Source organism: Columba livia, chromosome 4 (assembly GCF_036013475.1).
Source record: "Columba livia isolate bColLiv1 breed racing homer chromosome 4, bColLiv1.pat.W.v2, whole genome shotgun sequence".
Taxonomy (NCBI): domain Eukaryota; kingdom Metazoa; phylum Chordata; class Aves; order Columbiformes; family Columbidae; genus Columba; species Columba livia.
Genome location: NC_088605.1, coordinates 42,544,856 through 42,616,944, shown reverse-complemented (window position 1 = coordinate 42,616,944; position 72,089 = coordinate 42,544,856). Strand labels below are relative to the sequence as shown.

Sequence of the window (72,089 nt, the reverse complement as noted above, 5' to 3'; positions counted from 1 at the left end):
CAAGAGGAAAACAAAAACCCACAAACACCCACACCAAAAAACCCAACCAAAAAAACCAAAAACAACAAAACCAATAATAAACAACAACCTCAAAAAAGAGGGTTAATCTTTCCTTACTTTTTGTCATACCTGTTTTGGAATAACTTTTCATCGGCCTAAATCTGTATCTCAATTGTAGGAAGAGTAGTGACAAAGAGATATACTGGTCTATGTGTTTTGCTACCCTAGCAAATTAAATTCTCTTTCAATTTTATTCTTTTTTACTATCATTTACTTAAAATACAGGAACACTCACGACACTTATGGTAAAAGCGTCTTCTGTGATTGACACTGCAGATCCCTGGGAATTCCAAACATGGAACAAGAGTGGAATATATAATAGAAACCTGAAATAGAGATAAAAGGTACACAATGCATGTCACAGAAGTTTGACTTGGGGACATAATGGAAGTCTAGTGATAACACTATATTCATTTCTACAAGAGTCTTTGTTCTAATGAAAGTAGTAAGTATTTATTCTGCAAAATGAATGTAGATGTCTTATAGATAAATCTGTATTTCTTAATTATGTTCAAATTAATATGTAATAATCTTCTAACTTTGTAAATGTGTTTTATTCAGTATTGCATTGAAGTCTCAGCATATCTTTCACTGAAATCAGATCACCCATTTCTATGATATAAATTAACTTATTAACTGGAAAACAATTCAGTTTAAGCATTGTGTTGCAAACATAAGTGGGAGGATGGAGGTAGCACTCAAACAGGCAAATTTAAAAGTTGTGGAAAATGAACACTGATCCTTACTTTGCTTTCACTACTTTCAAATTCCAATTCAACAAAGCTTTTGTAAGGTGAGACCTGAGGGCTTTTTCAGATTTTGTTTTTCATTTGAAAGTCCACATGATTTTTGAATTGTCAGTCTTTCACAATATTATCCTTTTCAGCTATGAGGTCTTCATGATATTAACATCTTTTTCCCTTCTCCTCTCCTGCTTGTCATGTTGACACATTTAATCTCGTCTTAAAACAGCTCTAATATAGCCATAAACTTTCACAGAATCACAGAATCGACTGGGTTGGAAAAGACCTCAGAGATCATCAAGTCCAACCCTTGGTCCAACTCCAGTCCATTGACTAGATCATGCCATGTCCAATCTCAGTTTACACACCTCCAGGGCCAGTGAGTCCAGCACCTCCCTGGGCAGCCATTCCAATGCCTGACCACTCTCTCTGCAAATACTTGCTTTCTAATATCCAGCCTAAATTTCCCCTGGCAGAGTTTAAGCCCATGGCCCCTTGTCCTATTGCTAACTGCCTGGGAGAAGAGACCAATCCCCACCTGGCTAGAACTTCCCTTCAGGGGAAGTGCCTGGTGCCACATATTGAACTTTCTTTTCTATGCAATTGTCTGTATTAACCCACATAAAAAAACACTATAAAATCAGTCTTAAAATAAAGATTTTCATGTAGCAGGAACTAAGTCTCATTGTACCTTTGTAAAGTTTGTGTGTTGGATTTGTAACAACTAAAGATATGACAATGCTGTAAAAGAAGTGTCAACTACCTTTTAAATCATAGTAATATTGAGTAGTATCTCTAGTTGAGGTAGATGGAGTGAAAACTTTTTTGGTGCCATTGACACTTGATTAAGCTTTCTGTTTTAAACTGGAAAACAATCATCATATCATACAAATCAATACCATGCCTTCATACTGAAATAGGAAATTATTTCCAACATTTTAATCTCAGAGACACAGCATATCTTCCAAAGGGTTCAGCAATAAGCAATAAAAAATATATTTGGGATAAGAAAAGCTAGAGCCTAAAGAAAACTGAAAAACTATTTTGGATAGGAGCCAATAAAAGTGGGAAATCAAGATACAAAATAATTATTGGTACTTGAATGTCGATTCTGACATTTTTTCATTTTTATATGCTGAAGACTAAGACAACATTTCACAAAAACAAAGCCTTAGACCTTTCCAATGGCTCTTTTCACCTCTTAAATTATACAGAAAGATGCTTTTGCAAGCTTAGTGAAACCCATATTAACTTTTTGCTGATGTCAAGACTGTTTGGTTTGGTTTTTTTTTTAAATCTGAAACTAAAATAATCCAGAGGTACAACATTTGACTCCCAAATATAAAAGCTGATCCTGTGCACAGTCAGGCAAATGGGTCTTGACACTGTTTTGTGGCATTTCTAGTATTAGATTCTGTTCATACTAAAATACTTGACTAAGTCTTTAAGTCACAGAAGATAACCCAGTATCCCATAGTACGTTGCCATATGCTCGTAATTACCATCAACTACCATATTGTATAGGTTGGACTGAGTCTAAATGGGCAGACTCCTCAGTGGCCCAGCAAAGACGAATTTAAGAAATCTTGGGTCAAGTACCACCTGTGAGCCATACTACAAGAACATCCTAGATCCTCTTCTGGTCCATCTTCCAAGACCTTGCTTCACAAATTCCCAGACATCATCAGGCTTGGTGCATGTTTCTGTCAGTTAGTTGACAAGATAATTTATTGCTTTTGATGTGCATAAGAATGGACACATAGACAGCAAATGTATGTAAGTCCGTACGTAGGCAGCACCATTGGGGAGAACACCAAGAGACCTTGCATAGTCATTTCAGAATGGCCAAATGTCCCATAAAGTGTACAGCACAAAGATTTCCACAGTGGAAATGGAACTTTCAAAACCAAAATGCCACAAAAAGTGCTTTGTTCCCAAGATAAGACCTCCTTCTCAGGTAAGGCAGCGTTACACCAACAAACACAGCATTGTGAGTCTTGTGAGTGCTACAGGAATGTCCTTGGAGTGTATGTATCTGAGGCTCCACCACCCTGAGGTTAAATTTAAGTAGGAGTAAAGGGAAAGACAGACACAAAGGCATATGTCCCCCTCTCAGCTGTGATAGTGTTACCAAAGAAAACATTTTCCCTACACTTCTCTTGGAATAGATAAGGCTGCTGGATAGGGCATCCAAGTTTGTTATCAGCTGATAAGTCAAATATGTATGTTGTATTAACAATATAAAGGTATAATTACAGCTTTTCAGTGCTGAAAGGAAATCTTTGCTCAAGTAGTAAAAACCCATCACCTATAATGCATAAATTCAAAACATTTGGCTGGAGTACTTTTTCAGTCCTCAGGGAAAGCATTAATAATTTCCTCCTATTAAGTAATCATCATTTAATTAAGCACCAATTAACTAAACAGCCTACATTTTCATGGAGAATGTACAGCCTTAGAACTCTCTAAGGGCTGTCTAAACCTTACAAACTTATTGAACCCAATAGCCTAAAAAGTCGAGTAAATAAGCTTAGCATTTAAAACACACAATTAAGTTATAAAGTCATTTAAATACTTGTCATTCAGAAAGTTTTCCTGAACTAGATTGCTAAGTGAAAAATTGAGATTATTCTACATTAATAAAATAATGCATAATTGACAGAACTCTACAGACTTCATACAGATGGTGGCAAGGACAAGCATCCTGAAATATTATCTGACTAAAATATAAAAAACAATAGCCATATGATATTTCATATGATCACACTTGGATATTTCATCATAGTGAGAAGTCAGGTAATTGTCCGTGTTTCCATGGAATCACATATCTATCTGCATTTACAGTTACATTAGTAATTTACAAAAAGGTACTTCTTCTTAGTCATTTACTTAAACACCAGAGTTTAATATGAACTCCTACTGAATACAGACCTTCTAAAGGGGTCTGCAATGGTAAACAAATTGTAACAGCATGGAAACAGAAAATTAAAGTGATAGCATTTCCTATCATGTTATTAAAATCCTTTTCTTTGAATGTATAGAATACCATTATGTCATGCTAACTGAGAGACAGCATCTCATTTTAAATACAACCCAAACTTATTTTGTAATAGTCCATGTTTTCTGAAATGTTTGAAAATAATTCAAAAGAATTGCTTCAAAACAATTGCCTGCCTCAAATACAAAACAAGTATTTTCATGTAATTTTTCAACTAGAGGGTTCCTTTCTTTCCCGTAAAATAAATTTACATTTATTAACTACATTAGTAAGTAGATTGGTGACTGCTGTGTATTAAATGCCTTGTAAAGCAAATTTCCCCACAGATCTCCCACCAGTTATTTTTAAATCCAGGAAATCCCTTTCTGAAGCTAGGAAATACATGGCACCTGAGTACACAAGGTATTTTGCAGTCCTGTGGCTCTTCAGGAACCAAGTTGTCAGGGTAAATATTATCACACAGTTTTCTCAACAGATTGCTTTGCCATCCAAAAAGACACAAGTTTTTATCTCTTCTTGGGGTCAGGAAGGTTCTTTTGGACCTGAATTTGTCACAATGCAGACAAGTACTTTTCCTTTGCATCCTTATTTCAACATGTGCAAAGGGCTAAATTTTTTAACTAGTTTTTCAGACCAGCTAAAATAAATTACTAGAATAAAACAGAAAAGAAAAAAAAAAAAAGAAAAAAAAAAAGGCAAGAAACAAACAAACAAACCACAAGAGTGAACTATGCTATTTCCTAAGCTGTGGTGCTCAGTACCAAATGTTTTCATTTTTTTTTCCAGAGATGACAACACACACACAAAAAAAAAAAAAAAAAAAAGGAAAGAAACCCTACACTTTAATGCATATGAGATATGCTATTGCACTTTTAATCATACCATATCACACCTTCAAATTCTATCCTTCAACTTACTTCTTTAAGCTCTATTTTATGACATTTTATGACTTTTTATAACTGTGCTGAAATTAGAACGCAGTCTTCAATGGACTCTCCAATCAGCAGAAACTATTACATGTGAATTAGGAGACCATTACTTTAGTCTAAATATTATTATTAAAAATAGTCAAATAATACTAAAACCACTACAACTGTCTATTAGCTAGATGACATACTAGATAGAACTGGAAGACAGGAAAAAAAAAAAAAGAAAAAGAAAAATGAAGATGTGAGTCACCATGAGTCATGTCTTAATCCATATAAAATGTATTACCTTCAGGAAACAAACAACAAAATGCAGGAAGGTAGAGGAAGCAGAATACCAAAATCAAAATCTTAAGGCTTTCCTTTCCCGCTTTTTTTTTTTTTTTTTAAATCTTCATGGTGAAGAGGGGCTTTGACAATATAGAACAGGCATATATGCTTGATTCCATTTTTATTACAACCCATTTTGCTGTGAGCACAAACTATACATTAGTGACAATATTCAGAGAGGGTTAGCAAACTAAACAGACAAAATAAATTAATCTTTATTTTTACTATCTAAAATTAAATATAATATTTGAAGAAACATCACTTGTTAAAGAGGGCTGTGTATAAGAAAGTGTCTTCAGAAGTTTAGCCCTGTTCTTTACTATTGTTTTTTTTTTTTTCATGTTTATGCACACTACCTGCATTTTCTCTTTGATTTCAGGATTTAGCTGGACTGCAGCCTTCTTGGTTTCACACAGTTTTAAACAAAATAATGACACCCTGCTGAGAAGCAGCACGACAGGAGAGTCCCATATCAGCTCTGATCCACACTGCAGAAACTTCGGCAAATCTGTAGAAAAAAATGGGTTGCGACTGACAGAGTAATTGAGAGGTTTACAAGCTCAATTGCTTTTGCTTGAGAGCAGGGTATGTTCAACTAAAGATGAATTGATAACACGCACTTAAAAAGTACAGTGAGGGAGTCGGATTTTAAAAAGAATAGTGCTGAAAACACATTTCTTTCATGATCTTACTTGCAAATCAACAGTCTGAACACTTAAATTGCCCATTTCTTTGCACCATAGTAGTGACTCTACTCAACAATTAAAGACCCTCACTGAGAAATTCACTCAGTGAAACAGAAAGCAAAATCTCAAAGATGTAATTAAGACAGATTAGGGCAAAAAGAAAAGAGGTTCCTACAGGCATTCTCTTTCCATTAAAAAAGAAATATCAACATTTCACTCCAAAAACACTTTTCTACTGCTATTTCAAAATGCTTCATGCAAGTCCTTCTCGTAGAGTAAGATTTACTCCACTACTTCATACTAATTTGATTAATAATGCAAGAAATTCTCTCCTTAAGCCTTAAAATTTCCATCAGTCACAAAGCCATCTCTATTTTACTTCTAGCACTTCTTTTATGAGAAATACAGGCATGTGAAATACATTTGCATCACATTTAATGCCTGCAATAATTCAATATCCTGAGATGTATTAGACAATTCAAATGTCCCCGTTTGTGTTATTTCCAACCATTTCTTCAATCATTAGAAGAAATAACAAAAGTTCCCAAATGACAGAGACTGTGCCTGAGGGTTTTTATGTGGACTTGACTTAACTGACATTAGTTTTTCTGCCAGGCACAGAGAGAATAAACACATTACAACAAAACGATTCTTTTTAAAGAATTATATTTGCCATAACTGCCATAACTGCTTTGTTGAATACAATAGACCCAACATTTATTTTATCATGAAATATCTGCTATAACTCAACACTACATAGAAATGTATTTACAAAATTTAGAGCCAGTCGTTTTTCATGCATAAACACAGGAGTCAGACTAAATTAATCAATATATTCTAGCAAGAAGCGGCTTGAAGAAGTCTTCCTAAAGGCACATAACCATGGACAACTGGGGAAAAGTTCATTAAAAATTCAGCCATATCATACAGTGAATTCTGGGTATAAACAGTGAATATGGATGTGTGTAGGTGAGAGAAAGGAACTAACAGACCCAAGACATTGCTGAGAAATCAGAAGGTCCACCTAAATGCCCTTCTCAATACCCCATCAAGTTTGTTTTGCTCATCTCCCCTTTTCTGCACACCTGCTAGCCAGAAAATGCAAGGGAATCTTTTGCATATGGAGAGAAACTGCTTGTCTGTGGAGGCAGTAGTGAACATTACAAATATCTTTTGATAGCTTCCAGTCTTTATCCTGTGCAGTTTAATGTGACAAGTGATTAAACATTACATCTGTTGATGTCATTTATTTCTGTGGCCCTATAATTAAAGTTTCATTTGTACTAAGAACTCTTCCAGTGATTACTCTTTCTGCTATGAAACTGAGCAGCCCATACAAATACAATTTATGTTTTATGATGTAAATAAAAACCAAACCAAACCAAAACCCCACACCTTACAGATCCTTTTATTCCTCTGTTCAATTCCAGCAAGTTGCTGTCATAAGGTGATAATCCAGAGCAACTGATCAGTAATTGTACTCGTTGCTGCATTTCTGCAAGTGTGAAATATACAGAAACAGTAGAATACAGTGGAAATCAAGAAAAGCACTCTAAACAATAAACAAAGTCAACACTACATCTTTTACTGTTCAAAAGAACAATAAGGTGAAATTAGTGAAATGTGTTATCGGTAATTTATTATAGGCAGTCCATTTCAGTACAAAAAATGAATTGCTATTTCTTTGAGTTTTAAAAATTGTTGCGAGTACGCGGCTGAGGAAAACATGCAGACTGACTCAATGTGAGTGATAAAGCATGCTTCAACTTTATTGCCCGAAATACCACGTATTTATACCAAACACAATAATTATGCATACTTGTCTCTACCTAATAGGCTCAGCACTAAAAAGGTTATATTTACTTATACCACCTGCTTGGGATTAGTTAACTATGCACAGTCTGCATTCCTCTGACCCTTGTCTTCTTCAAGAACAGACCCCTTCCTCTGACTCTTATCTCTTCCAGAACAGACCCCATTCCTCTGACCCTTATCTCTTCAGGAACAGACCCCATTCCTCTCTTCAAGGATATGCAGACCCTGCCTTAGTCAGTACTTTTCCATTTCCCCCTTCCCTCATGGCCTAATATTCAAGCTAACTAAGGCCTTCTTATTTCAACTAAAATGGGCTCTGCTCGTACAGTTGCTCGGTGGACTCATGTCCACACTCCTTTAGCCAATCCCTGACAAATTGTCAAAACTCTTTCTATGTGTTAGTGAAACACAAGTGATAACAAAGAAGCTCAAGCTGAACTTTCTACTCTGTAAGCCATCTCCTTATTAAACCAACAAAACACTGCTCTATATGTCAACTCCAAACTTTGTTATTAGAGTTGACTTTCTGACCTGTTGATTACAGGCTTTCACAAGCTATTACAGTATTATTTTTCTGTTCCCAGAATATTCCCAAAAGAACAGAGGTTCAATATGAAGCCATACCTTAAACCCACAGTCAATTCATTTCAGCATCACTCATTGTCGGAAGCCCAATGTGAATTTGACTGGGATTTTTTCACGTTGTTTTGTGAAAATGCATTACTACAAGTCATCCTCCTCTCCATCCCACACCATAAAAATAGAAAAAAAAAGAAAAAAAAAAAGTAATAAGCTACAGTTTTCTAGCTTGATAAATAAGTTGGGGCACATCTTTTTCATTTATTTTTTGTTTGGAAGCATACTAAAGCATGAGAGAAAATTACTCTTCTGGGTGCTACATACTGAAGTACACAATTAAAAAAGGTTACCTTCTAAAGATTATTTTAGGAAGAAGTAACATAAGAGAAGCTAATTGATTTGAAGAATACTGTCCATATTCTCCTCCACTGATAATTGCTTGGGGCACATCTCTGAAGAGGTGATCTACTTATTTACTAAGCCAGACCTCCAGATCTGCATTCTAGTTCCTTAACCTCACACACTGTTCAGAATTAAGTGCCACATTTTTTCATTAATAATTACAGCTCCTGAAACAGCATGGTCCTGAAACATGTTGGTCTACCTTTAAGCCAACTATTCCTCCTTTCCCCAGCACAGAGTGGCTGCTTGTGCCTTCCCATTGTCAAGGAAGCCTCTCAGCTACCTGGAGGACCTTGAGTGAGACACCACCTTCTTTCTGCTCTTACTTGCTGTCAAGGTTTAAAGCAAGGTGACAGTAAACTGTAGCAGATGCTCTCTGTTACCCCTCACCATCCTCCCACCCTTTCCTTAGAGTGGAAAGATGATAAGGAAGATAAGGAGGAAGGAAGAGAGGCTTCAAGTTGGAAGGGTTTTAACGGCTTTACTCATGCTACTAATAAATAGAGAAAACATACAAAATATACAAAACCAATCATTAATACCAGATATGGAGCTGGCATCACTGCAGTGGCAGTGGACCTGGGAGATGGTGTGGCTCCAGCAGCTGCAGGGCAGGCACCCAGAAGTCATGGGTGGGACTTCACAGTAAAACCAGAAACTGGAGGCAGGGATTGCAGGGTCTCGGGCTTCAGCTTGCAGGCTCACAGACAGGGTCCTCTCTAGATGCCAGGCATGGTTGAAGAGAGTGAGACCCTTGTGATCTCCCTCTTATATAGAATGTATGATGATTATGGGATGGAATACTCAGTTGGTCTGTTTTAGTCACTTGTTCTGTCTGCCCCTCCTCTAACACGCCCCTGTAAATTATGGGATGTTATCAGAATTCTTCACTGTCATATCAATAAATCTAAACATGAACTTCTTCAGCATTCCATTGGTCATTTTATCAGCACCGAGCACAGTGTCCAAGAAAAAATGTGCAGTTACTTAGAAGGCACTTAGAAGAACTTAGCTGAAAGGAAAAATCACTGAAAGAGAATTGGTCTTGTTTTTAACAAAACCAGGACACTTGCTCGTGATTGGAAGCAAGTTGACAGAACTTAAAAGATGAGTATGATGGGAATGGAGAGGTGGTATTGGAGAAATACAGGAAAATTACTCTGTCTGACCTGTCCTATTCTAAAGCGGTTTAAGTCAGTACCTGCCTTAAGGTGAAACAAAGACCTTTATTTAGGTTGAAAATGAAGACTTTGTGTCCAGAGTGTTTGATAATTTCTGAAGTTAATTATAATTTTCTTCTTTCAAAGTCCTACACAACTGGACTTAAGGTAGAGCCTTAATTACACAGTAATATCGTTCATCTCCTTAAGACACATGTACACAAAGTAAATCTCTAGAAAGAACTGACAGTTTTCTTAATACCAAAGTAATACTTTCTTCATCACATCATAAATATGTGTAGTTATTTGAGATACCCTTCTTGTACAACACATGTTGCCTTGCTCACATTGATCAAAATTTAAAACACATCATTGTTTAATTTGCAGTATCTGTAGAGAGATGAAAATATTTTCTGAATTACTACTTTTCTTAGTAAAAATATCCTTTTATATTAAAATCAAGTAAATATATACTGCTGCACCACATTCAAGTTTTGGAATTGCATCACTAATTTACTGTTTATGAAATATATTCTCAAAACCAAGTCTCTAAAAATAGGTGACAAATGGAAAAAATCATCATCAATAACAGGAGTTAACCAAGATAGGACTGCTATAGTGCGTGACAGCTTTTGTGCTCTGGGTTTCTATTATGAGATTTCCAGTATAACACTAAAGGCTTGGTTTATCCAAAGCGAAATTGTTATTTACAAGTTCATGTCATTCAGGAAATAACTGTACTATATTTTCTGGTCATATACTACATACATTTATGACAGTTCTTTCCAGCTTCCTTTGGAAGTACCAAATGAACATTACCTGTTGGACATTAATATACATGAAAACTGAGAAAAATCAGTACACCTAGACCAAGAAATACCATCCTGTGCACCCAAAATTGAGAGTTGCTGGCAGTAAGATGTTTGAAATATTCAAAAAGTACTATACTTTTATTTATTAGTTTCATAATCTGCTTAACTGCATTGCTATATGAGCATATCTTCTACTTGGAATTTAACTTGGCAGTCTGCAAGTTCTAGCAGAAAATCTGCATTCTAGGGTCAAAGTAAAGTGAAATTGAGCAGATCCAAGTATTTTTACATATCTCTAAGCACACCCATTTTTCACATTTCCTGAAGTGTAAGTACTTACTGATGGTGCTGTTAAAATTGTTCCCTAGTGCATGAAGACTGTTACAGATACTTAGCATCATAATTTTAACACTTTACTGACAACAAAAAGACAAAAAAAAAAAAAAAAAAAAAGTAATTCCGTTAATTCTGTGTTCTAAAAAATATATTAGAATGTATTAAAAAAAAAAATCTACAAATATGTAATTGATATCCTACACAAATCTAACTAACTGTATTCTGCAGTGAGGGATACCATACTAAAGGCTTATTTCACTTTGCCTTTAAAAAATGGTATCACAAAGAAATATTGTAGAAAGCAAGAATATATAAAAGTCTTAAAATTCTGTCTCATGGAGAAAACTATACCAGTAGAAGAAGAAAGCCTTTATTTCACACCCTCAATGAGGTGGCTTAAGGATTTTTAACGATACTAGAATTTACTACATAGAAAAACATAATTAAATAAAATTATTTAAATAACATATCTAAAACTGAGTCTATTAGACTCAAACCACAATATAAGCAATTTTAAGGATTTTTTTTTTGCTAAGAAGAATATACATTTCTAATCTTAAGTGGTGATCAAAGCTACAGAGTGTGAAGATTCTAGAGAGATTTACTTTGAGTAAAATCTGACAGGAATAGATCATGTTGGAAGATTTGCATATATATTTATATATATAATGTACTATAATATATATTATATACATTTTTTTATATTTTATGTATAAAATTCAGTGAAACAGGAAATTTTTTAAGTTTTTTAATATGCTTGCACTACAACAGATGTAAGAATTACAATCACCAGTTCCCACCCTCCAAAAAGGACAAATTTGCATTGTTCCACAAGAGAGCTTTTGGAGTGTGGAGAAAGAAAAATATGTTCCACTAGCTTTCTGTTTCTGTGATGGCCATTGCAGAAGGTGGCTGGCTATTGCAGCCTGAGATAATAAACTGGTTCTATTAGATATAGCTTCTGTTTGTCTTAAACATTGCAACACCAAGTAATACCAAACATAGGATACTAATTTTGGAATACATCTGTGGAGTACCGGTATCCATAGCTTTAGTTTTCGCATTTTGAAGGTTCTATCTTAGTATTAATCTCAGGCTTAGATATGACCATTGTTTCATCAGAGCTTGAAATAGAACAAAGCAATATTATTCTCTTAGGTCTTTGGAGAAGTTTGGGTCCCAGTATGCCTTAAGTAGCAGTAATGAACTACAACACAACATCAAATGCCTATCCTCAAAACTCTCAGTTCACAGGGTAGCAATGAAAACCTGAAGCAGGATTAAAGGTTGTTATCAAAGGTACTAGGAGACTAGGAGACTCATTAATGATCCGTAAACATATATGACATGAGCCTAGTAAGTAGATCCTAGAGATGTTAGGATTGGGGTTCTTAACAAGACCCAAGGAGTTGAGTTCAAATAGCTGATTAATGAAAACAGATCTATTAGCAAGCTAAATGATTAAGCACAATAATATGAAACTTTGTAATTAATATAAGACCTTTGTAGCAATGACCAAATTGTTCACAAAAATTGTAAATCTTTATCTTTTATGCAATCAAAGTCCACCAAAACAAAGATTCTTGAATGAGTTAAAAATCTAAATGAACCTCAAGTAAACACCTCACAAAAAAATATTAATAATTTTTAAATTAATCAGAATGGACAATAAAGATAATTTTGTCACAGACTGCCATCTGAAGAGCACTGTGCATGAGAAGAGCTGAAATAAGAAAGCTGGTTGTTATTAATGATGATATGCCAAATTTCCATAACATTGTACACATTGACGTTAGGATGAGCAAGGCACAGCACATGCTTTTCTGATGAGGAATATAGGAAAAAAGCTAAATAGATTTCCATTTATAAACAGCATCTTGACAAAGATTATAGCAAAGGGGACAGTAAAAAAAAAAAAAAAAAAAAAAAAAAAAAAAAAATTATAATTCTCTTAATTGAAAGGAAAGCCTCTTAAACAGCTCTTTCTCACTAATAGATTGAATTCTGGAATTCTTGAATTGATTATTATGTCTTTACTTTTAAAGGGCACTAGAGAGTTCAAACTTGGTCTTTATTTACTCTATAGATTACAAAAAATTTGGGTTTTAGCTACTGCTTTGTTCAACATAGTATGAGGGCAGAACTTAATTAGCTGACTATTTTTTATGATTATCAAGAAAAATCACGTGCTCCAGCCTTCAATATTTAAATCCCCAGAACACTTCAAAGTGTATAAAGTTTAAATTTACATGAATTTTATTTATATTGTTTTTTCCAACCCTTATTGTGTCCTAGATGCATTGGATGCCTATTTAGTATATTAGTATCAGTTCTGCAATTTTGAAGTTTTGTTTGTTTTGGTTTTTTTAAACTAACTATTTATCAACTTGGAATATTTATTTCTATTTAGATGGATTATTCTTCCTGCAGCATTTGCATGCCATCTATGCCACCATTAATTTATTTTATATTTTGAAATACAATGCAGCTTAAGTGATTACCTGCTGACATGGATTCTGTGTTTGAATGCCACAGATAAATTTAGACTCAAGTGACAACTGTTTAGATGTACCACTGTTTGTTCATGTATTCTAGCTTTTTTTCTGTGGCAGGTTTCACTGACAATACCTGGTTCAAGAATGAAGAGTTCAAATACATTTTATGCAACGTGAGGCAGAACAAGCTTTTCTGTAACAAAAGCTATGGTTACAAACAATTCTCAAACAATTCTGCTCATATGCGGCATGATTCTTATTGCAGGGGGGTTGAACTAGATGACCTTTGAAGGTCCATTGCAACCCAAACTACTACATGATTCTGATTTTACTGTTGATCTCTGCATGCTCGTGAGTAGTACATTACAAGAAGGGAAGAATAATCTTAAAAAAGGATAAGAAGAATAATAATAGCAAGTATTAGAGCTTACTACTGGTCTTCAAAAGCAATTTCATGACTGCACCAAAGCAACAACTTTGGCATGATGTACTGCAAAACACAGTTGACAGGTTGAGAGTAGACTCTCTGCATTTTTGAGAGAAATTCTTTACTGTAGAAGCTGTGGAAGGGGATATTTCAAATTCTTTTGGAAGTCAGTCTTTCTAGAAGAAGACTGTTCTGGTACATTAAATAAACTTAAAAACAAAAAATTCTTTACCTCTTGAGATAGAAGCCAGGCCTTGGTATGAAATTGCATGGATTTATATGCCCACTTACATGCAAGCCTGTTTTGAAATAGTTGCTCTTTTCAGTGGTACAGTTTTTGCTTCCACCACTTACCAAGGAAGTTCTCATCAAGTTTTCATCAAAATTCCAGTGAAGAGGTTCAGACTGCTCCAGGTATACATTTTTCACTACCATTTACATACATTACCTGTCTGGTTCTGCTGCTGGGAAAGAACAGGGTGAAAAGTTTTTATCCTCAGTACATGGTCATAATGAAAATATCCCTCTTAGTTAAAAGGGTGACTGGTGGTTATCACTGGAAACAGACACCCAAAAATAAGTGTAATAAAATTTGCACCTCAGCTAATAACGATGAAATAAATGCTACAGCTAATTAAGAGGCCATTTTAAATGAGACTAACATATTCTGTACAACCTTAATTTTCAGAAAATTTAATTGAGTGGTTAGAGATTTGTGGATTTATGTCACACCATTAGAGGGCAGCAATAGTCTCCACTGCTTTAAGAAGGGGGTTGGTTGTATAGATCATATGTCTCTTATAATAATTCATTATCCAAAAGATTAAATTCAGCCTCCCTTTTAATTTTCAACAAACAATTCTTATTAATTGCTTAACCTAACAACTGCATTTTCACAAATGTATTCTCAACATGCCCTTTCCCCCAGAAATGTTATTTTCAGAATGTTCAGAAAAATCTAGTATTACACGTTGTTGAAGAGCGATAATTTCAAGATTCAATGATTCACCTGTCATGCCCTTATTACTCCTAGACCAGTGTAGCTGCTGTGTGGAAAGATGAAATAGTTCATTAATCAAGTCTTTTGAAAGTGTTCTTTGAAGAAGCCTATTTAAAGAAACCATTGCTTTTTAAGGAAGCAATGGATTATTGATGCAAAAGCCATCTGCATAGTTCTTGGTCTGAGTAAAGCCTTACCTCTTGAGTCTCATTTATTTCATGGCTGCCTACGATTTCACAAGAACCTCAAAGAGTTATAGAAAATAAGCAAACAAAAGTGTGCTTAGCTGAATATATTTATCTCAGCGAAACACACAGAACATCATCAACACGCAAATACATTATCTACTTCCTCTAGTAGCACGTGAGAAAAAGTACAAACAGCAGGAAGACATCTTTTCTTAGCAAAAACTGTGTGTGCTCTAAGCAACCAGGACACATAATCCAATTAAATGATCTTGCAGAGTCAGCACTGAAGGAGGCAGGGTGGGGGGGTGGGGTGGCTTGGAAACACACACACAAAAAAGACCCACAACAAAAAAAACCCACACTGACCATTTCTGCTTCCTGGCTGGAAGGCTGGGCAAAGCTCAATCTATCTGAACTCAGAAGCTGCTGCTTGCAATTCACAGAGAAGGATCACTCAAAAATCACAGGAAGAGGGGCACAGTTTCTCCAGTGCTGCATTCTACTCAGACTTCAATAAGCCATATGACTTAACAGAAGGGCCCATTGTGATCAACAGAAAAATTGAAGTTTGTCAAATTATAGCTAAATCAAAACGTTTGAGTGGCAGATTCTAGCTAAGGTTAATTTTAAAACTGCACTTACTGCTCACAATCTAGTTTCTTTCTTGTTATCTTGAGGATTTGAATCCTGGCTCAGATTTTGCTAGCTCTGAAAGTACATGGGTTTTATATATAGCTGTTCTTCCTCTGATAATGAGCTTTCTATGTTTAATCATCTGCGCTATACTAGAATTTATGTATGAAAACTGACAATTTACATCTGGTCAGTTTGCCCAAATCTTCCTTCAGCTGTTGCCATCCTGGCACACATATTTCTGTAAATACATTGAAATATCGTTGATATTAAAACAAAATTACTCAGTGATCATACAAATACTGTTTGCGGAAATGCAACATTTTAGTGATTTTAGATACTTCTGTCCATATCTAAACGTGGCACAGTAGATATTTTAATAAGCTGTATATCAGCACTGGGCAAAACTGAATTGTTTCTCCAGCTTCAAAGTATTTGGGTACAGATTTTGGTGGTTTTTTTACAGCATATTCAACAATAACAATTTGTCATACTGGCTACCATAGCAGAGCCCAGACCTAGTCAGCCTTCAGGGTGCTGAAGTTGTTTAGCAGGAGCTCAGCCCAAAATCTTCCTTTTTCCCAGCACTTTCTCACGTGAGCAGTTCTAGTCAATATAATGCACCTAATGAAATTCAGCAGTTTATTTTCACCTCCTTGATTTTCTTACTACTTGCTACAGCTAGCATTAAGGCTACCTGCCTTGTGGGAAGAGACACCTAGGCCACAGACCCACTATCTACAACATTCCCACTTCTGGGGAATTTTTGCAGAACAGTTGTAGTTTGTTCATACCAACACAACCTGAACTAAGAGAAAATGAGACATGCAGTTTTTGTATCTTCTTCTTTACAAAAACAAATAAAACATAAACAAACACACACTACAAAACACACATACAAAAAAATACAAAAAAAACCCACCACACTATCAGCGTTATAGACATTCTAGAAAGCTTAAGACATCCACATACTTTCTAACTTCAAGTGCTATTTCTCCTCATGAAGAAAGCATGGTCAGAGCTGCTGCTTTAGCTAAGATTAAGCTGGAGATGTCCTAGCCCACTGACATTTCTTCTTCTCATAGCAGTAGCCTGATTTGTTACTTCTTTCTTGAGATTACCCCTCATTTATGTGGATTTAGATACACTTTCTTCTACCTCTTTAAAGTCCCACACCTTTGGAGAGAATTGCATTTATCTGACTTTGCTGAGCAGCCATTTCAGGGAAAAACTGCTAAACCTTCTATAATCATTGCTCTCTTTCCAGATTTCCTCTTGTGGGCACAGGTATATTAGAACTATGACAAATATAGGAAAATTTTCCTTTGCATCACTCCTCCTTAAAATCTATTAAATTCTATCGATCCCTGTCAAAATTCCATCAACACCTCCATTCTCTATTCCAGGTTCAAATCAGGTAATCCCTCCATTTTGCTTTATTTGGTAACTCAATCCATTATCCCAGCTTCTGTATTACAAAATAAACTCAATTCAGGTAGAGCAATTACTTCTTCCAGTAAAGAAAGCATTGCCCCCAAAGCTGTTTTAACATACAGAGGGGTTTGTAGCTACCTTTCTTGTTGCCTGGTTTAAGTTCATGGGGTTAAATTCAGTGTTCTTGCATTACAGTGTTATTTTAATAATGTGAAGAAAACATTTGAACACTTCTATATTAATGCCTTTATTTGTTTGTTTGTTTGTTTGTTTTTTGCAAACGGCCAACTCTCAGAGTAGATTTCTAAGTGGCAGGACAGACATTATTACACAAAAAAAGTTTATTTTTTTCCCTTACATGTTAAGTCAGATGAAATAATGGTTTTGTATTTTCCAGGTAATATGTATATGTCTTTATTGTGTTCATTGAAATATGTCAAATGCTGTACTGGCATAATTCAGAAGAATTAGACCAGAAGAAGAAAATATCTGGAGCCTTCTTTTTCATGAACTATATTTATTACCTGGGGACATTCAGATCAGCTGGGTTATGTGCCCAGAAACTTCTCTACAGTCTTATGCTGGTCTGATTCATTTTGATGTTGGCAGACAGCATGCTGAAATGCATAAGGAACTCTGCAGAGGTACTCTGTATGCTGTGCAACACTCTGCCCAGTCATTAGCATAGAAACACAAGGAAAAAGGCTTTGCTAAACCTCTTGGATTGTTTTTTCCTCCCCCATAATTTACTGTTCCTATGCCACTTTTTTGAAAAATAAGAAAATAATTTTAACATCATTATTTGGCATTATGTTGTATTTACCCATACTCTAGAGCATTTGGAGCTGCGTGGTCACAAAATCCCAGAGTTTTGTCAAGTATTCCCCCATTATTTCCATCTCCATATCCCTCAGGCAGATAGGTTTCTTTTCTTCTGTGCCCAAAACCTTTAAGTTGTAATTCAAATCTCTTCATGGCCTCCGGCTACAGCTACCAGCCTGCCCACATGGGAGAAGGACACCACTCCAGGATGTGCTGGAGGGAGAAAGGTTGATGGAGTTGGACCTTGCTAAAACAGTGACACCCAGGCCAGCATGTCAGAGTACCAGCAGCAGGAGCTCACATTTGTCTGAGGGACATAGCAAGCTAGAGAAAAATCTCTACAGGATCAAAGAAGTGCAGGGACAGTCCTTGCTTCATAGTTTGAAACAGTTTGAAGGAAAACTTGCAGAATCTTCTGGCATTGCTCATGAGGCTCTCCCATCCTTATCACCTCTCTTATAATCAGCCAGATAAAACCCACATGATGACATTTTCATGTCTAAAGCATTAGATTTTCTCTTTCTTTAAAATCAGGATGTAGAATGTTTCCCTGACTGTTTTATTCAAATGCTCCTCATTGCTTTGCTTGTCCCTGAAAAGACTCATTTTGAAGTTAAATCTAGGGATAAATTAAAATACACTGGAAGAAACTTAACTTTTCAAAGACAACTTTAATAACTTACAGTTTCTTCTTCTTTATATCAAATAAAGTGTATCCATGTATTTTTTGGTGTTCACAACTATCTCCTTAGGTGGCAAAATTACTGTTACACCTTAAAGGCAGCATTCCTCAGGTTTAGCTGACTTATCTTATATCTCTGAAAATGCAGAGTCAACAGTTTGAGAAAGAAAGTAGTGTTCTTTATTGCAAAACCTGTATATCTCACATATCTATAAACCCATTCTATCTCATTTATTTTTAGAGTTTGGAAGAAGGGAAGGAAGAGGATGGGTGAAACTGGGTTTTTGTGGGGTTGTTTGGGGAACAGATCTTATTTAAATGTTGATATGTTATTTATCCTTATTATCCATGTTATTGACCAAATAATTTTATGGCTAGAGAATTCAAAAAGACATTAAGAAACTCTGCAAGCAAATTAAAATAAATTATCCCTGAAATAGTACAGTCCATGCAGTACTTTTGACTGTGACATTTTTTGGTTTCATGGACTTTGATTACATCTATAGTCACCATCACTAAAATAAGAAATTCCTTGAACATTACTGCTGCTAAACCTGAACTATATGAAATCTTCAAGAGGAAAACTTACTGTAGGAAGGCAAGATTAAAAGACCTTGTGCATATCAGTATTCAGACAAACAGATCAGAGACTTATTAAGAAAAAGTGGAAGTCTTAGAAGTTTCATGAAAGATTTCTGAACTTGTTAGATTATTTCATTTATTTGCCAGCTATGCTGGCTACTTTATTATTTGTTTTTTGGAAATGCTTATCTATAACACAATTGTTCTTTAAAAAAACACACACACCCTGACACAATCTATACCACTACTATTCCATTATTGTTTGTTTAAAGCTTTTAGGTTTAAATGGACTAACAAGAGCCTTATCTTACCACAACAAAAAAAAAAAAAATGTTATGCTGCTTGAGCAGTGCTGCAGAGCAGAAAATCTGTGTCTGTAAACTTTTCAGCTAATTAGCTCACTATTGCATGCAGTACAGTAAAAAAAAATATTTAGTATACATGATGTACTTCAGATATCTAGTGCTACCACACTCAGATACCTGATTCCTTCTCCAGGCTCTTGAAACACACATTATCCACATAATAACAAGAATTTTTCAAGGACTAGCATGCAATACATGCCACATCTTGGTGGAAGAGCACTAGAGTACTTGCCTCCTCTGTTCCAGTAATTAAAATACATTCTCCAAAAGTGGAAGTGCCTTATGAAGACCTTTCTGAATAACACTGGCTGGAATCCTGTTATTTCCTTCATCTCTTAATGGTAAACTTTTAAAAAAAGGTTCAAAAATCATGAGAAAATATAAGTCAAGTGTTGTTTTAGCCTGTAATTAGTAAGACTTCATGAGCTAAACTATACAAGCTGTGATACAGATGCGTGTCCATAGTTGGCTGCAATGATAAACATTCATTTTCAGTCTTCATCCAAGACTCGAATAAACAGGCACTTATAGTACTGACAAAGCATAGTACATATAGTCTCTCAAGACTGCCTCAGATCTACAAGGAAAACTCTAACAAAGTAGGTCATGGAGCCTTTTAAAAGTAGAAGCATAGAGGCTTAAGCACACTCTGATTATCAGTTATCAGGTGCTGCCATTCTACAATATTTCAATTTTCCCAGCCTGATATTTTAACAGTAGCTTGAAGGGAGAGAAAGAAAAAAAAAAAAAAAAATTGCTAATATGACAGCTCAATTGTGCAGCAAAACTAAGTCTTACTATATAAAGACATCCAAGAAAGAATCACTTTTTATGACTGAGTTTTTTCCTCTGTAATCTTAACATATGGTTTTCCTGGATGCCAAGAAACAGTCAATAAAAAAAAGCTTTTGTTCTTGAATACTACCTTTGTTTTTCCCAAGCCTTAGCAACTGTTCATCAGTTCATAGACACAATAAGAGCAGAAGAAGTGGAAAGATTTGAAACAACTCTCTGTTTCTTACCTGAGTCCAGCTTTAGTCTCATACCTGACACTAACTCATAGTGCCAAAACTGCCAGACACCATCCCTAGTGACCAAACCACTAAGAATAGGAAAAAACAACTTTCATTTTCTACTCTTTTATTTCAGATCACATCCCTTGATCTGAGCACTGTCTGATGTGATTGTTTTCTGCAAAAGATGTAAATTTTTAATTCAATTTATTGAGGTGCACAAGTTCTGTTAAGTAGCCAGACTAAATATAGAACATGAAATTTCCTTGGCAGATTGTAGTGAGGACAAGGACTACTATTCCACTTGTGAAATTCAGAATCAGACTAGAGCACTGTACTAAGCCACAGGCATAGTCATAGCTGAGAAAGGGACCTGACAATATCTCTCACTTCTCAGGTCCAAGTCTCATTGTTGTCATGCCTGACCAGCATATCAGGACAAAATAGGGAAAAATTAATTCCCCCATGTGCAACAGATTCTTCTTGTGGGAAGCTTAGGCCAGGAGTCATGGGGTACTTTGGCAGATCCCTAGGGCCAGGCAATCAGAGAGAGGACAAGTAAAGTGGGGGCTCCAACTGAGGGAAACATCTGTCATGGAGCTCATTCTTGTATATCAGAGCATTTTCCATTTTCCTCACTATCCTTTGACGTGAAAGCTTGGGTTTGTGTCTCACTGTTTCCATCTTCTTCTTTTTCTTTTTTTAGTTTACCAGTCCAGTATAAAACATACACACACCTGCTTTTGACAAAATCTGCTGACCAAGAAAAACACAAAAAATCATTTGGATTGCAAGGAGGAAACACATGTTTAAATGAAGGTAATTCAACACTGAAACAAGTAGTGGTGGTAATAAATTCTTCACTACTTGACATTTCTGCATCAAAACTGGATTTTTTTTTTTCTTTTTTTTTAAACAGCTCTGCCACAGCTTCTAGCTATTATAAGTTTATGAGGAAATTCTTTGAAAAATTGTTCTGCTCTGTGTGATACCTTAAATCAAAGCAGAAACTAAGAATGCACATTTCAGGTTTTAAAGCACCTTGATTTAATCATGCAACCTGCAATCTTAATTAGCTCTTTATAAGACAGGTAGTCCATAATTTACATTATTCTGCATTTAAAAATTCAACTTTATCACTACAGATTATATATATATATTTTGAAGTAACTGACGGTATACCAAATTAAGTGGCCTGTGATTTCAAGAAATTGCTCTGCTTACCTCCTATAGAGAAATTATTTCTGTGTCCCTTTCTTATTTGTTGAGAGTATAGTGATTTTCTTCTATGGGTACAACTTAAGTAATAATGGATTTGTTTTGCTTACGATGACTTTGAACGTTAACTTCAAATTTATCAACAATCCACTTAACTAGCTATAAGAAGTTCCTTGATTACTAGAAATACCGAGGGTGCCTGATATCTTTCCAGTTTATTCAAAACAGCTGGTTAATACTAAAATAATGTTCCTTTAGGTTACTTAGGATCTCAGGTGACATGCTAAATATATATTACTACTCTTCTACACATAATGATAAAAACTGGTATTTAAACTGGTGTTTCTTCAGTTCTGACTTTCTGTATGATCCTATCTATGGGATGGCCAAAGCCACAGTTTCAGTTTTAATGTTTCTAAAATATTTATTTTAAATTACATCAAGGAGATTAAGAAGCCAATTCAGAGCCTTCAAAGAGAAAAACATACATTGATCTTAAATAGCTTTAGATCAGGTCTGTAATTCTGTCTGCATTTCTAGCATCTTTCCCTATGGAAAGCATTTTATTTTCTGTATGTTTTCTCCAATTGCTTTTAATTATACATGTTATAACGTCTACCTGTATTTTTAATAGTGTTGAACTATAATACCTTCTACAGCTGAAACAGAGCTAAAATACGTAGGAAAATATTTAAATCATTATTCAAAACCCGTTTCTAACTGTTCACGAAATCACGTCTACTCTTGCTAGATCTCAAACTGTCCAAAATAGTCCAGTGGGAGTTTTATGAGCATCAGGTTTGGAATATTGAAGCAATGTTTATAGAAATATTGAAATCTTTTTGCAAAACTTGCAAGCATTTGACATCTCTATTTCAGGAATAAAAGTGAAACTTGGGCCAAAAAGATTTTGTTTTTCACTATGTGGTCTTGTGAGATGACAGGGTTAAGAAAACATTAAGAAAAACCTTTACAAACACATTCACCTGCAAAAACAAGAATAGTAAAACAGAAGTCTAGCTGGCACTTTCCAGGAGCAAATTCCTTTCTAAGAATTGGGTGTCTGAACTCATTGAGTTTGACTCATTTATGCTGTAGATAAAATATCAAGTGCTTTAAAATGAAGCAGCTTTTTTTTCTTCTGGCTTAATATAAGGTAGTATTTAATAACAGAATTATCTTTTTCTGTTCACTTGGATTTGGTGCCATGCACTATATCATGTAAATTGAGATTCACTATATCATGTAAATTGAGATTCACTATTCTATATGCTGAATATATAATAAATAAATGGCAACTCCCATGAAGAAGATGATACAATTTTCAAGACAAATAGTAAAAGTTGACACAGGATTGTGTAGAGTTGCGGCACAATGATTGAATTGTACTAAGACTACCTTAACTGCTTTGACCAGTACCAATGACTAGTTAAGAAATCACACATATTCCTTCATGAAAAAATAACAAATTTTAATAATGTAAACTTCAAACAAAACACTGCCATATTCGTCAGAAATTAATAAGGGGTAAAGAATGATGCATCTGCGGAGCCAGAAAATTTGATTTTCTGCTCCTAAGAATGTGCTTGTAAAAACCCAAGTGAACTTAAAAAAAAAAGAATCCCAATCATATCTTGAATTTATGGTTTTGTGCTGTACCTTTCAAGCTCTAATCTCTAACTGTGCTGAATCAACACCTGCACAGCAACAGCAGGAGGGGAAATGCTGGCACTTGAGGCTGCAGTCAGCAAGTGCAGAGGAGTCAGGTAGCTTGGCAACAGTGGTACAAGTAATCTTTCAAATTTCATCCATTTAGATCCTCAGGGAGGAGACTCTTAGTGAGCTAAGGCTGCTGCTAAAAATGATTGTACAGCACCTACAATCACTGATAAATTTAAAAATGAAATTAAAAAAAATAAAGATTCAGAATGATTGAAAATAGTACAGATCTACTAAAAGAGATGGTGGTTGTTTTTTGGGTTTTTTTTTTTTGAGATTACTTAGATCTGAAGGTTAGCATTGACTACCTTTTACCAAGAAGGCCCCAAGTATTGCTAAAGTATAGTCTTAATGCAGGGTAGGCTTCAATTCCTTATTACTTCCTTGAGCACTGACATTTCAGTAGCATGATAAAAATAAAAAATAAATTAAAACAAACAAACAAACAAACCCAAAACAAACGAATCAAACAGTATGTCTTAAGGAATCTGTAAGAAAACAGCTCGATTTTTAGAGTTATTTTCTCAGCCTATTTACTTATACTGTCCCCAAGAAATTAAAAGAAATCAGAAGGCTAATGGAGAAAGTTGATCCAATCTTTGGATAGGACGATTTATAGCAATGCATCATCATTTATAAATACAGTCAACTGTATCAACAGTTCTTGTCTGGTCTCATTTGTGAGTTCTTCTCAGTGGTTAGGAAAATGCAGATAGTCTAGAGGCCACACTTATCAGAAAAACATTAAAAATAACATTGTTATTAATTTTATTGCTGAATTTTAAATGACATTAATACTATCTGGCAACATGCATTAATATATTTGCATACACAGAGATACTATGTTCAGAAGTCCTTAAATTTAACATTATGACTACCACTTGTACTTGCTTTCATTACACCTATTCTAACAATATATTTTTTCAGTCTACAGATTCCTAAAATATCATTTTGTCAACTTTTGCTGAGCTGAGAGTGAAAGGTGTTTGACAGAATTTTTGTCTATTGTTTAAAGCAGAGCTTCTTCCTGCCACTTTCCAGACCTGCTATCCGTGAGAGACAGAGGGCACCACAGTATTAAAAAAAAAAAAAAAAAAAAAAAAAAAAGATACAAAGCTGCTGGAGAGTGTCCAGAAGAGGGTTACAAAGTTGGTGAAGGGTTTGGAATTAAAGCCATATGAGGAGCAGCTAAAGTCACTTGTTCAGCCTGGAGAAGAGGAGACTGAGAAGAGACCTCATGGTGGCTACAGCTTCCTCACAAGGGGAGGAGGAGGGGCAGGCACCAAACTCTTATCTCTTGTTACCCACAACAGAACCCGAGGTAACGGCAGGAAGATGTGCCAGGGGAGGTTTAGGTTGGACATTAGGAAAAGTTTCTTCCCCCAGAGGGTGGTGGAGCCCTGGAACAGGCTCCTCAAGGAGGCAGTCATGGCCCCAGGCCTGACAGTGTTCAAGACGCAACTGGACTACATCCTCAGACACATGGTGTGAATTTCAGTGTCATATTTAGGGACAGGAGTTGGACTCAATGATACTTGCAGGTCTGTTCCAACTTGCAACATTCTATGATTCTAAGAGCAAAAGATGAACTCAGAGGGATAGTGGAGACAGAAAGTGTTTAACCTTTCTCTGCACTTTTCTCCCCTGTCATCTCACACAAATCTGTCTTCAGCTCACGAGCAGAATCCCCAGCTTTTTCTCTGCAGCTCCCTTCCTGAGCATAAAGATGATTAAAGAAAAAGCTCTTTCTTGGAAAGGGCTGAGATTCCCAGCAGCGCTGGAGCTTCTGGTGTGACACTGAGGCCCCCGTGCGCAGAGGTCCATGTGTTGCACCTTCACTGGGGTCAGAGCATCCACCACACAGTGAGAAGGTGGGAGCGTGGCCAGCCCCCAGGACAGGACCCAGCCAAGCACAGAGGTGGGAAGGCTGGTTGGCCTTGGTTATCATGGGATAGATTTGACCCAGGGCTGGAGGGCTGCCCAGGCATGCAGGACCTCTCACCAGCCCACCCTGTGCCACCATTGGCAAAGGTACTCCCAGCCTCCATCTCTGCGTCCAGCTCTCCCTCCTTGCCTCTCCAGCTTTTCCTGGTGCTAGCTCTGTTTTGCCTGTGTTTTGCAGGGACCCCAACAAGCCCGTCCCCCAGGACACCAAGTTCATCCACACCAAGGCCAACCGTTTTGAGGAGGTGGCCTGGTCCAAGTACAACCCCCGCGACCAGCTGTACCTGGTGTGAGAAAGCCACCAGCTCAAGCTGGAATAACTCACAAATACTTTGAAAGCTGGTAACTGCAACTCTTGCTGGTACCACTTCAAGAAAGCACCCTTTGTGAATTTAGAGTTTTTGAATAAGTAGGGTACGAGAAATATCATTGCCGCTTCTAATAAAGATCAAATATCAGTGAATCAGCTATGTGGAAACCAAAATATCACAGTGACATGCACTTCAGAACTACATCATAAAGCCTCTTTTGTAAATACGATGGGCTAAATCTTAGCTCTATTGAAGTGAAAGCTCACTCAAAATCAAAAGAACAGAGTAGCATGCCTCTAGGAAAATAAATTGTTCAAAGGCTTATCTTCCTGGCAGTATCAAACTGCTTCTCACACCATGCTCCGGTTCTTGCTCTGCCTCTGACCTGCTGTGCAACCCCGAATAATTCACACTCCGCTCTCACCCTTGTGCTGTAAACCTCTCTCAGAATGAAGCTAGACTTTAACAGGAGATGGGCTGCTTCTTGCAAAAGAATGCATGGCAGTTGCTTCTACCTACCCAAACACTGCCACTGTGTCACATCTAACAACTGCAAGTGCACTGTATCTACTCTATCTTTAGAGAGTTTGGGATTTTTGTTGTTGTTGCAGTCCTATAAACACCATCATCTTTCCACTTAGTAATCTGGGTGATATAAAAGAGAAATTGGCTAACAAAATAAAGCCATGAAAGGACTCACAAATTTAAACACCACAGATGAGCCTCTTTGCTGTAAAACAGCATGTTCCAAAATGAGGTAATGACTTCTGAATTACAGAAGAGAAGAAAATTAAAGAAAAAAGAAAATCATTGGGGCTTGCTGATAAAAGCTATTTGGAATCATCTCGGCCTCCAAACAACTAATAAATTAATCTCTATAAAATCAGATAAAGCCATTCAAAATTGACAATTTCAGCTCCCAGCACTGAATACACAATCTAGGTACTCTTAGAACTATGCTAAATTCATATAAGTAACCAAGCGATAGCATCTTAATACACAGTCTATTGAGCAAGCACAGAAGATGACAATTTCAGATATGTTATAAAAGTCATGGTGGTAGCACAACATGGAATAGTGTAGACATTTAAAAAGCATTTAGCTAACTGACACTCCACCACTACAACTATATCTTGAAGCCATTCAAGGCTGTGGAAGAATTTGTCTCAAATGGGTACAGAACAAAGTTGTATTCCTGCACTATCTTCATGAAGCCACAGTGAGCTCCCAAAGAGAAAGGGCATACAATTATTCCACAGATCTTCTTCACAGTCGTCTATGGAAACTAATCTTGTAGAGGATCCTTCTTTTCTAGATCTTCAAGGTCTACATGGCAGTAATTGTGGATCATTCCTCATGCCTAAATCTGAGATCTTCTCTATGGTAAAGATACTCAATAGGAAATTGAGCTACTTATTTTGAAAAACAAGTACAATGTACTCTGTGGTATTTACAATCCAAGTGGGCAGAAAAGCTGGATATTTGGCCTAAATTAGATAACTAGTGATTCTCTTGTCATGGGCTATAGAAAGAATAAAATTCTGGGAAAAAAAAAAAAAAAAAAATTTCACATCTGTGGATGTCTGCATCTGCTTCTTTACAAGTACTTCATTTCCTCTCTCTTCCCTTTTCAGAGTGGCGAAGTAGTCACCCTGTGCCCTCTCCATATCTCCACAGTTAAAATTTCTTAATGACCATAAATAAGAGTAACAGCTTCCAGTTACCCAGTTTGCTTGCATAAAATAACTTTCTGCAGAAAAAGCAGCAGTGTGTTTTACTTGCTTTTAAATGAAGTTAGTACTTATTACATACTTCTACAGCTAAAAACCTAACACTGAAAAGCAAATAAGGCTTCACATCTTCTTGAAAATTATCCATCAGAATGGAAGGACAGAGGGAGATTATTTTCAAACAGTTATTAGACTGATGCCCTATCACTGATCTTACTACAACAGTCCATGCGAACGCATGGCAATGACCATCTATTTAGGCCCTTGGAGCTAACACAGTAAAACCGATATACACAAAGTTTCAGTTCATAACCTTACAGATGAGGTTGCATAGCAGCATTGATTTGCACAGCAAGCACATTAAAAAAAGGACACAGAAGTCATGGATTAAAAATCTGAGAGAATGAAAGCTTACATCACTGAATTGGGCCTGGTAAAGGGGAGGAGGGGAAGAATTACCTCAGTAGGATTAAAACGTTTATTGGAAAAAGATATCTGTATTATTAACTCAAGACTTGATCACTGTAATGAGAGTAATTTTACACATATACCAAGCTACAGAATTCTACAAGTTTTACAGTTAGTCTTAAAAATTATTTCTCTAATAACTTCTCAAGGTACCGTTGTCCTCTGGAAAGCAACTGAGATTATTATGCACAGCATTATATATAGTGTGTGGCTCCACTTCTGCAAATGCCCAGGAGCAGCTTAGTGTCTGCGAGCTTCTCTTTGTTTTAAAATTAGTCTAACATCTCTTTGTACCTCTGTAAGGTGCAAAATCATTTCTTATCCTTTTCTGTTCCCGTGTTGACCTTATCATATTACAGTAATTCTCTGCTTTTCAGATGCATCCCTGTCTTCTCAGGTAAGGCCTCCACTTTCTCTCTCTCTTTTTTTTTAGTTATTCCATTTAAGAACTTTCTTCAGCAAGCTTCTGTTGTGCTTCATCCCTTTGATCTTTCGCTTGTTTTACATCTACAGATGTCTTGCATGGACAGAAGGGTTTTTCTGTGGAGGGTTTTCCTCAACTTTGATTTAGCCTCACCTGACAAAGATCTTCTCTGAGATCACCAATCTATGCATATGACTACCATAAATGACACCATTTCCAAAATGATTAAGCAAGATATTATTCCTTTCACTTCACTTACATTCATTTTCAAATAAATTTTACTCTAAGAATAAGGTCTTAATACATTTTTCAAAACCATCAGAGAACTGTCCATTCTTGACAAAACCCAAATTGACGTCTTGCACTCATGCCAGAGGAGTGTGAATTGCACTCATAATTAGCCATCATTTGCCTTTGAAGAGCAAATAACAGTAGAGAAAATAAAGAAAAAGCAGAAATTCATTTTATGAACAGACACTGGCATACAGCACATATTGCATCTTCTCAGAGAGGAGACAATGAGGTAACAAGTTTAAGTCTTCAATATTGCATAAAAACTCAAAACGTATTTAAGCTAGCTAAAAGTAGTAGCCTTCCCCCCACCCCTGGAAAAGATCAATATCCACCTTTTGGTCTGATGCTTAGGTATCCTTCAAAAATATTTGCTTTTGTACTTAGGCACTGAATACAACAGGAACATTACATGACAACACATATTTTGAAAAAAAAAAAAAAAAATTATCTTTAATCCAGTTTTTCTTCCTATTACTTGAAGTTACATAGGCCCCAGTCCTTTCTGCATGGAGCAGTAAAGTTAACATTTTTTCTACTACTAGTAGTACATTTTCTTCTGTATTATTCGCTGTAGTTCAAGCAGAGAGCTAATACATAAACCCAGTTCCTTTACAGTAGAAAGCAAAATTACATATTGAGTCAGGCATACGACTTAGTAGAATCTTATTTCTAAACAAGATAATAAAAATAACAACATAATATTTCTTCCGCATTGGGGAATTACAGTAACAGCAACACATGCAATCTTATTTCCCAGGAGGCCATATCTACAATAAAAAATATAGTTTGTGTTTAGAAATCCCCAAAGCTGTCACTCCAGAGAGTCATATGTGAAGATTAAAAAAAAAAAAAAAAAGGTGTATTTTCATTGTTTCTTACCTCTACCCCTGACTCTCATGGTTCTTTGTGGCCTCTCCAGCTCTAACTCTACATGCATTAATGCTTTCCTGCTTTACTCCTTGCTCTCGCTAGGCCAACACAAGCATTCATACACTTATGCATTAGTCAGACTAGGGCACTACTGGCATTGAAAAAAGACATGAAGCAGAAGAAAATAATTAACTTACTTTTATTGGTATTGCCCCTAAGAAGCTATGGACAAAATCTTGTCCTAGAAGAGTGCCCAAGGTTTTTTTGTTTGGTTGCGGTGTTTTTGGTTTTGTTTGTTGCTCTTTAACCAGGTCTCCGTTTATACTTAGACCAAAACCTTGTCTTTTTCAAACTTACTTATACTTGCCCAGAGCCTTCTTCAGCTGTTAGCACCGTAACCCTCCTTCTCTGGGTCACTGAGTTCAGCAACTTCTACCTGCTGCCAAGAGACTGCATAAAGCAGGATATACAGTGTTCAGAAGCATATGCCAATTATTTGCTTTTGAATACACACAAGAGATGCCTAAGTGTAACAGGCAGTATCTAGATGTTAATATGCTCTCCACTATTGCAGCAGTCATTGCTCCGTGGAAAACAATAACTCTCTATTGCTCCTCAGAATGGGATAATCCTCAGCCTTACTGAGTTGCCAGATTCTAATTCTCTGCTTTTTCTCTTACAGTTTAATATCTTTTCTTATCAGTGTTCTTCCTCTTGAATCCTTCAGGATTAAAGTAACTCACATTTTAATAATTTTTGGAATAGAGCTAAGACAACATGACATTGCTCTGCAGCACCAAACAGATCTTCAACCACAAACCGCTGGACTCCCAGCCAGGGGGTGGGGTGTCTGCTGTTCGCGTGATCTCAAGACCTCACGCATACTACTTCTTCCATCTAGGATGAGACATTATTTATTACAAAGTTAACCTACTTCATCTACTTCCGAGTGTCCAACTTAATCTCAGCACAAGAGGACAGCACACACCAACTCCAAATGAGTCTGACCTTAGTGATGCTGCTGCTGTCTTTTGCACTGTGGAAGAACTCTTCTTATCCAACTGTCAGTGGCCAACAGCCACACATAGGGGAAACCTTGCACAAATTCAGCACACACAAAGCATGTCAAACTAATAGGCAAAATATTTCAGAAAAAAAAAAAAAAAAAAAAAAAATATATATATATATATATATATATATATGAAAAGCCCCTTAACCAGAATTTGCCAACCAATCAACACAAAAAATCTTTGCATAAATTTCCATGGGACCTCCAATGGAGCCAGGCACCTTTGTCATAGACTCAGGACCTGGCCTCTCCTCTGTTGTTGGCCACACAAGGAACTCAGAGCAGCAAACATTGTTTCCAGAGCTTCCAAGCTCCGTTTCAGAATATTGGCTGAAGAAGTTAACTAATAGATACACTTTCAAGAGGTGTTTCTATTTTGACAGATTGATGTTTTCAGATGCACAACAGTAATCTCCAGTTCTAAATAGCCACTCTAAATAAGAGGTTTCATACCTTTTGGATTTGGGGGGTTTTTCGGTGTGTGTGTTTTGGTTTGGTTTTTAATCAAAAGAAACTCAACAAATGTTTCCTTAATCTAAAAACAAACTTTGGCATCCTTGCAAATAAGAAAGATGTTGGTGTGCATGTGCACATTTGCATGTGAACGTGACTAAGCATTGGCTAACATAATTCTTCTGCTTGGAAGTCATGCCTTTAAGCATTCTTCATTAACAACCAGACCACAGTTTTCAAATATAAAGGCAAAGTATATCTCAAATATATGAAAGATGAATGGCAAACTGCTACAAGAAATAAAGCATTTGAAGCTTTATTCCCAAACCAGTAACATACAGAAGCATTCAGCAGTTTATGTTTATGTATCTGTTCCAACACACCTATAGCTGTTTTGAGCAATCTATAAATAAAAACCTAGATTTTGGGAGCAGAAAAATGAAAGGAAAAATGTGGCAAGAGACAGAGAAGGGCAGCAAGAAGCATCCTACCTTCTTTAACACTACTATCACATCTTCAATGTACATTAACAACCATCTATGATTCAATTGAGAAGACCTGTTAACAACATCCTATTTCACCTTGTTTATAATCCTGAAAGAGTACAACATATTTAAATCCTGGCATTTTAAATGACCAGTAGTGATATTATGCTCCAATTCAAAAGGAGAAAGTAAGGTATTGGAAGAACAGAAATGAAAAAAAGGCTAGATTGGAAAAATCATTTAGACATCCTACAAAAAAATGACAATTAAGGTACAAGTTTTTCTAACACCACGTGTCCAATTCATGTTAGGGTTAGGTTCTTTATCCAGGAAAATCCCCTTTGACATCAACACGGCTAATTAAGATCAAGGGTGAGATCTCCTAGGGATTAAGACATTTTGCTGTCAAGAGGTGATCTTGCCCATGCCTGTGCTCCTGGCTTGTACTCCTGACCTCTTCTGGTGTCCACAGAAGTACTAAGGTAGTAAACTGGATTACTAATCTTATCAATCTAAAACAAATACCTGCCTAATACAAACACCTGTCTAATCATCAAAAACCCATCTTAGACATTATTGCAAGTTGTTAGTTTTTTCATGATGGGAAAACAGTGGTCCGCACTGAGCTGCTACTGCAGTTACAAGCACCTTTTTCAGCACATCGCATTGGTCTGGTTAGACTATGCAGGCTTTTTCCTTTCTGAAGGGTTATTCCTTCTGATTGTGAACCGAAAGGCACGTCATTCTAATTATTCTGCCCACTAAAAAGTAAATAGCAGAGATAAGGCAAACATAAATGAGTGTGTTTGCTAGTAATAAAAGGCCTGCAGTACATGAAAAATGGAATGGCACTTATTTTTTTTTTATAGTAAGCCATGTGACCAATGTTCTATGCATCATTTTTCACCTCAGGTGTACTCTGAAGCACTTACTCATAATGATCATAGAGTGATGATGCTTCCAAGTTTTCACCGTTGAGAGATGAGGGTGATCTGTAGCCACTATACTTAAAGACTATAAATGATATTTCTCATTATGCTCTAACATACCACATTGCTTTTTGTTTAGACACATACCAAAATTGCTCAGAATTAAGCCTTAAACACTAGATCCCATTATATACTTGGACAATTTGTGACTATAAATACAAATTTTAAAGCCTCGGTGTTGAATTACGATTATTGTGCTTATGGCTGACGAGCTCTCTTGTGTACTCCATTCAAACCCTATTTCCATTTTCTTGTCTTCTGTACAAGACATAAGACATCTACACAACATTAGTAGCCTAGCACTATTTATTAGCCTATACAAATAAGATTACTCACTGGTATGTTTTGTGGACTATTTTTCTTTTTTATTATATTCAAAGCAGTACAAGTATCTGATCTCTGAGACATATTCAACTTCCTTAGGCCTTGTTCAGAAAACCTGCATACAAATTCTGTTAATTCTTTTGGATAGGATGCAAATAGACACGTCTCTCTTCTGTGTTTGCTCCTCATGTACTATTGTTTCAGAAAATTATTTCCAAATCATAGGAGTGAGGAAAGAACTTCTTTAAAGAAAATTAAAAAAAAAAAAAAAGGTTGATTCTGTTTCTGATGCATACAAAGCAAATTCTAATAAATGTTAAGGGATGCAAAGTTTCAGCCTAAGTAGTGAACAACATTAGGAAATGTTTCTTCAGTTGGTGACAAAAAGAGTTATCTTTCCGTGTTGAAATTTTTAAGTGCTCCTACTTACATGTTATAAAGTATCTGTTGTACTTGCTGTCTTCGGCTTCTGCATGATGTTGTGAGTAAAAATAAGAAAATACTTGTCAAGTGGTGTTTTTAGTCATCAAGATTACCTGATCATCAAGGGGTACTCTAATTACATCTGGAAGTTATCAAATTTCTTCTTCAGTTTAAAAGACCCACCCTCTTTTACAATTACAACTTCAGTGAAATTTGAAAAGCAATAATACATTCTGACAGAATTGAGTATAGGAAGCAAGTTATGATAGAAAAGTTAAACTAATTACTCCAGCTCCAGATTATTATTTTTTAAAATCATTGACAGTTTGACAGTGCTTCACAATCTGGGAAAAAAAAAAAAAAATATATATATATATATGCATGCTACTACAATGAAATTATCATCAGAATTATTATCATCAGAAAGACATACGGATGTTGAAAACTTCTGAAACAATATAGAAGACCATACATTTTCCAGACAGTAAGGTGAGCTACATTCTTGTTCAGATCCCATGGTGTGAACTTTGGCGTTGTCCTATGCAAGGACAGGAGCTGGACTTGATGATCCTGGTGGGTCCCTTCCAACTCAAGAGATTCTATGATTTATTCAAGATTTTTTGCCTTACTATCAGGTTTGCTCTTCAGTTGAGTCAGAAAACTTATCCCACTTAAAGATGAACACTTTTATTCTCAGAAGAAACAGGCACATAGTGGAGATAACATGGCCACCTTTACAGTGCACTTTTACATCCCCTTAACTACTCATGAAATCAAACCCTGAATACTAAAAAAATAAAATTATACGGCAGCCAGGCACAGCTCACATGCAACAGCAAGGTGCTGATGTGCAGACATACCACATGGAGCAGAACAGTGAACCGCCACAGAAAGCGACTGGAGAGGAGTGTGGATCCCTCTGTTCAGTTATTTGCACAGGGAGAACAGGGCAGAGCCATCATCCCAGTAACCACACCACAGGTAAAGTGAGGAAAATGCTGACAGATTCTCCCAAAAAAAGAAGTGCTTTTTTTGTCTCAAACAATAATTCAAATTAACATTTTACTAGACACAATGTAATGGAATAAGAGCATTAACATGCTCAATTCAGCAGACTTGCAGTAAAATTGGTTAAACAGCACTAAGTAATTTGCAATTTTCTGTCTGCTGCTAAAACTTTCCATGAGGCAGTTTAAGTTATATTGGTTCAGAGTAACAAATATTTTTTTATACATATCATTAGTAATTCTATGTGTGAATATATAACTTAACATCTGTATTTTAAAGTGTATATATTATAGATTATTATATATACATACAGACATTTAATTATATTGATAATAAAACTGTTTACTGAAAATAAAATATTAGATGATACTTAAGACCAAACCAATAAAAAAATTTCTTCATTGATAAAAAGGGTATTTACTTCACAAGATTACCTCTGAAAAATAGAGCTTAAGGCATAAAACATAGCTTCAAAGACTTTCTATGTATTTTTCTCTTTTATTAACCTATAAGCTAGTTCAGATTCAGCCATGATTATTGTTTGTTTACTCACTTGTGTTCTTTATTCTGAGACTGAAGGAGAAAACTGGATTAGTGATGGACCACCTGTAGTAACTCAACCATTTTTGTAGGTTTTTAGCTCTCTTATGAAAGAGTTTGTATATGCTTTTTCCTCCAAAAACTGGTTCGAGTACTTATTTCCAAGTTCCTCTGTGCCTTTAGAGATGCATCTGCAATAGTTTTACCTTTAGATTTACTTGGTTTTAATCACAAATTATAAAAAATTGATCTTTAAAGAATATAATCACACTGGACAAAGATACATTCAAAACTCAGGAATGCAAAGATAAAGCATATCTTTTTAGATACACACTTTTTCATCCACAGATTAAAAAAATATAAGCTGGTGTTTAAATAACTTTTAGATTAAAGACTCATAAGTCCTGCACATAGGATCTTTAAAAGCAACACTATAGAGAGTCAATATAGGATTTATACATGAAGTACAGCAAAGATTTGAGTTACCAACAAAATACCCACTACCTTAATCTTGATAAAAAGGCAAATTAGGTTAGTCTGTCATTTTCAAAAGGGAACAAATTCCCTGGAAAGTCAAATCAACGCTCTCTATATCAACAAATCCTCTGTGTTCATCTTATTTGCACCTATTCAGTGCAAATAAAACTACTGTACCCATATTATAAAATGTGTGGTTAGCAGGACTAGAGAAGGACTAGAAAAGTGGTTGTGCCACTATACTGAGCACTGGCAAGGCCCCACCTTGAATCCTGTGTTCAGTTTTGGGCCCCTCATCTTAAAAAGGACATTGAAATACTTAAGAGAGGGCAGAGGGTGACAAAGCTAGTGAGGTGTCTGAAGCACAAGTCTTATGAGGAGCTGCTGAGGGAACTGGGGCTGTTTAGCCTGGAGAAAAGGAGGCTGAGGGGAGACCTTATCACTGTCTATAACTACCTGAAAGGAGGTTGTAGCATGGAGGGGTTTGGTCTCTTCTCCCAGGTAGCAAGTGATGGGACAAGGGGAAAAGGCCTCAAGTTGAGCCAGGGGAGGTTTAGATTGGATATTAGGAAAAAATTCTTCACAGAAAGGATTGTCAGGCATTGGAACAGGCTGCCCAGGGAAGTAGTAGAGTCACCATCCCTGGTAGCATTTAAAAGGCATTTAGACAAGGTTCTTAGGGACATGGTTTAGTGCCAGAGTTAGGTTATGGTTGGACTCTATGATCCTGAGGGTCTCTTCCAACCAAAATTATTCTATGATTCTAAAAATAAGTAGGAAGACTACATATTGTTCTAGCATTTTAAATTATTTTCAGTTCAATCTTATGTCTCAAAGCAATTTTAGATTAGCATTTCCATAGAGAACTACCAGAAAATAAAGTCATGGGATTTCAGCACATTTCCCATTAACCTTTTAGGAAGATACAAATCTAAATCCCTTATACTTCAAAAATGCTGAGCTAATTTGCTCTTCTCAGACCTGAGATTCAGTGGGTGTCAAGAAAATATCAGCAGTAGGTCAATTTCTACCTTCTTTGCTTCACACACCTCTCATGTTCAACAATTTTTTCAACACCACAGAATAAATGACAAGTAAATGTCAATGAATCCCCAAATCAGAACTACGAATTAGCCTAGCCAAACTAAAGCAGAGTCTAAAAAGATAGTAAAGACACTTAACTGTAAGACTCTGAAGAGAGATTGCTTGGTTTTTGTTTTGCTTATTCATAGAATCCATAAGGATGTTATTTTCAGTATCTATCAGGTATGTTGTAGAACCCAACAACGTGACATTAAACTGCTGCAAAATGTCTGTCTTCCTATTCATCTGTAACTGCCTTAAATGATATATTTTCTCATTGACACTCTACTGTTTGAATTTATATATATCCTGCTATAAATTAAAGTGAACCCTTTTCAAGATCACACTTGACTAAACAAATTATTTGCAGAAATAACAAAATTTCACACTAGTTTCTATGCTATTCTTACGTCACACAAATGCATGAAGATGGGTCTTTAAAACTTTCTAACTGATTTAGATTCAGGAGCATGGGACAAGAGAAACCTAATACCTGCCCCTGAGTTCTCTTTGAAATGCAAACTGAATTCCTCTCAGGACCCAAAGTTAATGTTTTCCAGACATCCATACTAGCTAGATCGTTTCTGCCTCATATTGCTTTTTAAATAGAATCTCTGAACCAGTTACAGGGCACAGGAGACCTAACCTCTGGCAAACTAAAACAATCTCTTCTCTAAAAGGACACTTCCTCTATGGTTAGTTATAATAAAGTCATCTTCCAACATGTTATGTGATCTGAATGTCCTATGCCATCCTGTCCAGATACATCTCAGTTTTTGAGGGTATGATTGCCCCCTTCCTGCTAAAGTCAAAGTCTTTCTTCGTTCACTACACTGAAATAGTAAAATAAATAACAAAAAGTATTCTCTACTTACAGACAAAGAGCATCATGACCTACATAACTTATTCAAGGCTGTATTTTCCTCTGGAGTACAGTAGTTGTTTCCATCTCAAACTCCGATCTTACCACTTCATCACCTTACGCTAGAGGGATAGAAATCTTTAATGTCTACACAATTTCAGGATCAGAATTGTACTGAAAGCAAAAATCAGGTATGCCATAAATAGAAACAGAACGTAATGGGTATATACTGGATACACTGCAAGAGAAAAAACAAACAGAGAAGTCATCAAAAGCAGAATATCAATGCAAGTGGTATTGTACCTTTTTGGTAGATAACAAAGTAAGAGATGAATGTTGTGGAGTGTCAAGAGGTAAGAAAAAAAACACCAACATATTCATGTGCTCTCTACCTCGAAGGATGTGTTAAGCAAGGCCAAAGGTCAAGAACTTTACTATATGGCAAAGTAAAGCTGTGGCAACTGAGGATTTCAGGGTATAATAAATAAATATAAAACTATCTGTGAAATAAATGCATTGTGGTGAAGAGCGTAACCAAGAAACTAAATGCTGATCACAATTTCTGAGAAAAAAGGCTCACCAAAATGCCTTTTAATAAAGTTTGCTCAGATATATGTGGGCATGCTGTTACACAGGACAGCCTAGGAATGGTGGAACCAAGTGTGTGAAGATCCAATAGAAACTTTAAACAGGTCTTTAAAGTCTAGATCTACTTTTCACTTGTAAATTGAATACTGTAGAAAGCCTGCTTTTATTCAAACTTTCAACTAATGGATTCATCTGAAAACCCACAAAATATATAATTTTCTTTGGTTCTATGTTGAATAAAATATTTTGTTATTTCAGACCTCACATACGTGCAATCCCCACAAAACAGGTTTAAGATTACCTACATAATAAAAATTTTGTAAACATTATTAAATGAATATGGTTAATAACATTTTTCTTCCCTTTAAAGAAAATCTTACCTGTATCACTTCTTCCAAAAGACAGGCCTCCATGACAACATAGTCTGCAACTAAGTAGCAGCTTATTCTTGGTGATTAAAAAATTCCTAGATTTTTGTTTCCTACTTTCCACAGTATTTACAGAGTGAAAACTTCCTGCATAGAACATAATGCAAACAATAGCCTTTGAGACAATATAAACAAACTTAGATGTTTCGTAAGTATCATCAGTCCCATACTGGTTTCAGCACTTGATGGAGCAAGTTAGCATCCACCTGTGTCCTCACGCTGCTCAGGTGGGCACGGAAGAGCCAGAGAGAGAAAATCCTCATTCCAAGTTCAAAGGCAGAGTATGTGACAGCTGCCCACTGCTGACACTGTGTATAGGTGGCTGGTTTCGTGCTAACAAATGGCTGGCATTATGCATAATTACCAACTATTCTAAACATCAGTAATCATATAGAAAATTCTAATAAAGCATTTTCACAAATCGTTACCTAAAAAATTGAAGAGTTTCAGATTCACAGGAAAATGAACAATGGTTATTTCCATGGTTATTACAGATTTCATTTACAGCAAATGAAGACCACCCCACATTCAACAATGCTGAGCAAACTTTCAAGTGATTGAGATAAAGAAAGAACATTACCCATGCTTTCTGAAATTATATATTTGCCCTGGAAACTAAGCTGTCCTGTAAAAGCCTGGTGCTATGCCTACAGTATTACTTTTGTTTGCTTTCTCGGCCTTTGCAGCGCTTTCCATAGTTTCACCTGTTATCATAGAAAATTCTGTTATCAACTGTTTTGTGCAGATTCAGCAATCCTTTAAGTCAAACTATGTGCATCACTAAATTCACCAGACAATAATAACTGACTCTACCTTTGACTTGCAAAGGAATAGAAAACAGAACCTGGAAATAGTTAAATATAACCTACAAAAAACTTGCTTACTCCTACTTTTCATCTGTGTGTTACTAATATGCATCCTGCTATGAGTGCTCAGCATGATTCAAAAGGTCTCCACTCAGGGAAAAACCCCTTCTTTAGAGAATATTTGTTAAAAATAATTCTCAGGGGTGTTTTGTTTGGCTTCTTTGGGGGGTAGTGTTATTCATAACATCATTCTCAAAAATAAATTGTACAATACAAAATATTTTACCACCAAGGGAAAATAAAAGCAACTGAGGCTTCCATTAGCATTAGTTCCCATGCAACTAATAAAGTAACTACTCTTCAAATTAGTCTACATCCACTGAAACTGAAGCAGCCATCACCTTCTGCAGAAAATTCAACTTCTAACTTAGCACAGATATTTTAGATACAAAAATCTGTAGGATAATGAAAGAACACAAGAGCACAAATGAATACCTAGGCTTCCTGAATACTAGTAATTCAGACTAGATCATTCATGCCATTTAGCATCTAGAGAAAAAAGTCTCTGGTGAGAAGACGGGACTCCAGAAGAATGACAGCAATGACAATAGTTTAGGTTGGGATGGCCCTCATGAGATCCTCTGGTCCAACTCTCCACACAAAGTGAGGCTAACTTGGACATTATATCACACAGGCCCTTGTCCAAAGTCAACTTTAACTACCCAAGACCAAGATCACTCCACCATTTCAGAGCAACCTGTGGCAATGCAACCTTCCCCCTCTCACCTGCCAAAGTTTTCCTTGAAGAAACTTGTTTGTCCTTTTGCTGTTCACCTCCAGGAAAAGTACCAATGGTGTTTATTTATAAATTTAAGAGGAACGTTGTCAAGTGTGTGATTACAATTTGCATTTCCCCATGTTACCATAGCTACAGTACAATAGTTTACTGCATCCACACTTCTATTTATAAACCTCAGCTCTTTGAGAAATTATAGCTGATTTTCCCTCTAAGATTCTGCTTTTCCTTGAGTCTTTCCCCCCTCTTGCTTTTCACTCATTCCATACCTTAAGCTTTCTCTGGAAAGCAGCCGGTGAAGAAATTTTAAGTCCCATACCGGACAAACTAAAAATCTTAAAGTGACAGGACTCTATTGCAGTTCTCCAGGCTAAATCTGAAAATAGACATTGTATGAATCATAAATAGATAAATACTGGCCTACCAGAAAATATCACTTCACTGAAGACTCACATCTGACCCATCACACCTCCAGAAACAGCATCTCTGCTGCTTCAGCACCTCTGAAAATTCTGTCCTGGGCTCAAACCTTTTCTGATGTTGACATTGCTTTACTCACCATTTGAGGAGAAAAACTATGAAATAAGAACTGTTTTTACAAACTTCCCAACTATATCACATTGAATGAAAGCAAACTATTGTGAAGTGCTAACCTCCCAACAATTTAGTAAATCCTAAATCCTAGTGGTTCAGTAAAAAGAATTGAGAAACAGTTAAATACTGTATAAACATGCCATCATAATATTCCTACACCAAATACATTTATTTGGAAAACAAAACACAACAATATTTCAGACATCAGTAGTAAATTACATTGGTTAGTTGAAGGAACATACATGAATTCACAGATGAAGTTACTCCACAGGGAAGACAGGGCATGATGGCATTTTTCCTCCAGTCCAATTCATCTTATATCAATCCACAGTGTAATTTCGAATTTTTTGTTTTCAAGACAGGGCGACTACTCACCAGAATTGCTAAATGATAACTGGACATATAGAATATCAAATTCTGAAATTAAGGTGTGGTGTCTTTGTAGGGCTTTCTTATTGTTGTTTGCTGTTTTTTGGGATTTTTTTGTTTGGTTTGGTTTTTGGTGTTTTTGTTTGTTGTTTTGGGGTGTGTGTGGTTGTGGGTGGTTTTTATGGGGCGGTTGTTTTTTTGTTTGGGTGTGTGTTTGTTGGGGGGTGGGGGATGGGACGGTCATAGTGAAATTCCTGGCAAATAGGTTTTTACTGGTATTTTACACTGGCTCAGGATTGGACACTACCAAGAGCCAGAAAGAACAGTGAGGTTTTTTTATGCCCTTCTGTCTTTAATATTTCTAATACAGGCACACAACTACAGCAGTGCCCAAGCAGTATCTACAAAATATAAGGCTTATTGCAGTGCATGCTTAACATTGCAATTACATCTATGTCAGCAAGTAGCGTGGACCAGCTGGAACAGATTTGTAGAGAAAGCATTGGTGCTGAGGAGCTGATATCAGCACAATTCAAGTTTCATGGCTTCTATTTTCTGGTTGGCTGGCTTTTTTAATTTGGAGTATCTCTAGAGATGGTGAATTACACACCAAATTATTCCAGATTTAAAAGCTCAGCGTGCTCCTAAGTAGCAGTGATGAAGAACTGAGCTGGTGTGCATTACTGTTCAATTTTCAGCAGCACAGAAAAGGGAAGATGTCTTGAAGTGCTTAATTTGCCAAGGATCTGTCCCTGTTGTGTCTGTGACTGAACTGATGTCCCAGAGACAAGAGAGTGCAGTTCAGCAGATGAGTTACTGTAATCCTATTACAGCATATTGCTGTGACACTTTAATGTAGTAATGTGTTTAATGTAACACAGTAATGTGGTAACAAATTATAAAACACCTTGACATAAAAATAGCTGGGACCAAACAAAACCAGCTATTCTTGCTACTAAAATTGTCAGGCCAGTCTCCCCAAGCTTAACAGTTCATTCATTTTTCTATCAAGTGTACCAAGTTTTATGTTCCTTCCCCAAGCAGATGAATTTACAAACACATCTCAGGCTCTAATCTCCCTAAATGACAGCAAATGTATACTGCTTTCTCAGTAACAACTGTCAGTGCACACTAAACCAGGGTCTGACAGTATCTGTGCAAAACTACTGACTACAAACAGCTATACAAGGAAACACAAGAATCAACGATGACTGCATTCAAGATTTTTTTTTCCCTATAAAAAGCACTGTTACAGTAGCTCTTTTCAAATTAAGATGGTGCTACAGTAGCAATCTATGGCAATGCTTATTCTTCAGCATGACATTGTATGTATCACGCTGTTTGGGGGCAAGGAAATCAATCCTCCAAGTGTTTCAAACTCAGTAGTCATACCTAGCTCTCAAATATTTTTAAAATGAACAACTATAGTCGATCCCAATAAAAGTTCTGCAAGTGTGACGTGTACTCACTAAATGCAGAATCCTTGTAAAATGTGTTTTGACATAAAAAAATCAAGCAAGTGCACACAAAATCAATATTAAAGTTAACTACCAAGCATTAATTAATAAAATAGCTTAGACCATAATAAATTTCTACCTACCTCCTCCATTCTGTAACCTAATTTTATATTGGGTTTTGTTACATGCAAAATGTTATGAGAAAAGGATAGATTTCAGTTTAATGTAAATCTTAACAGACTAAGCAAAGAATTATTATTAGTCCAGATCCAGTTATTGCAGGAAAAAAAGTGAACATTACATAAGAAAAGGTGTCAATAGCAGTTAACAGTTAGAATTACAGTACTTACACTACACTTCCTATTACCTCACTCCTTTTCACGGTGTTATGCTTTCCCTTCATCTGGCCCTTTGGATTTCGAGGCTGACAGCATTCCTTTGTCCCAGGGACATACAGCAAGTCATCAGCGTGCCAAGTCCAAGGTTGACAGTTTCTTCCTCTTTTATCTACAATCGACTCAGTGTCACTTTAATCTGTTAACACACTTGGAACATCTTGCCTGTTCTTCATTTCTCTGCATGTTCACAACAACATCTGATTTTACTGCATATGGTGCATTTTATATGTATTATATAGTTTTTCTTTGCATTATGCTCAAAACAAGCTTGTCTAGAGCCAGGATTGCATTTTTTCAACTGACCCCTAAGGAGTAGTTTGCAAACCCGTAGATTTCCAGTGCCAGTCCTGCCCCATCTCTTGACACCCCAAGTATTCCCCTGCACTACATCCTGCCAGGCCACTCAAGGCTGCTTCTATCATGTCAGGTCTCCACACTGTCTCAACCCATTAAAGTCATAAATACCCCATTCTACACAGAGTAACAACTTGCCACTGCCATCTATGTAAAAACCTATGTGCATACTATAGAAAAAATGTGCATGTGAAACAAATTTATTATACTCACCCAGTCATTAACAAATTGCTGTAATAGCTAAACCAAGTACAAAACAAGTGCCAGGTGAGTCAAAGGTAGCTCAAACCAAACCTGCCAAGCCTCAGTCACCAGGCTGTACTGAGCTTACTGCCTGTGACCCATCACTACCAATCACAGTAGCTGGGCTACAGTTTCAACAGCCAGAAATTCAACCCTTTCTCCTTTCCCCCAAAACAGAAGTATTAGAAACAGGCTAGAATTGGACATTCTTTTTACTAGCAAAAAAAAAAAAAATTCTGCAAGAACTGAGTTAAACATTAATATCTGGAATGCTATTGTTCTGAAACAGTTTGTTGCCACTGTACCTGTTTACCATAAAATCTGAGATCTATACAACCGTCTCAGGTTCACAACTAAGAAATAGTAGTTCTAGAGAATAACTATTTAAGTATATTACAGAAACCTTTAGAAATCTGTAAACAAAATTTAACTCACAGTAGCAAGATTGTCAAGATGCTCCCTCCCTCTGTGCATTGAATTTTTGCTTCATTCTTAAGTTATTTGGAATTAGAAGTCCAAGCAACACCTGCAGAGCTTAATTAGCCTTTAAATACATATGCAAAGTAACAATGTCAAAATGAGTTTGAGAATAGAAATACACACTGCACACTTCTATCAGTCCTGTTCAAAGATTCAGAATGATGGTATTGTTGATTAAAGATTCAAAAACCATTACAACTGGTAATGCTTATTTAGAGGAAAAAACCCACATCTTTAAGATGCCTGTGTCCCACTATTTTTTTCTTTTTAAAATCTTCATGCAATGTAAGGGTTTCCATTCTAGTTAGGTCAGAGCCGCTTCCATGGAGACTACGGAAGTGCAATTTTAGGACTGATCCTTTAGACAGGTGGAAGTTGGTTCAGGTTGTCTTTGGTTGACAATTCCAATCCCCTCCTAGAAACAAGCTGGGAGAGCTGATGAATCTCATAATTTCAGAAGAGACAATTTTGACTGTAAAGACAATCAAACAGCTTTCTAGTACTACCTGCATTTTTGACACAAATTTAAAGGGAGTTCTGAAATGGCATACTTTCTCTACCTGACAGGTCTGATGACTTATTCCTATAAAGGCTGACTATTTGCTGTATTTATCTACGGTCATTTTTGCACTAAGAGCAAGGACAAGTTAGAGAAGTTATGCTGCTTTTTAACTTCCCCATACCATGGAGTTCTAAATCATAAAATAATTGCAAAACATCTAATCAATACATTGATTTTCTACAGCTATTGTAGGACACTACATCTGACAGAATAATTCAGCTGCTGGTCCAAGTTCTGAGCTAGCTACTCCAGCTATTTAAAAAATGATAATCCAGTCCCAGCCTTTTAGTTAACAAGAAATTAATGAAATATTAAGCATTGACTGAGTTTATACTTTATATACATAGTGGCAAAGCTAGCAAAAAAAATAGTTATTAGATTTTTAGTTTCCATACAAGTAGATTTCAAAACTTGCAGAAATCGAGAAAAATGGTTTTGCACAGCAATATACAACCACTCTAAATACATTCAAATACCATCTATGTGACATATCCTCATCACTATTAGACAGTAATTATATAAACTCTTAAATTTATTACAAAATAATTTCCACCAATACATACCAGTCTCCAAAAAGTTTTTATTTATCATCCCAAACTAGTAGATATTATAAAAATAAACCATTATTTAATATTTTTATAATAGTTTTCTTTTTTGAAACTCCAAACATACACAAAAAAATAGTTTCCTATGGATGTCCCACAAAGCATCAAATTCTGCATTTGTTCTCCTGTTGCAGAAAAACGACATCTCCAAAATAAGGTAATATGTTCTTGGCAGACTGTTCTTCCTCTAAACTGCAATGCTCTGTATGAATATCTATGGAAACCTAGTAAGGCCTGAAGTGAGAAGGATGGCTATCTGGAGGAGGTGGAGGCGGTGGTGGTGGAGGTGGTAAGAATGGGAACGATGAGTTGTACATGTTTGGGCCTGCCCAAACCATACTTGGATTTGAAGGTGGAAGGTGGAATTGATGCACATCATTAACGGAATCAAAAACTGGAGGAGGAAAGGGATACTGTTGCATCATTGGATTTTCTTTTCTATGAGGCTGTGGAAACACTGGAGATTCCTGATGTATTCTGTTGTCTGAAGAGTACAACTGTGGTGGTTTTCCTTGTGGTCTCAAAAAACCTGGAGGGCCTGATGGAGGAAAAAAAGGATCCCTGGAGAACCCTCTGCCATGGTACCCCCTTGAATAACTTGAAGCAGGATGTTGCATTGACTGATGAAGTCCCTTATTCTCACCTTAAAGAAAAAAAATATTAAAATAATTTTTTAAAAATTCCAAAAACACACACAGAGTTTTAATATTATTTTGGACAGATGAAACTTAAGTCATCACAAATCTTTCCAGCTGCAGTCAAGGAAATTTGAAAAGTAATCCTATCAACAAATAAAGCTAGCAAATAATACATAAACAACAAAATACTAGCAAGTCTACTGTTTAGTAACTCATCTTGATTTATTGAAGTAATATACAAAGGATGATCCTGAGGGTTTCAAATTCAGACATTAAAAAATAAACTTCATTTTCTTTCCCTCCAGGTATTTTCATTTGTATTAACGAATCACAGGAACATTTGAACCACAAGTATTTTGGAAGACTTGGCTTAAAACAAGATTTGAAAACAACACATTTTCAAATTAATGATAAATCAATACTGCACTACAGCTTTCTGACCTGAGTTGGTATGACAGGACAGACACAGGACAAATTATTAAAACTCAAATTAATAAAATTAACTTACTCCATCAGAAAAAGGTAGCCTGTATCAATTAGCTTTCAGCATTCACCTTTCAGAGATTAATTTTTCCCTGTACAGGTCACTGTAAGCATGTTTTTAAGGTTCATTACTAGTGTACTGCCACTTTATATAAATACCATAGAAGTATTAATGAGATAAGCACTATAAAATTAAGAGCACTGAAATAGTAGAAGTGTTCCAAAGAGCTGCTAAGATACACAAAAGGCTGTAGAACTTAACTTGAAACATGATCTCTGAAGGGTTTTAGGGCTAGAAGCAAAAAGCGATATAACATTGCATAAAATCACTGAATTTTAAGAACCTACATGGACCAAATCCTTGGCACTGGACTATATAGATGCATTTTCACCTTTGAAAAGCTAAGTCTGGAAAGGTAGTTGGATACCAAAATTTCCTACTCATTTTCAAAGGGGATTAGGACTTAGACTCCTTTGGTGCATGTCCGCCTCCCCAAAGCACTGAAGTGAAAGTACTTGAGTGAATATTTTTGTTCTTTCTTCTCCTATCAAAGGCTATAATAATGAACCCATTTTAGAGTTTTATAAAGATGCAACCAAAACCCCAGCTGAGACTGAGTTTGTAGTCAATTTGCCAGATATCTTTGTTCCTGAGTTCCATAGCCAAACTAAATTGCACACTAATTTATACCACATTATTTACTGAAAAACACAGCAAACTGTAACCCATACTCCCCTGACAGCTTGAGACAGTTCCCCCCATTGTGTTCTCAGCTATGAAACATAGTTCAGTAACAGCCTCAGCAAGCCCTAGGCAGGTGTCTGATATGCTGGCAGAATAAGGATATGGTGGAAAACATGCCATATGCTAGATAAGCAGAAACAAGGTGAGGAAAATAAGCATCAGCAATGAAAGGAAAGCATGGCGTGATTCAGATCCTTCCCACAAGGGAGAACTGTCAAAACCAGAGAACAAAAGTCAGTCCAAGAAAGGTCACAGCTTTATTTAAAAGGTACAAGTGAGGAATGTACGGTACACAGAACAAAAAGGTTAACAGGACAGTTACTGACTGCCCAGATCAAGAGAAAAGGGGTTCACTGGAGTGCAGTGTTTAGCAGCTTTACAAAGGAAGAACAGCAAACTCACAGAAGGAGTCAGTCCAAGAAAACCAATGGGAGGAAACAACTGTGCTGCTGACAGATGAAGCAACCTGATACGTAAGCAGAAGATTAAGAGGAAAAGGAGAGGGGATGAGTCAGTAGTTTTAAAGAGAGTGGTACAAAAAGCATCCAACAATAGCAGACCAACGAGAACAGAGAAAGAGGGATGTGATTTAAATTATTTTAACCAAAATCAGCAACCAAAATGCAAAAAGTTTTGTCGGTAGAGAGGCACAAGACATATCAAAAAATTTAGTTACTGCAAACAGAGCACAGCTGCAAGCATACACCTGCAACAGATCTATCAACAGCAGGAGGAAAGAAGGTGAAGGCGGCTATGTAAATTATGAAAACCTATACATAGCTTATTAAACTACTATAGGTTTGTTTATTTAATGACTGTGTTAGGTAAGCAAAGAGGTTCTCAGTGGACTACACAAGTACCAGATATTTTAAAGGAGCATTTATATGACATGGGTGAGGCAGAGCTTCCTTTTTCAGATAGTGGAATAGATTCCCCATCTAAGACTTGTCTTCTCCCTGTTTGTCAAAAAAAAAGGTTTCCAGAAAACGTACATGGACTTCCTGTGTCTTCTACCTGTAATCAGAGGCTGAAGCTTAACTTGGGCCCACATAACCTCTGCAATAAGCAAGCTTCAAACTCCAAAAGGTGGCATCTGTTCTCTACCCTCACTGTGTGCCAGCTGACACTGTCATAAGAGCCTTTGAAACTCCTCTGACAACTGTCCTGCTCCTAATACTATTTCCTTTTCACAGTTTAATGGAAAAAACCTTCATTTTCCTTGTAAAATAATTAAGGAGTATAGCCAGAAATTCACAAATATAACTTTGAATAGCACAGAAACACTGATTAACTGTATGAAAGTCCAATCATTAAGATACATATCATCGTGCATTTCAAACTCAACAGATAAAAGCATTGTTCTCCTATAGCATTTACTCACTTGAAGCGTTTGTTTCTGATCTGAGTTTCTTCCTGCCTTGGCTTTGAAGCTTCTTTTTCTTCTGTTTTGCCTCTCTTTCTTTTTCATCATCACTGAAATCCAAGGCCTGGTAAAAAAAAACAAAACAAAACAATACCAAAAAAGAGAAAAAAAAGCCATAGAAAGAGTGCACAGAGAACTTCAGTTCTAGCAATAAATAATTATTTAGAAAACAATTTAGAAAATGGTCCATCCTGCAGTCAGCTTAGAAGAATATTAAAGCAGCACTTCCCTATTTTGCATTCAAAGAGCCATCGTTCAGCTGGCTTCTCAACACAATCAAAAACTTAACACTCCACAAATATCTCATAAGACAAATTATTTTCCTAGAACTGGCAACATTCAAGTACTGAGCACAAATTTTTGATTGCCTAGATGTTAGAAAAAAATGGGAATCTCTGAGGGAGCTGGCTAGTTATTGCCAAGGACAAGCTTTTGAAGGGCAAACTGCAGAGTATCTGACGTAAATACGGATTTTTAAAGTACGTTCAAATTAACTTGGTAACCAATACGTAACTCAGCACAGTTAAACTACATTTAAAAATACCTCTAGTCTAAAATCGTCACTAAATGAGAATTTTCTGTAGTATATATTTAAGAATACTGTTCCCATTAAACTTGCAATAGCAATGTTACTCCAAAGGAATTCTCAGCTTTGGAAAATGTTGTCATTTACAATAGATTCAACGTCACTGAAACATTTTGTTCCTGTTACGCAAGGTTTTGCTACCTTTTGAATCCAAGCTTACATTTATAATTAGGAAACAAATCTGTTATCATAACTAGTTCTCCAAAAACACCTCACTCCTATGACTTTAAGAGGCAGGGTTTGTTCCCACCCTTCCCAAGTCTGAAAGGAAGGGTTCTGCTGCTTACTGATGTATCTCTACAGTATGTACAGAGTAACAATCTCAAAAACACTGCACTAAAACAGTGCCAGAAAAGCCAGGTAAGAGTTAATTCCGAATACAACTATTTCCTTTTCTACATAACTGGATTATATTCTTACTCAAAAAAAGTCACAAAGAATGCAACAGGGTGATGTATACCATGAGCCAGAGAGTGGTAGTCAATGGTGCGGAGTCTAGTTGGAGGCCAGTATCTAGTGGAGTGCCTCAGGGGTCAGTACTGGGGCCAATATTATTCAATATATTCATTAACGATTTAGACGAGGGAATAGAGTGTACTATCAGCAAGTTTGCTGATGACACCAAGCTGGGAGGGGTGGCTGACATGCCAGAAGGCTGTGCTGCCATCCAGCGGGACCTGGACAGGCTGGAGAGTTGGGCGGGGAATAACCTAATGAAATTTAACAAGGGAAAGTGTAGAGTCCTGCATCTGGGCAGGAACAACCCCAGGTTCCAGTATAGGTTGGGAAATTACATATTAGAGAGCAGTGTAGGGGAAAGGGACCTGGGGGTCCTGGTGGTCCTGGTGGACAACAGGATGACCATGAGCAGGCACTGTGCCCTTGTGGCCAGGAAGGCCAATGGCATCCTCAGGTGTATTACAAGGGGGGTGGTTAGTAGGTCGAGAGAGGTTCTCCTTCCCCTCTACTCCGCCCTGGTGAGACCACATCTGGAATATTGTGTCCAGTTCTGGGCCCCTCAGTTCCAGCGGGACAGGGAACTGCTGGAGAGGGTCCAGCGTAGGGCAACCAAGATGATTAAGGGAGTGGAGCACCTCCCTTATGAAGAAAGGCTGAGGGAGCTGGGTCTCTTTAGTTTGGAGAAGAGGAGACTAAGGGGGGACCTTATTAATGTTTATAAATATATAAAGGGTGAGTGCCATGAGGATGGAGCCAGGCTCTTCTCGGTGGCAAACAATGATAGGACAAGGGGAATGGGATCAAGCTGGAACACAAGAGGTTCCGCTTAAACTTAAGAAAAAACTTCTTCTCAGTGAGGGTGACAGAGCACTGGAACAGGCTGCCCAGGGAGGTTGTGGAGTCTCCTTCTCTGGAGACATTCAAAACCCGCCTGGACATGTTCCTGTGTAGTCTCATCTAGGTGTTCCTGCTCCAGCAGGGGGATTGGACTAGATGATCTTTTGAGGTCCCTTCCAATCCCAAACATACTGTGATACTGTGATGAAGTAAAATCTTTCACTAACTCCTACTTTTCCTCGGGACTTTAATGTCCCATCCTCCAGTAGAGCAGAAACAACAAACAACAGGCACCTTCCGTTGCTAGCTAATTTCCACATAACACTCCATAAAAGCTGCCTCACAATCACAGTTTTCTGCTCCTGCTAGCCTTGCAGCATACAGATCACATACTATGACCCCAAAGATAAGGCTACAGTTAAGCTGGGCTAATTACAAGGCTGTCAGAAAAGGAACACTTACCATACACCTTACTGTAGAAAGCATAAAAGGCGTAACATGGATTAATTTAACCTTCATATAAGAATAAAGCTTCACAGTATCACAAAAAGAATTGACTCCAGCAATTGCACACAGTTTACTGTGGGAGCTGGCCAGAAAAGTTGAGGCAGCTAAGGGCTCTAAAAGACTGGCTGTAGAGACTATTTTAAACATCAGTAGCATAAAATTTAACCTGCACCCTTGTCAACGGCAATACCCTTCAAAGCAAAAGCTACTTTCTATCAGCTCATTAGCCACACAGTTTGGACATCTAAGTGTAAACTCTTATTTCAAAACTATCCAAAGATTATTCTAATTAACACTACAGGATATTAGATGTACAGAACACACATATCACAAAGTCAGAACAGCCATGGAAACAAAGGCATCATAAAAGCAAACAAGTTTGCCCATCTTTGTCATCACAGATTTCATTCAAGCTTGCTTCCTTGCTATAGGGAAGTACAGTAAACCTAAAGTTCCCCCTGTACTTTCAGATTCTAACCTGAAGGTAACACAGTATCATAATTACAATTAAGAAAAAGAATAGAAAATTAAATACCAACTTTGGAAAAAACAATGGATCTATATCTGCAGAAGACTTGACCACATTTAGCCAAATTTTAAAGTTACTTAGGCTACTACAAACTTAAATTTACAAGCTCATCTCCTTAGCAAATTTAAAAATATGACTAAGAAACAAAAAAAAAAAAAGCACACCATTAGCCAATCAGCACATTTGTATCATCATCACTAGAAAATTTTTTCACAAAACAAAGACTAGCCAAAAGTTTCTAAGTATACAGAGTCTTTCAAATCTCTATTGATCACATACCTACAGTTCAGTTCTATGAAACAAGTCTCAAATCATGATTCTCTGTGAGATGATGTCTCCCCAAGAAAGGAAGGCAATTAACAGAACTGACAGAGAAGCATTTTTTGAGAGAAGTTAACACTGCTCAGCTTAGTTCCATTGCGGGGGGGGTGGAGTGGTGAAGAAATGCAAAAACTGACACCATCCCTCACAGCATCCTTCTGGACAAGCTGTCCAACTGTGGGATTAGCAGGTTCATGGTACACCAGGTGAAAAACTGGATGAAGGGCAGAGCTCAAAGGGTTACAGTGAATGGAGCTACATGTGGCTGGTGACTGGTCAGCAGCAGTGTTCCTCAGGGTTTGGTTCTAGGGCCACTTCTGTCAATATATTTATCAACAACCTGGATGCAGGAGTTGAATGAACCATTAGCAAATTTGCTGATGATACAAAACGAAGAGGTGCTGTTGACTCTCTTGAGAGGCCTTGCAGAGGGATCCAGACAGACTGGAGCATCGGGCAATCAACTGGATGAAATTTAGAAATGCTCGATTCTGCACTTAGGATGGAGCAACACCAGGAACAAGTATAAATGAGGAGAGGAGTGGCTGGAGAGCAGTTCTGCAGTAGGGATTTGAAGGTGCTGGTTGACAGCAGCTCAGTGTGAACCAGCAGTAGAAGCTGCGAGAACAACCCATGTCCCAGGCTGCAAGCATAGTGCAAGCAGCCGCTCCAAAGAGGGGATTATCCCACAGTATTCAGCACCGGTGTGGCCTCACCTTGAGTGCTGTGTGCAGCTCTGGTGCTCACAATTTAAGAAGGATGTGAAGGTCCTTGAATGTGTCCAGAGGAAGGCAACAAAGCTGGTGAAAGGGCTGCAGGAATGTCCTATGAGGAGTGGCCAAGGACTTCAGGCTGGTCTAGTTTGGAGAAAAGGAGGCTAAGGAGTGACCTCATGACTCTCTACAGCTTCCAGAGAATGAGACTTGGAGCAGGAGGTGCTGATCTCTTTGGTATCCAGTGATAGGACACATGGGAATGGTTCAAAGCTGTGCCAGGGCATGTTTAGACTGGACATGAGGAAGCATTTCTTTATTGAGTGGTCAAACCCTGGAACGGGCTCCCTAGAGCAGTGGTTGATGTCCCAAGCCTGTCAGTGTTTAAGAGGTATTTGGACAATGCCCTTAATAACATGCTTTAGCTTTTGGTCAGCCCTGAAGTAGTCAGGCAGTTGGACTAAGTGATCATTGCAGGTCTCTTCCAAACAAAATATTCTAAAAATTGATTAGAACACTAGAACAAAAACACACACAAAAACCACTTTCCTACTTAATTATAGACTAAGAAGCACATACTACATAGCTTAGAACTATGCTAACTACACAAGCTTTTAGAAGATTCAGAACAAGCAGATGCAGATACAGATACTATACTATAGTAAACACAAGGCTTCTAGGAATTTCACCTATTTTGATTAAAATATGCTTCAAGTAGAAATTGCAAGGAAAAGTGACAGAAATCTTGAGCTAGAAAACAAATCTAATGAAAATATCCCAATAAAGCTATCAGCCTTGTAATTCTTACCGAAAAAGAGAATAGTAATGAAAAAAGTATAGTTAAGAGTCGAGTTAAGGAGCACTGGACAGGAAGCCTGGATGTCATTGCGTAAATCTTACAGATCCTACAGTAAGTATGTCAAGAGTTGAGAGGAGCTCTCCTTCTACACAATCATGTATGACTGCCTTTGTATGGAAGAAGCTCATGTCCCACGAAACTCGTGTTTTATAATAACAAACAGTAGAGAAATTTTACTAAGAAAACATTCAAAGAATGCAGAGGAGGTGTCAAGTTAATGTAACAAAGGAGACAGATTAAACACTCAAGTAGTACAGTTTGCAGAGTATTAGTAGGCCTTTGAAGACAAACAATTGCTTGTGGCAAAGGAAAAGAGAGAGCTGCACTGAAAGAATAGCAAGAACAAAAATTCCCTAGCAGAAGAAAAATTATTGGGTAAGATAAAAGCACTGGTACTCAAAGCTGAACATTCAGGTTGCCAAACATATTCTTGAAGGACTTGAGGAACTGAAGATATACATTTTCCCAACTGCAAAAAGTAAGGATAGAAAGACAGCTAGTACTCTATGCTGACTGTGAAACCTCTCCAAGAAAAGCACGACCTGTTAAATGAAGAAAACAGGTACATCCAACTCTTGTCTGCATAAAAAAACCCTTGCTAACTACTTACTCTGTGCATATTTTTTTCAACATATCTATTATGTAGTAAAAAACAGCAAATAAAAAAACCTATATAGTTACCTCAGGTGGTGGTTCTTGGTCATTCTTCCAAGATGCATCTGAACCTTTTTCCCTAAAAGAAAACAAACAAAAACAACACAAAATTAGACAATCAAGATGAAAGAAAATGGTGTAAGTGGGCTTTGAAACATCTCTTGTTGGAGTCACGTAGTAGGAAGCTATTCCAGGTTAGAAATAATTTGCAAGAACTGTACTGTAGCAAATAGGGTAACACTTTGTTCAAGGTACCAGATCTCCCACACTATGAACTGGCAGTTTTACAAGTGGCATTTGTTTTTTAATGTTGTTTCTAAGTGAATAGTAAAGTCTGTGTCAACTTAGAACTTCACTACTTATGTCACTTGAAAAATCTTCCTACTTAAGTGAAGACTGAACATTTCACCCAGCTAATATTAAGCTTGATCAATATTCTCTCAAAACATCCTTTTGAGACTAAAGTGCTTTGAACCTCAATTGAGGTAGTTCACTGCAACTTATGCTAACTGCTGACTAGTCATAAGCTTTCTTACTCTTCTGGTTTCAGAATACAAATCTCCAGTTCAAAAGGACAATGAGCTAGTCTAGTAGGACACAGGCTTTAAGTATACCTATAGTGAACTGAATTTGGAACAAAAAAACCTCTAAGCTTGGTTTACAATTCTATAAATATAGGTTAGGTTTCACTTTCTATTAAATTGTAAATATGAAATTAAAAAGCTCAATCATAATGCCTGACAAGCACCAAAATTAATTTGAAGTGGTGTCATTTATTTCACCCACCACTTAAAGAACTTCACTAAAAATCAAGTCATTTCTTTGATTAGCAAAAAATTTGTGGAAGAAATTTCAACTATCCTGTCGAAGTCTGTGGAAGGTTTTTCCACACTGCTCACAAATTTAATATATTTTGGTCTGAAACGTGAAGACACAATGTTCACCTACACAGGCAAACTATGTAAAACCGAAAATTCTTAGTTGAAAAACAGAACTAGATGTTTAAAAATACCAACATGTTCAGTGTGAAAAGTCTTTCATCAGTGCTCTAATAACCAAGGAGGGGTTTATGTATTCACCAAATCAACGACAATCAAGCAGCAATAGCTACAAAGTACATAACCACTGGCTCTAGGTAGCCTAGACTTAGGAGGTCCTTAGTTGAAGGCTGCCCATAAGAATGCTGGCAAGTCATCTGGAGGTAGTTTGTGCCTCAACCTCTAACCATAAAACCAAAGCTCAGTCTCCACATGTCACTAGAAAACCATAAAGACCCTCCACATTTGTGATTATAAGCAAATCATATTAGCATGCGAGCCATTTTGAAGTTCAATCAGAAGAAAATGTAACAAGGAAGAAAAAAAGATCAAGGGCTCTATAGGAGTAATTTCTCAACTGCAGAAAACTCTCTACCTATGCAATAACAAAAGGTAACACTTTTTAAATTATGAAACAACTTCTTTGTTTTTTCCCTCTCATCCTGTTATTTTGGGGCAATAAATGCCTACCAGAAATACCAGAGTACATGAGAACCTCCAAGACGTGTGGTCGTTAGACCATATGCAGTATTACTGACAGCAAAATTTAGACCTTGTAAATTCTTCAGGGCATCTTATCTCTCTCTCTCTCTCTCTCAAGGCAGCCTTCCCCATTTCAGCAAAACACAACACACTTTTCATGTTCTGAGATACTTAAATAATCTTCTGAAAAGAACGAGATAGTAATTTCGGTCTTCCGGACTCAGGTACCATAAGATCTTAAAGTCTAACAAAATGAATCATGAAAGTCTAACAGAGGAATCATGAAAATACATGAGCTTCTTTAGAATTACTTTGTGTTTCAGGCAATAAAACACATCTATTTTTAGCAACAAATTATATTGCATTCAGGAAATTTTACACTACACTTTTATTTATTTTGCTATAAAGTGTAAGGCTTACTCACAGCAATGCAACTTTGCACAATGCAAGCAGATTGCATGCCAGATTTCAGAAGAAGCTTCAAACTTAAGATTTCTTTCAGATCTTAATCCTGATTCCTTTTCAAAGTACCATCACAGTTTTGAGTAGCAGTTCTAAAACTTCAAGCCTACGCTACTTCACAAGCAGGTCTGCACAGTCAGACCAACAAAAAGCAGAAAACAAATCACTGGTCACCAAATTTACAATGTGTTAAGGTCCAAAAGCCTTCTTGTGAAGCAATTACTAAAGCTCTGCTTTTCTACTATCCATGCTGTCCATCTTGGTTTCTTTACATAGACATTACAGCACAGATGAGGAATCAAAATTATTTTTCCTTTTTCAATGACACCTAGTTTGTTAAAAGGCAGCTTCGAGAAATACTAATTCCCTCACAAAAGCTTTACTGTTAAAACTCGGAAATAAGACATTGTTTCAGTAAAATGTAATTTAAGTCACATTATTCACAGAATCACAGAATCACAGAATCACAGAATCGACTGGGTTGGAAAAGACCTCAGAGATCATCGAGTCCAACCCTTGGTCCAACTCTAGTCCGTTTACTAGGTCATGGCACTAAGTGCCATGTCCAATCTCAGTTCAAAAACCTCCAGGGACGGCGAGTCCACTACCTCCCTGGGCAGGCCATTCCAATGCCTGACCACTCTCTCTGTAAAGAATTTCTTTCTAATATCCAGCCTAAATTTCCCCTGGCAGAGTTTAAGCCCATGCCCCCTTGTCCTATTGCTAACTGCCTGGAAGAAGAGACCAATCCCCACCTGGCTATAACTTCCCTTCAGGTAGTTATAGAGAGTGATGAGGTCACTTCTAAGCCTCCTCTTCTCTAGACTAAACAAACCCAGCTCCCTCAGCCTCTCCCCATAGGTCTTATGTTCAAGTCCCTTCACCAGTCGTGTTGCTCTTCTCTGGACCCGCTCCAGCACTTCAATGTCTTTCCTGAACTGAGGGGCCCAGAACTGAACACAATACTCCAGGTGTAGCCTCACCAATGCAGAGTACAGGGGAAGGATCACTTCCCTTGTCCTGCTGACCACGCTGTTTTTGATACAGGACAGGATACCGTTGGCCTTCTTGGCCACCTGGGCACACTGTTGGCTCATGTTGAGCTTCCTGTCAATTAGTACCCCCAGGTCCCTTTCTGTCTGACTACTCTCCAGCCACTCTGCGCCCAGCCTGTAGCGCTGCAGGGGGTTGTTGTGACCAAAGTGCAGCACCCGGCACTTGGTCTTACTGAACTTCATCCCATTGGAATCAGCCCATTTTTCCAGTCTATCCAGATCCCTCTGCAGAGCCCTCCTGCCTTCCAGCAGGTTGACACTCCCTCCCAACTTGGTGTCATCAGCAAATTTGCTGATGATGGTCTCAATTCAGAAATTATGGTTTACGTCAGATTACATAGGTGTTCACACTGCTGACTGTAACGCATAGCAGGAAACAGTGTCTGATGCACTGTTCAGCTGCACTGATACGTCATGACGGAGTGAAACATCTTACCCAGCGTTCAATTTTGTACCATGAATGATAGTGAAGTACTACCGAAAGACAGACAGTTCCCAAAACTAGCTGCAAGGCATGCAACAAACTAAAACATGAGTCTCACATCTCAGATGCTGAGTATGGCACACAGTTCTTGATATAGCAAGCAGAGGAATAAAGTCTGTGCAGTTACTGTGTTAAGCAACAGAGTTTAATGGCACAAATCAAAGACCAGCTGGCATTAAAATGCTGCAGAAAAAAAACAAAACAAACAAACAAGCAGAGTGAGAAAGTGATCTATTTTAGTCTTCACTGAAAAAAAAATGCTTGTTGCTTCCACAGAAATTGGTAAGGATGGAAAAAAATAATTAAAAAAAAGACTCCTGCAGGCCTAGCCACATATATAACTAACAAAAAAAATTATTCAGTATGAATACTGGCAGAGTTGCAATTAATGCAGACATTAATATTACTGGCTAGAGTCAGAAAATACTGCAAGTCAGATGAGAACTAATCCTAACAGAGACTAAGTCTCTTGTATGACAAAGGACTTTTTCTAACCTATTGATTAGTATTTGTCTGAAGTAACTATAAGTAGAACACTAATATCTAATAGTCATTTATTACACTTTATTTCTTATTCTGTATCTTTGAGTATACTTCCTTTAAAATGGCAACAAGTCACAATACTTTCCGCAGGCAGACCAGGATACACCAATACTATTGAGAAGTTCCTGAGCATGATACTACATTGTCACTCAAATTCCCCTCTCTCCCAAATTTACAGCAGGTAATTTTCATAGATAATTGTTATTCCTCAACTGCACAACAGATTTATTGATAATTAAATTTCAGTTCTGGCCTTGTAAAATGAAATCAGAATAGTATATAAATACAAACTTGTTCAGAATTCAAACAGATTTATTTTGAATTATGAAACTAAACAACAAGCTGCAGAACAACAAAATCTGGAAAGTTCAGTTCACAAAGCCCATGCATGTGTGTCTGTGTAAGCATGTGGGGGAAGGAAGTATTATGATTATGATATTTTAGGTAACAAAGAAACATGAAAAGCAAGAGAGCTTAATATATTAAATTGAATAAGAAGCTACTAAACTTAGCAATTGTAACACTTTAGAAGCTTGTAGTTTACAGCTACTTGTACTGTTCTGAAAGACAAAACAGTACAACTTCGTTACTACAACACAATTGAGAATATCTAAAAAAAACAAAAGTTTTAGTGTCAAGCTTAGTCCTACAGTTTCTCACTCAAGGCTAAACTTAAATCCTGGATTTTTACTTACGTTAAAAAATACATTATAACCAGATAAGAAAAAAAGTCAAACTCACTGTTTTAGTTTCTCTGCAAATATATACTGGGTGAAGTCTTCCACTGATGGAGCAAAATACATGCTATCTTGCACAGTAATACCTTTTGCTATTATATGCTCAGAACTGTTAAATCTCAACACATAAAAGGGATGCAAAACAGGACCAAATACCTCAAATATCTGAAAAACAAAAAAAAATGTTAAAATAAACCACCAAGAGTAGGTAGCTAATTTCATTGTAGACAACTGGGAAGCTTTAAGATGTTTTGTATTTAAGAAGGTTGATATCTTCAAGAAGCAGTATAAAACATAGTTACTTTCATGCTTCAGTTTTACTAGCACATTTTGTTTGACAGTATATTTCCCCAGCTACTGTTTAAGTCATAATTCGGAAAAGTTCTCATAAGTTGATGTTGCCTTTGCCTACCCAACTGCACTGCTTTCCACTGTCTGCTCTGTTCTCTCTCTGTTATGCCTTCAAATATCTTGCATCTGGAACAATCATCTATTCCTCAAAGTTCACCTTTACAAGATGCCTTTATGTCAGTTCCTGTCTGCTCCCCAATTCCATAGAGAATAGAGAATTCTGAAATGTTCTACAGAACAGCTGCAATTTCAGGCTGTGTTTTTTTCTTTCACTCACATCTAGCATTCAAAGATGTTACAGTAGTAACTGTTCTAAATAATGGTTTTCCTTCCCCAGAAAACACAGAAAATTCAATGCAACATCCCTCTCAGCAAATATTCCTCATTATACTTGCATAAAGCACACACCGGCCTTAAACTGGAATAGCAGGGCATAGATATGTAAACATTCCCCATTTTTCCTGAAACTTTACTCTGATTTCTCCAATCTTTGCCCCCAACTCCTGACAACAAAAGAGCACAACCTGTTACTCAAGGCATGATACATCTAAAAGCACCCTCTTCCTCTCCATGAGCACGTTCATAAAATAGAAACTCATTGCACATTGTAACTCTGTAAGGATGCAATGAATTCCAGGTTAGGAATTCTTGAGACAACAAAAAAATAGATTACTACAGCAAGAGTCAAAAGCTCAAACAAAAACTACATATCAAGGAAACATCTTTCATTTAGTCAGCTTCAACACTACTTGTTGCAACATAAAAGAATATTTTTAATTTAAACCAAAATAACAGATTTTTACGCTTTACACACACCTTTCCTGCTGCTTGCCGATCTTCTTTAAAAATTATGCTGTCTTCATTTATTGGAGGTAGGCCTCTCATTGATTCAATTATTACTGAAATGGAAAAAAAAAATTAGAACTTAGTTTCAACAGTAATATGTAGTTAATTGCAGAGAAACATAACAAGCCACTCCACTATTTGTCAATTCAAGTTCACAGAGCTTCACTGGAAAATTCTTGCACACACACAAAACTACTTACAATCATACACGCCTTCTCCAGGTATATATAAGTGGTAAGATCTATGCTTGTTACAGAGTTCTTGTTCTCTGGGGTGGAGAAAAGAAACCAGACAATAGGTACAAAAGAGAAGTCTCAGATATGTGATATACGTGTTGTATTTACCCAGGATGTTTCTTAATTAAGTGCATAGCAGCAATAATCTGTGTTTTTTGAGCACAGATATATTCTGCCTTAGTATTCCAAATGAAATTCTCCTTGGAAAAAAGAATGGAGATAGCTATTCATTACAGCTTGCCCTTTTAAGTCATAAGAATTAGACCAGAACACAAATGATATGTCAGTCCAGTCACAGTAGCAACTGCTAGCGACATTTATGTATGCAGATATACAATTTGAAATACATTTCTGTAATGTAAGTCATGTAACAGTTTCATATTACATTTGGGCCTTATCAATGATTAATGATGGTATGAGTGATCAGAGTGAGCAAGTCATTCCAGTAGCTGAAAATATAAAATTGTAACACTTCGTAGACTTAAACATTTATAAATGGACACAGAGCATGTTCTTCCTCCGTTAAATACATTATTTAATATACAGGCTGCTTCTCTTTTAGGCTTTCCAGATTCAGAGACAGAAGGAGTTTATTCTTTACTGAAATTTTTAGAGTAGTTCACTCTCCTTGTTGGTAGTAGTCCACATTTGTTGCTTTAGCCTACAGAAATACTGGGTCTTCCTTTATGTTCAGCAGGAATTATGCATAAAGCTGTCAATACAGAGGCCTAGAGGCATTACACTCAAAAATTCTCATTCTGAAGGTAATCTTTTCTACCTCTAAACCAACAGAACACTCAAGCATTCTCAATACCTCTCCATCATCAAATAGTCACCCAAGCACTTAGTGTCACTCAAATAAAAACTAACAAGATTATCACTGCTAAACTTACCTAACAAAACTTAAAGCAATAAACATCTCATCAAGCTAAAACTCCAGCTTTGTTACTATTTCAATCTGCAAGCACCTTGTGACGTGCCAAGCAAGCCTGTGACAATGCAACAGGCTTAACAGTTCACTGAATTTCTAAACACACACCAAAAACTTCCACAAAATGCGTTCAATTTGACTGATTGCACATAGCCCCTAGTTTTCCAGCAGGCTAACAAAAATATTCTAAAAACATAAGTCATGCCAGTCCCATAAAACCCAGGGGAAACATTATCACTTGCAGACTATTTGACTTATACCTCCCCTATCCCAACCCACCCAAAATCCTCAGCTTCTACTCTTCCAGGGCTGAAAGTGCAGTCCCAGGGCACGTTTTAAATATATACCAAAGCTGTTTACCTTCCAGGCTACAACCCACACAGTGAAATTTTCCTGTAAGTACGTTGAAGCAAAACACAGTAAGAGTTCTGTTAAATTCTGATACACTGAGCAGGAAAAGTTCACAGAAAGTACTGTCATCTTCCTTTTAGCCGGTGTGAAGCAATTATGAATCTAAACTGACATAGCTTTCAGTTCACCTCATAGTATGAAATAGCCAACTTATAGGTATCACATGCTGCAGACTGATGAACCTGGAAGCTTGCTGCAGAGAACACCAGAGATTTCTGATACAAAGGGACAGTGTTCAGGACACCAATTGTGCCAAAATAATATTTGTGATTTCCAAATGAGGCCTCGACTTCCCTGTATACACAGGTATCAATTTAGTTCAAAAATCAAAAACTAACACACAATTATTACAGATGGCAGAGTCCCTAATAGAGCCACAAAACAATTGAAATTGAGGCCACTCAGACACCTGTTTCCAGAAGAAATTAAAATAAAGGAAAACATGTAGAAAGAAGTCATAAAGCAAGGTGGTAAAGCAGAAAAATAACAAGGATATCATGGGGTTTTATTCCATTCTTATAATTTCATGAATGATTATTAGTCTGGTTTATAACTTTCACCAACCAATCCAAATTCAACAATTCATATATTTCAGTTACGTAAAGTAGGATACAGACTCCAAAATTCACCTGGCAGTAAATACACAGGATCTGAAAAGGTTATACACACCAAAGAGGATTAGAAATTAAGGACAGTTTTCATAATTGAAGTCTTTAAAAACAGCTTTGTTTAAACATTCACATACTAGATCAAAAATAACTGCAACCTATGATTTAACCACTTCTCTCAACTTATTTTCAAACTATCACTTTAGATGTAAACAGCTTTCTTCAAGTCCCCATAAACATCAATAAGCAAGAAAGGGCAAAGTATAACAATAGAACAATGACTAGACTACCATCTTCCACATTCTCAAGACAGCTTCCTGCACATGAATTAAATCTAACTCTAAACCAACAAAAACAACTAATATACTGTAAAGGAATTGCCTGTATTACCCAGAGTCTTTTACAATATAAGAAAACTGAATAGCAAATGGATATCTGCTTTAATTCTTTTGTACCCCACTCAACATAAATACTTCATATTGAACTTTGTTTCTAATTTTCACAAGCAAATTGCTTTGAAAGCAGATCAAGCAAAATGGAACACCTGGAGTAAGCTTAAATATAACCATACCATGGATATTTACTAATACCAGCTTCAGCAAAACTTTGATTTCACGTATCAAAAACTGAGGTCCCAAGTATATCTGAAAATATCCCTAAATGCATATTGCCTGCAGTTAGGCTTGCATCCAGTGTATATCTCAATCCCATTAAGCTTGCCTTCCAGCACCTACATACCATGTTAGTCATGCTCTCCTATGACTGCCAAAACTGGCAATCTGTATTTAGTCAAGGTGCCGAAAGTGAGATGAATAAAAAAAAAAAAAAAAAAAAAAACCACACATAATATACATAATATGCCAATTGCTCAAGCACTGCTACACTGGCTAAAGAAGTAAGCCTTTTTCCTGTCCTCATATGTTAACAAGCAAGCACGTGGGACTGCATCTGTACTTCCAGTTGTACACCTCCTGTACCTCCAGAGATAATTCAAATATAGCATGTACAACTGGAAGATTTCTTAAAATACTGCAAATTATCAATCTTATTGTTGCCAGAATAAAAAGATCCTAATAGACAGTGAAAAGGGGGTTTTATGTAAAGATCAGAACATGAAAGTCACACAAAAATACATTAATAATAGTTGTAGTATCTTAAATCTTTAAAAGGCATAAGCCAACTAAAATGGAATACAATACAAATGTCACTTGGTAGTTTGAGTTCTCATTCAGCAACTTGTTACTCCCTGAAACAGAATGCTGCAGTAGTAATACTTTTAGGGAAAAGTACACAACTAATGCAGAGATATACAGAAATTATTTTAATTAAAACTAAAGCAAACGTATCTTGCCTACCTAGATTCTCAATGATGCTGGAAACTGTCCCAAAGAGTTTCAGTTCAACATTATCAGGCAGAATTATTGCTAGGTCTTCAACAGGAGGCAGCTCCTGAAAATACCAAATAAATGTTCAGAATATAATCTTATCACACAAAGACTTTTTCATCTCTTTGTTGCTTAAATTTGACAATTACGAAAACCTCCTAGTGCTTTTAAGACTTAATTTAAAAATTATAGTTTGTCTTGTTCAGAATAATTCTAAATGAACTCATCTTGGAGGAATGTCACTTCTGAAGGCACCTATTCTATTGAGATACTACTATACACATTTCCAGTGCAACTGAAGTAGAAGCCAATTTTATTCAACTGGAGAAAACCAATAACTGCTAGATATTTTGTTAACTTTTTTAACTTTCAGGTTAGATAAATTAAGTTCCATGTACAACAAAATAATTTGATAAATTAAGTTCCATGTACAACAAAATAATTTGATAATCAGCAACCAAAACAAAAGACAATCTGTAACCACATTCAATGCATGACAGAAGAAAAATGTACATAGCAAGAGATAAAATAGTATGAAAAATATTACATACAAAATGTCTGTCCATTTATGCCACAACTCAGATTACAGAAGATGTATGGGTTGTCATGATCTTTACAAAGAAAATTAGTTCTGGCTAGAAGTCATATTTGGTAAAAGAGGATAATCCTAAGCAATACTTTGGAAATAAGTGCCAACCTTCAGATACACAAATGAATACTGCACAAACAATATGGAAATTGAGCCTTTTCCTCAAGTGTCAGCATCAAAATCTGTTATCAAAGGCTGATTAACATCAAACATATAATCTACCTCAAATTTACTCATAAGATTTCTATGTATACACTGTAATGCTGTTAATTCAATATGGACTATGTGGAATACAAGGTAAGGGCAACTAGAGTAAAAATTATCTTCAAGTTCAACATCATATGAATTTGGAGGTAGAGTTCAAACCTTAGCACTAAACTGCACTTCTAAAGGCCATCACCAAGAAATAAAATCTCTCTCCAATAGAAGAATCTTACCCTGTCTTATCAAAACTTCACCTGACACATCTCCACTCTTAGCAAAAGTGCTTGGCAAAGGCTTCTAGAGCAACACAAAGACCAAATAGAAGCAAACACTTTATCAGATCAGAAAATATAGCATTAAAGCCCAGATGCAAATTCAGATAGAAACACCATACCTTCTACAGGACAGTAAGTTTTCCAACATTAAACCAACTCCACTGCTAAGACTCAACTGAGTCATGGAAGCCAGAACAAGTAAAAGGCAAAAACAGAGAAGGCAAAAAGCTAAGATCATAGAATGGTTTGGTTTGCAAGGGACATTAAATATCAGTTCCAATGTTCTCACTGTGGACAGGGACATGTTCCTCTAGACCAACCCTCAAACCCCATTCAACCTCCCACTGATGAGGCATCCACAGCTTCTCTGGGTAGCCTGTTCCAGTGCTTCACCATCCTTGTGGTGAAGAATTTCTACATTACATCTAACCTAAATCTGTCCTCTTTTAGTTTATAGCCATTACCCCTTGTCCTATTACAAGATGCTCTTGTAAAAAGTCCCCCTCCAGCTTTCTTCTAGGGCCCCTTTTGGTACTAGAAGGCTGCTGTAAGGTCTTCCCAGAGCCTTCTCTTCTCCAGGCTGAAGAACTCCAGTTCTCTCAGCCTGTCCCCAGGAGAGGTGGTCTGATCATATTTGTGGCCCTCCTCTGGACTCGCTCCAACAGGTCCATGTCCTTCTTAGGTTGGGGATTTTGATCCAAAATCTCAAATTGGTAAACTGTCATACTGTACACAATATCTGTCAGTTCTACACTTCAAAGCAAGAGGTTTCCAAAACAGTTCCACTAGCACTCCTTAATATGTGCATGCTTTTCCCCCTAAGCACATACTCCAGTTAAATACTTTATCTTTCACCCATGCTTTAGCAAGTTAGCTAGTTAGGAACTTTTACCAAAAGGCTAATCATACATTTTAATTTGCCAATTGTATCCCATCAAATTTACATAAGACAATCTACACTATCTTACACAGAATTAGTCTATGCAAGATTAGTCTATTACTGTAGAATGGCTTAGTACAGGATACAGTAAATAAAGTAGTTGATAGAGCTTCAGTTCTTATCAACTATCACAGGTAAAATGCTATAGCTTTGCTGAGCCAATGAAATTAATCAGGCCAGTACTTAAAAGGAAGACAATGTTCTGTAAGCACTTGGACTTGAAGCTAGTAAACTAATGAGCCAATGAAATTAATCAGGCCAGTACTTAAAAGGAAGACAATGTTCTGTAAGCACTTGGACTTGAAGCTAGTAAACTAATGAGACAAAAGAGCAGATCAACAAAGCATTTTGAGACTAACATTATCTAAGTAATTGAGATAAAAGGCAAATAAAACCTGATAAGTACATCTATTTGAGGAAGGATTTTTGTTCAGAAGTCCAGTGTTGTAAAATTGTTTTAATAGAACTACTTAAAATGGTTCTACTATCAATCATACTTCAAATCAAAGTGCACGTAAGCAGCTATTGCTTTGATATTTTACTCCTTCAGAACATAATGTTATGTGTATTTCTTAATCTTTTATTAATTTCAGGGATAAAAGAAAATCCTAAGAGTTTTTATTTACTCCAGGTATCTGTACAGCAACAGTTCAAGAATTATCAACATACTCCCATATCCTGATGTTGCTACTACTACTGTGTGTCAGTGCCTCAGCCTTTCCAGAGAGTCATCTAGCATTTCATTACAAACTGTTACAGAGCACTGAAGCAAAGGTAAATGTATCCAAACGCATCTGTTCTTCAGAGGTTTTTTCTCTACCTTTCTAATAATTTCTTGTACCCTTCCATCAGGCTTATTTCTCATTCCATAAACCATTTTTATCAAGGGGAGAGATCTACAGAATAACAGCTGAAGATATACTGTCAATGCAAACTGACACTGCAGTGTTACATTATCCTTTTATTTGTAATCCATTAAAAATGATGCATAACTAATTATCCATTAGCAGATTATTACTAAAACTCATTCCTTTCAGCCTCTTAATTTTGAGATAATGAGCAATAATGACAGCAAAACTTAATGAGTACGGCATTTATGAGAACCAAAGCCAAAAGACAGTATCTTGATGCAAATTAAGGCTCTGATCTGCAATAAATAAAACAGTACTGTAACAAAAATTGCAGAATAAAACAAATGCAAACCATTTCTATGACTGTTCTAATAATTTTGCTTAAGTGAGTAGAGGCAATGTAATCTGAACCTCTGTGGGGCTTAATATAACATCCAAAATTTTTACCTCAAGGCTAAACATATTTGAAATATGACTGCAAGACATATCAGACCTTCAAGACTCTCACATAGAGAAAGGATGATGAAAGCCTGCAATATACAAACAAAAAAAAGTACTAAAATATCTAGAATTTTATCCAGAAAATTGTTTTTGTTAATTACAATTCTGATTTTACACAAATATGAACCTTCAGAGGGGTCTTAATATACTGAAAAAATAGGACATTTTAAGTCATTAACTGTGCCATATCTGAATTAGTATAAAAAGTTACATTCAATCATTAAGTATTGCAATGACTTAAAATATATTAAGTTAAAATATTTTAAGTTGGGTTACTAGAAAAGGGTTTAAAAGATAACACACTGTACTTACATCGATAGGCAACTCATCTTTTGTTTTAACACAGTAAGATCTGTTATCCTTCCCATTCAGATGATCATCTTCGTCAGATACTATTGAAGGAGAACATGGAGAAGAGGATGTACTTGATGAACTATCTGAATCCGTATCACTGAACAAAACAAACACAGGACTTAGAACATAGACTTGTACATTACAGATAAAAAGAGTGGATAGATTATAAATTACTCAAATACCTTTGCTTACTAGATATGTTTTTCTTAAACGTTTACAATTGTATATATAGGAACAGCAATCTTTCCTGAACCTACAAGCTAGTGGACAAAACCATAAATAACAATAAAAAAAAAATCTGAGAACCATAGCTTCAGTAGCTCTGGGCAAATGCTAACAACTGCTAGCAACTGTTGCTGCATTTTTTTTTTTTCTAATTGCTGACAGGAAAGACAACAAATAAGGGGATCTCTCCAAACAAACCTTTTGAGAATAGCCAAATATGGACTTACTGGAACAAAATCAATATAGCAGAAAGCCCCAAAAAAAAAATACACAAAACAAACCAAAAAAAACACAACAGACTATAGATTCGGAAGTAAAAAAGACTACAGGTGAAACCTTTGCTATAGGTCAGGAATTTCACTCTAGATCAGACCTCAACGTTCTAGGAAAACTCTGAACAGAGCAAACCAAGTACTTGCAAAGTCAAGATTTATCCCATTAACTGTTAACAAAGCTCAGTATCTTCTTATTAAGTGGAGATACTTACACTTCATTTCAGTCTTCACTAGTTAGAAGGAGCCACACCCAGCTTGCTGCGATGGCCCGAAATCACAAAAACTCAGTAAAACTGACAAAGTGTGCAAGCTTCTAAGACTGAAACAGAGCCCACGTCTAACCAAAGTTACTTTTTACCAACTATACTGGACACCAATGCACAGACACAAGTAGAAGATGGAACCTTTTATAAACAAAAAATGCAAGTCAAGAATGAGCTTTTCCAACAAGACGCCAAAACTAGAACATGAGTTAAAATCTGCAGATTCTTTACCTTGAATCCTACATTTTTTCAGCAATAACACTGTAGGTGTCTTGTCACAAGTGATGTAGAAGCACCCTGTGAGGACCATATCAAATGGAATTCAAATGGACACAGTGGCACAACCAACCTGATGGTCTACCGGCCACCACACCAAACTCATGTTCTCATTAAATCGTATAGCATTACAGTCATTGGAGACTTATTAATTAAAAAATAAAACTCCTATTGAAACATAACTGAAAACGTCATCCTTAACGGGAAAGCTACAGAAGCTGCAACAGTGTGGCAGGGGAGGGGGGCGGACCCGGACACCCCGCTCCGGGAACGCTGAGCCACAGGACCGCCGGCCTCCGGTGAACGAGCGACCCGCGGAAAGCGACGCGGCCCTCACGGCCTAGACACGGGGCTAAACCCACCTGTCCGAGTCCGACGAGGAGGCGGCGGCAGGCGGGGGCCCGCTGGGATCCTCAGACGGCGGTGAGCAGGGCGCTGCCCCAGCTGGGGGCGGCGGGCACCGCTCTTCCCCACCGCCCTCCCGGGGGTTCGGCGCCCCCTCCGCGCTTGCCGCCTGCTCTTGGCCCAGCGCCCTGTCCGTGTGGGCCGCCTGCTCTTCGCTCGGCGCTCCCTCTGTGCTGGCCGCAAGCTCTTCGCGCGGACCCCCCTCCATGTTCACCACCTGCTCCTCGTCCAGCTCCCGCTTCGCGCTGGTCGCCTGCTCCTCGCCCGGCGCCCCGTCCGCGCTCGCCGCTTGCTCTTCGCCCGGCGCTCCCTCCGTGCCGGCCGCCCGTTCCTGGCCCGGTACCCCATCCATGCTGACCTCACCCAGCGGCCCCTCCGTGCTGACTGCTTGCTCCCGGCCCGGCAGCCCCTCCACGCTAACCGCCCGCTCCTCGCTCAGGGGCTCCTCCGTGCTGGCCGCCTGCTCGGTGCCGGGATCAAAGCCCAGGCTCTCCATCTGCGCCACCATCTCCACCTCAGCCTCCATACCGGCACTAACGGCGCGCGCCCCAGCCACCCCACGCGGCCCGCAGCCCCACCCCCAACCACACGCCACTTCCGGCTGTCCCGAGCGCCCGCGCCCCGCCGCGCTCGAGTCGCCTGGTGCTGAGGGGCGGGACGCGCGCGTGGGACACGGAGGGCGCGGCGGGCCCTCTCGTGACGCGGGAGCGCACGAGGAGCGGCCGTTGCGGGAGGGCGGAGCTGCACGGCGCAAGGGCCGCGCGCGGCCGCCCGAGGCGGGAAGGAGGCGGGGCCTGGCGGGGGAATGCAGTAATTGCCTGTTAACATTTGATTGGTTTGGGCTCTTTGTTAGAATAAGCCATTCTATTAAAAACCGACGGAGGGTAGCAGTAATGAATTTTGTCATAATTTCTGAAGTCTTGTTTATTTAAGCCTTAGTAAATGTTATGATTAGTTTAAATCAAACACTAAAGCTTTTAAATCTAACAGTTCTGTTTTTATGAGGTTTGCCTGAAAGACAGAGGCAGAGGTCATTGCTACTCCTGCCGAGGACCTATTGGGATAGATTTGTTTTGGTAGTTTGTAAATATGCTGGCAACGTACAGAAGATTCATGTAGTTAAAACTAAAACAGTTGAGAAAAGCTGTGTATCAAATTACTATAGTAAGGCTCAACCCTACTGTAGTAACCCTTTAGTAATACCTAGCTATACAAAACCTAACCACATCCTTAAGATCTCCAAACCATTTACCACAACATAAGTGTTCATTCATGTTCTAGGTTCACCATAAATAGCCACTAGTTTGGAGCTTCAGGGTTTTGGGAGGATCTGATCAATGCCTCACACAGCTCTGTGGAGAAGCCAGTTGGTGTCTTAGCCTTTTCTCTTGGCACCCAGGGATCTGGCATACATGGTGTCCTCTCCTGTAGGACAGAACGGGTTGGGGGACTTAGAGCTCTTCCCCGTGAAGGTTACTCAGGAGACAACACACGTCTTCTCTTGAACACAACTTATCCATGAGAAAACCCAAAAGACGTGCAAAAGACAAGCATCATCAGGAGGCTGCTGTGACTGTGAGCCTACGGACAAGCCCCTTGAGCCCAGATCCCGAATTGCGACCTGACAGCTGTGCTCCTGTGCCAATACGGTGTGTTCCTGACTATCACAGAGCTTCAGCATGCTGTGCCTCAGACTGCCTTGCAAATGAAGACCTAAGGCTGTCTTTGCTCCCATGCAACAGGATGGGAAACAGAGCGCAGTATAAGTCCAAGGAGGAGCCCCATAAATTAATACGTGAGAGAATTATGTGTGAAAATGCTTAGAGTGCCAGAGAGGACTGGGATTTGGGTGTCTGATGAGAGCAGAGGACAGAATTACACGTTTTCCATGTAATAAACCTCCCCTCCAGCCCTGAGAGAACTGCACACCCACAGCTCAAAGACCACCCAAAACATTTCATTCTTCACCAGAATGTCTGGGCTGTGCTGAAAAAAACATCCCAAGGATGCTTCACGAGTACCCCATGCAGCCTGAGGGGAGCGTCTGGTCTGAACAATCGGGTGGTGAGGTGGACTGTGCACTGGCTGAAGGAAAGAAGCCAGAGAGTCGTGGTCAGTGGGGCAGAGTCCAGTTGGAGGCCTGTATCTAGTGAAGTGCTTCAAGGGGGGGCCTTTACAGGGGCCTTTATTATTCAATACGTTCATCAATGACTTGGATGAAGGACTAGAGTGCACTGTCAGCAAGTTTGCTGATGACACCAAGCTGGGAGGAGTGGCTGACACACCAGAAGGCTGTGCTGCCATCCAGCGTGACCTGGACAGGCTGGAGAGTTGGGCAGGGAAAAGTTTAATGAAATATAACAAGGGCAAGTGTAGAGTCTTGCATCTGGGTTTCAGTATAAGTTGGGGAATGACCTATTAGAGAGCAGTGTAGGGGAAAGGGACCTGGGGATCCTGGTGGACAGCAGGATGACCATGAACCAGCACTGTGCCCTTGTGGCCAAGAAGGCCAATGGCATCCTGGGGTGTATTACAAGGGGGGTGGTTAGTAGGTCCAGGGAGGTCCTCTACTCTGCCCTGGTGAGACCATGTCTGGAATATTGTGTCCAGTTCTGGGCCCCTCAGTTCAAGAAGGACAGGGAACTGCTGGTGAGAGTCCAGCCCAGGGCAACAAAGATGATTAAGGGAGTGGAGCACCTCCCTTATGAGGAAAGGCTGAGGGAGCTGGATCTCTTTAGTTTGGAGAAGAGGAAACTGAGGGGTGACCTCATTAATGTTTATAAATTTATAGAGGGTGAGTGTCACAAGGATGAGCCAGGCTCTTCTTGGTGACAACCAAAGGTAAGACAAGGGGTAGTGGGTGCAAACTGGAGCACAAGAGGTTCCACTTAAATTTGAGAAGGGACTTCTTCTCAGTGAGGGTGACAGAGCACTGGAACAGGCTGCTCAGGGAAGTTGTGGAGTCTTCTACTCTGGAGACATTCAAAACCCACTTGGACACATTCCTGTGTAGCCTCATCTAGGTGTTTCTGCTCCGGAAGGGGGATTGGACCAGATGATCTTTTGAGGTCCCTTCCAATCCCCAACATTCTGTGATTCTGTGATCTGACAAACAGAAGATGGCTTTCTCTGATAGTTTCACGCTTTCTTTGCAACATGACACAGCAGATACAAGCAGTCAAATTTTATTTAGTAGTAAAATCAAACATACAAATATGTATATAATGTAATTCTTCATATTTTGTTATTGTTGTTGGATTTGTGGTTTGTTTATATATCTATATCTATATAAATATATAGATATAGATATAATTACGTATAAGCCAAGCAGAATAGGCTGTATGTATAAACAACAGAAGTAAACTCTCTCACTGTGCAGTAACTCAGAACACATAGGCTAGGAAGCCTCTTTTCTCCAGTGAGAACAGTGGGGCCCTGAAGTGAGGTTATGTGAGGCGGGTGGTCTAAATATTACTGCCCTGTACTGCAAGCCCTTTTACAAAAGGCATCTTTAGAAATTCATACAATTAAATGTCAACAACAATTGAATGTCAATTGCATGGAGATTAAATACTGAACAATCTCAAAAATGGGTTATATTGAATCACACTAGCAAATATGTTTTCATTCCTAATGAAGTGACAGAAAGGAGATATATGTCTACTTACAGAGTAAGCAGAGGCAGAATCCTACTAAAACCCAGTCCTGCAAAAACAGAACCTGCAAAACCAGGTTTCATTTCAAGACTA

The 72,089-nt window shown here is 37.5% G+C and overlaps 1 protein-coding gene across 1 annotated transcript; it reads right to left on the bottom strand.

Annotated features, from left to right (window-relative positions):
* Nucleotides 1–44,814: 44,814 nt before the first annotated feature.
* Nucleotides 44,815–69,037, bottom strand: NAF1 (nuclear assembly factor 1 ribonucleoprotein). The gene is made up of 8 exons (XM_065061428.1): nt 68,298–69,037; nt 66,855–66,993; nt 63,153–63,246; nt 59,582–59,664; nt 58,419–58,579; nt 53,641–53,692; nt 48,107–48,212; nt 44,815–45,502 (listed from the first exon to the last, which is right to left on the bottom strand). The coding sequence occupies exons 1-8, from the start codon at nt 68,864–68,866 to the stop codon at nt 45,084–45,086; spliced, it is 1,623 nt and encodes a 540-aa protein (XP_064917500.1). The 5' UTR covers nt 68,867–69,037; the 3' UTR covers nt 44,815–45,083.
* Nucleotides 69,038–72,089: the final 3,052 nt, after the last annotated feature.

Excerpts from the sequence above, each read along its gene's own strand:
- NAF1 (XM_065061428.1), bottom strand. The coding sequence starts at position 68,866 with ATGGAGGCTGAGGTGGAGATGGTGGCGCAGATGGAGAGCCTGGGCTTT. Across the intron at positions 66,994-68,297 it reads TCCTCGTCGGACTCGGACAG|TGATACGGATTCAGATAGTT; the intron begins GTGGGTTTAGCC and ends TGTTTTGTTCAG. Across the intron at positions 63,247-66,854 it reads AAGATGAGTTGCCTATCGAT|GAGCTGCCTCCTGTTGAAGA; the intron begins GTAAGTACAGTG and ends TGGTATTTTCAG.